General features: G+C 42.1%; 1 protein-coding gene across 1 annotated transcript; it reads right to left on the bottom strand.

Annotated features, from left to right (window-relative positions):
• Positions 1 to 3082: 3082 nt before the first annotated feature.
• On the bottom strand, positions 3083 to 54742 carry TRA2A (transformer 2 alpha homolog). The gene is made up of 8 exons (XM_084618394.1): positions 54563 to 54742; positions 43914 to 44047; positions 32480 to 32651; positions 17822 to 18010; positions 5769 to 5884; positions 5129 to 5245; positions 4260 to 4327; positions 3083 to 4056 (listed from the first exon to the last, which is right to left on the bottom strand). The coding sequence occupies exons 1-8, from the start codon at positions 54596 to 54598 to the stop codon at positions 4046 to 4048; spliced, it is 843 nt and encodes a 280-aa protein (XP_084474520.1). The 5' UTR covers positions 54599 to 54742; the 3' UTR covers positions 3083 to 4045.
• Between the last annotated feature and the right edge of the window lie 6206 nt (positions 54743 to 60948).

Below are 60948 nucleotides of genomic sequence, written 5' to 3'. Positions count from 1 at the left end.
CTTCTACAGGGATTACTTTGGTATGGGAAGATTTATAACTTCGTAGGCTTTAGTAATATGGCTTTCTATTTTCTTTATATTTTTAGCTGTCACCTTTTTTAATGTTTTCCCCAAACAGGAATGTCTGTCCATTTGGATGTGCAGAGTATCTATTGGGAATGACTGTCAACCATCCATGATACAGCCACAATAGCCTCCCACGTGGCTAGGATGCAATCATTCTGCAGGGGGTAGCTTCTAATGTTTTCTCTATGGAATCCTTTGGTAAAAAGACTCCCTGACCAAGCTGATCATGTCTTTTGTCAGCAAGGCCACAGCTGTATTAATCTTAATCACCTGAAACTAACACAAGTTCTAAAATGGGTTTTTGTTCGGCCTTTGTTTTTCTAAGTGTTTATTTAGATCTCATAATATTCATAAAGTTGTGAAGGAAAAATCTGCAACCATCCTAGCCTGAATAGTAGACTTACCCTTGGTTTTGAGGCCTTCTTCCTCTATCACTAATGTGGCATCAAAATAGTTGGATGGAAAGAATCTGACCTGAGTATTTGATTCTGATTTGGACATGTCTAATATAGGCAACTGTGCAAGGGCAGGGTGTATGTGTGTATAAGAACTACCGCCACTTTGGGCTTTTTCAGTACCCAAGGCCTTTTAGTGTGTTTCAGCAACTCCTGCTGTCTGAAGAAGCTTGCGTAGCAGTGGGAGGGCGGTATCTTGTGCTGTTCAGACAAGGTTCCCTTAATTGCTCTTAGGTGGGGCAATGTATGTTGTACATCTTCAACTGGGGGCAGACCAATCCAATAGAGGCACTGGACAGTGTTCCTTTGGGGGTAGGAAGAACCACTAGGGAGTCCTGGGATCTGAAAGACACTTGTCTGCTTCCCTAAGCCAGTTAGCTCCCATTTAAGTACTTTGAGGGACCTAAGTATCCTAGGTCCTTTTCAAGTAATCTGTGTTTGGTACATGAGAAGGGTTTTTGCACTTAGTGTTCCTTGGGTGCCCCTGCATGAGAGCCAGAGTCCTTTATGTATCTTCTTCTGGGAAGAGCCCACCCAGAACAGTCCCTGTGCTGTGTGGAAATTGGGGGAGGGAAGGAAAAAGGCTCCTTTTGAGCCCTTTTGCCAGCTTGAGAAAACAGATATAGCCCCGCCCCACTTTCTGACGCAGCCTGTGGAGGACTTTGCAGATATTACATAGAGGACAGCATGCCTGACAGAAGGCACTCCAGAAGAGTCTGTGCTTAGGTCATTTGCCTAACAAATAAAAAATGCTACCCCTTGTAGGGAGCAAGGGAGAAGAATGGGTTTCACTTGTTTTTGTGCCCATCAGTTGTCCAGAAAACGTTAGTTCCAGAGAATTTGACTCCTACCATGTCACTGGAGAACTTCAAGGTAACATAAGATAGTGCTGTGACCAAGTGGAGTAGATAGTTAAGCAACAGTTTGAGTTTCCTCTGCAGCAAAGCAACAAGCCAGTATTGCAGACTAGTGGTGCCCTGAAGCAGAAATACTTGACATTTTACTAAGAACCTAAGAAACAGAAGAGGGGAGATGGACAGAAGGTTCAAGCCAAGTATTTCTGGAAGTGTTAAGCAGCTGAATGCATCAAGACTGCTTCATAACTCACATTGCTTCTGTTTTTAAAGCAACTTACTTGCTTCACATGTAGTGAGACAGGACATTGAAAACTCACATTTTCAAGCACAAAGTATGGGTATACAGTATAAATGACATTTTTAAAATGGTAGCTTCAGTAAAGCTATTTCCTCTCATAGCAAACACTTCTAAGGTCCAACTACCACCAATTTTCTGATTATTTGTAATAAGTTATACAGAAATTAACTGCCACTTGCTTTTCACAGTAAGTACTGAAAGAATCTACATTGGTTTAACACATATTTATGCTATCCTGGGTAATTAGAGGTTGTTTTGGACTCAGTGCCATTTGCAAAACATTTTTCACAACCAGTACAAAATACACTAATGAAACCTTTTCAGACTATCGTTAGGTGTTTACATAAAAATGGCACCTTCTATGTCTATTGTGGTCCTGCCCCAAAGCCACTGATCAAGGCCTCCTTATGCTAGGACTGGTAATGCATAACCATTATGCTCAGAAAAACTTACAACCAAAGCTCACTGAAAACAACCAATCCCTGATTAATGTCAGGTCTGCTTACTTTAGTAACAATACTTTTTACAGCTTTACTCTTGTTACCCTGTAGAATTAACATAGCTACTGGATATGGATTTGATTCCTTGTGCCTAAGAATTATTCCATTGTTACACCAATGCAAGTGCAATGAGAGTTTCACAGGTGTCACTGAACACGAATCTCTACTTTCTTTTCCTGGGGCACCCTCCCCCCTACCTCAGTAAAAGAGGTTTATTACTTAATTTCTTCACAACAGAGTTAGGCTTAATTCTATTTTTTAAAATTGCTTTGAGAGTCTCAGTTAAAGCACTATACACATACAAATAACTATTACTGTGGGAAGTTTTGATGGTTTGGGAATTAAAAGGAGAGCTAATTTCAGCCTAAGTTTAGAAGAGTCAAAACCCTAAAATATGTAGTTAAAAATGCAATACAAATATTTTGAACATTCCTCCTCCATGCTGTTGCATCCAAAAATTTTGCTAGTGAACAAGATCATGTAAATGAGGGAAACTATTTTAATTTTCTAAATTTTGTCAATCATTTGGGATGGTTTCTTTGGAGACATTTACTTCAAATTGGTAAAGCTTTCTGCATGTGACCAGAGCTCCAGCTGTGCATATGTTTTACAAATCTAAAACTGAATGAAATGCAAAAGGAAATGAAGTAAATTAACTTCCACAGTTAATTAGTAATAGTTAAGTTTAATTAGTTGAGAGTATTCCTTGCTAACTTTTCCACTAAGTCAATACAAATAAAGTGTAATCTAAATCTAGTCATGGGAGCTGGATGATTCAGAAGATTCTTGGAACGTGGATCTTCTCCATCTCTAACTCACTGGTTAGAACTTAGCCCATAGTATTAGTAGTAGTACTTTTTGTTACCAGATGACATGTAAATGCAGAATAAAAGACATGAAAATCCATTACAGTGTAATTAACTTTATTTTGAGGAAGAAGTTTATATGTAACTGTAATTTTTCTATCCATACCAGCAACTCCAGAAGGACTGAAAACTAGAACTTCCTTAACCATCATTGTAATACCAACATGAGTTTGTATGAACAGCAAATTATATAACTAATTGCTATGTTCAATAAATATTTTTTCTCCTGCACTGATTAAGGGGAAACACTACTTTAAGTTCAATTAAAAAAAATCAGTTAGATTTGTATGGTTTTAACTTCAAATGTTATCCACTGAGTAGCAGTCTAGAAACTTTTCATCTATAAAACACAACTTTTATCTTCAGTGTACAAGAATCTGTTTTTCCAAAGAAGTTAAACCAAATATGAAAATTTGCTATCACTTTAATATTTTACACAAAGCAATTTAACCAAAAAAAAAAAAAAAAAACCCAACAAAAAAACACCTGTCGGGTTCATGACTATCTAGTAAAATTTGTCATTACAGAAAAGGTTCGGAGACGTTACTTATTTTTCAAAATTAACAACCAAGCATTAACAGAAAGATTAACAAGTTATTTTTTGGAAACAGGTTTATATTAAAGTAGCTGAGTGCGTATATTACACACAACATGCAAGCTTTAAAAAACATCAATGCTCTCTTCTCCTCATTAGATTAGCCAGGAGTACAACTGTTTTAAAAACAAAAACAAAATGACTTACAAAATGTAGTAACACTTTGGGATTTCTATTTAGTTTTGCTTAAGATGTTTAACTACACAAAACTACAACAATTACAATTTTAAGAGTATTACAATAAAAGGGGGTGGAAAACAGCAATACTTCAACTGAAAATATGTATCTTCTAAATGAACCAAAGATCTTATAAGAGAGATTTGAGGGGAAAGGAGGGGGAGACCAAAGGGAAGCTAAGGGAAGAACTTTATTTAAAAATCATGTCCACAACTGTAATTCTTCCGTTCTTCAGTAGCGTCCTGGAAAAAGATAACAATATTACTATAAAAATCATGTACATTTAAACATTCAAACTTGCAATAGCAGAACTTACACCAAGGTGAATTTTCTGTTGCCACATTCAAAATTTCTCATTCATCACAAGTCTATTTTCCATTAAAACTAACAAATCAAGTCCAGATGCACTAGCATGGTTCAATACGAACTATTTACATACACTTACTTGGGCTATAGGAGCGGGATCTTGACCGTGATCGGTATCGGCTATAATAAGGTGAAGGTGATCGTCTCCTTTAAAGAGAATATAGAAGTTGTAGCTTTGTTATGAAAGTGTCTTTATACAATCACTTCTATATGATGACAGTTGTTCCCTTGACAGTGGAAGATCGGACTGTATGGTTGATTTAAATCTGATCTGGCAGAGACTCACAATGAAATATTTAAGGAGCTTCCTAGCTTCTCTATTCCAAGTATGGTATTTAAACTTATGAGTTTATTTAGAATATGTTTATTATCCTATATGGTGCTCCGAAGTGTGCACAGCACTTCTGCAGACATGTAGAAACAAGTCCTTATCCCAAAGAACTTAGTTAAACTATACAACTTTGACAAAGGAGAAAGATTTTTAAATGGATTTGACCTCATGCTTAACCATCCCTTTAGTGGCTTTTACTTTCAATAGGACATATTTTCCATTTTGTTTTAATATTTCCCATTAATTATGCTTGCACCCCTGCCTATTTACATCCATTCTTATTAACTTGGGCTCAGATCTTTTTTCTCCTCCTCCCAATTATGAAACCTCACCTTTTTATTACATTAGCCTTTCCTCCAGCTCCCTACTAACATTATTTCCGTTCCCCCCCCCCCTTATTCCTCTAGAAATTAGTATGTGGACTGCTAAATATGCTATTTAGTTGACATAACTGTATTAGTAAGGCTACAAGGCTTGCTTCTGCTGATCTCTCTCCTAGGGGTCACTTGAAATTTAAGGACACCAGATATGTATGAGAGTCGCAAGTCTCCCCACAGCAACTACCTTTATTAAAAAAATTAAAATGAAAGAATCAAATAATTAATCCAACTTGTTACCTGTACCGGTAGTCATATTCTTCATATCTGTCATATCCTCTATCATATCCCCTATCGTAATAGGAATCACGACGACGACCTGCTCCTCCACCACCACCACCACCGCCACCTCCACTGCTATTTACAAAAAGGAACAAAATGGAAGCACAGAAATCTGCATTCTTTCTTGTGAATTTTAAGTTCTCTAAAATGATCTTCAGCATCCTCAAATGACAACTACTCCCTGTACACTTTCTGTCTCAGACTCAGTAGATTCCACATTTTAAAAAAAATCATTAAGTGCATTAATTGACCGGAGTGGGGAGGGGTTTAGACATTAAAGAGCCCTGGAACAATTCCCCCCCCCCATCTTGTTTATTTTTAATATATTCCTCACCCAGTAAGCTCTTGGGCTATAAAAGATGTTCACCTTAAGTAAAAATACCATACTAAAAGAGGGCTTAATAGTGTACCTCAGGATCAACTGCAACAAACCCACCCACCCTACATTAGAGATAAGGAGCAGCTTAAAAAAGGCAGACGACTGAAATCCTCACAATAAATACATTGCTCCTAGTGTCTGCAGTTCAATCCGAGTTCAAACATTTAGTTTAACTCGATCTGAGGGCCGTTCACACAGAATGAAGAGTCAATTCCTTACTGGGTTGGCCTGCCCATGTAGATGCCCGGGGTGGGGGTGTGCGCCCTCTTGGTGATGGAGTAATCCACGCGAATCCTCCTGCCGTCCAGCTCCATGCCATTTGCATGTTCCATCGCCTGCAGGGGAGACAGGGGCCCGGCCATTAGCTCGCGAGCTGCTACACCGCTTCATGAATAGGAGATAAAATGAGCGCTTCGCTTCTCAGTACGCGGCGCAAGCCCTGAACAACGGGCTCCAGTCAGGCTGCTTACTAGCGCCCCGCTGTGGCGAGCAGCGCGTCTCGCCCGCCGACATGCCCGTCGCAGGCGGAGTGTTGCAGCGCTGCCTGCACTGGGGCGCTGGAGTTACGTGACACGCGATCCCTGTGCTGGCCATTAACATACTGACGCTTTCCCCAGACTTCGACATTTAGCCAACAAAAAAGTTAACAGGCAGCAAAGCAGCTTCCCCTGCAAACTGCATCCTTCCGAGCGCCTGCTCCGACGCGGAGGGGACGGGCTCATTGAGAAGCCGCGCACACAGTGGCTTCCTACGGGGTGCATATGGCCGCATTACTGCTAGTCGGCTGCCATTTCATGCTCTCTCTGCCTCCTGCCATCTCCCTTACAAGGACCTACTCCAGCAGAGCTTAATAAAATGGCGGGCTTAGCCTACATGGATACCTAATTACAACCTTCCTCCCCACTCGCACTCTGAGCGGCTCGCTAAACCGATACACATCGGAGACTGTGCTGGAAGGCTGCGCCCCCAGACAGGGCTGAAACCCGCGCACGCCACTCACTCACTGGCCCCCTGCGACTCTGAGTTTTGAATCAATACAATGGCCCCCTAGCCCTATTCCAAATCATGCAAACTGGAATTCAAAGGTGCATAACACACTTTAAAGAGTTACGTGAATATAATTAAGACTTCAGTCAAAGAGATCAGAGTTAACCGCTATTATTTAAATAGATTTATTAGGTTACAATTAAGTGCTACTTGCAATAAGCAGCAATTTCTGGACCCTTCCATCTAAGGGTGTTCTCAGTTGCTAACAGGTCTTTGGGCAATCGGTTCATACTAACAATTAGTTTACCTTATTTAGATTGTATTTTCCTTCTCCTATGTGAGCTAAATAGAGTTTTATTAAAATTGGCATACCAAATTGTGTTCCCATTTTATGGATTTTAAGTTAAACATCACACACCACACAAAAGCTTTCTTGTAAATGATACACAAAGCATTCTCTTTACAGACACTAAAATTGTAACCTTTAAAACAAAATTAGATTAAGAAATGGTTCCTTTTCAAGCCCTCTTTTTAGCCAACAATTTTATAATTTAATGTTAAAATCAATGCAATAGGAATCTACAAGACACCACCATATGGTCACTGTTCATATCCCTACCAAACTGGAAATAACACGATTCTCCACTAACCAATTTAATCCCACTTAGTTTGCTCTTTTATAATGCTGTTTATATCTAGACTATATTGCCACCTAGTGATATCTATTCAAACTCAAAAATAGCTAGATTTAGTACACTGAATAGCAGAGCAAAACCATAAGGGGATAATAAGCAAGATCTCAATCTTTCAACACTACACTTAAACATATAAATACAAGGTTTTGAAGTGGTTGCATACCCATAATCTTTTAAACTATTCCTATAATGCCATAAAATAAATATGCTGTTCACCAAAGATGTGCTAAGATATAAAAAAGCAACTGGCTACAGAATACCCTAGAACTCAACAGGATTCTCAACTGGTGTCATTTTGACCATAGGCATCTCAGAAACTTGATAAAGTGAAATTAGGTATAAAAGGTGGGGTTATTTTATATTGCAGTGGAAGATGTTTTAAAATCTCAGGAAACATGAGGCAGCAATTTTGGTCAAGTCTTACAAAGCAAATATGGCGGAAGTGACAGCTAGCTCACAAATACAGACTTCTGATTGAGGTTTTTGTTTAACTGAAGAACTAACTCTACAGGAAAAGGAACTTCTAATTCAAACGGTCCCTTCCGTTTCAGGGAGAAGTCAGCCTTGAAGATGATCCATTTTGAGAGCTTTTATATACCAGCAACATACCTAAGACACTCAAACCTTATTTGCCAGTTAACTGGAAGAACGTCTTAGAACCATCATTAAGATAGGTACCTCTGTATCTAAAGAGTGTAATTCTAGTGTCATATTTTGACCCAAAATATTCATAAACCGTTTCCCCAAAGAACATTATACAGTTTAATTTTTAATTCCAGAGCTCTTCAGAAAATCTGACTGGCCTGCTTAGTGTCCCAAATAAATGTTTATCAAAAACAAAACACAAAGATCCCCCAAACCCCCCATAACACACAAAACTAAAAAAGTTGAACTGTCAGCATCATGGTCAGGATTTTTAAAATAACTTTAAAGCAATTTCCTTTTTTACCTATGTGTATTACAGTTTGTATAGACATCTATTTACCCAACAGGCAAGAACAATGGGGCCTAGTTTTTTAAAATGTAATTTAAGTCAAATAATTTTTATAACCTGATCCCACCTTCAGCCACTAGCAATTCTTCTTAATGATGCTCTGTACTACTCTTAATAGCACAAAGCAACAAACAGAGAAATCCATGCAATAATAGTTCATGGACTGCTTTTGGCATCTAAGGATCATTGCAAAATGACTCAACTAAGGCCACTTTGAAAATCTGCTTCCATTTCCTGCTTCTAAACGGTCCACAGGTGAAAGTGTCTTAAATTTGCACAGACATTGTCAGGGACACACATTAAGAATGCTAATAACTTTTGATATTGTTTGCATTTCTGTATCTCAAACACATTAGTTTTTATGGTTATTTTGTATTTATATGCAAAGCGTATATTTACTACTTACTGTAAAGTATATAATAAAAAAATGTTAACTTGCCTAGGGAAAGTTTCCCATAGTTAATTAAATTCTTTAAACACATTTGTAGCAAATATATTTTCAAATAGGATTGCACGTCCATACGGCAGAGTCTCAGAAATTCAGTTTTTAATCAAAAGGGAGGAAAACAGTATTGATTTGAATGTCTATACAGATGCCCAAAATCTAGAATAGATGCCCAAATTTAAGAAGAAAATTATTAAACTTTAATTTTGGTTTTAAGCATCACTGTTTACTACCTTTCAGAGGCATAATATGTTTTCCCCTGTTGATTTTGTCCTTTTCTATTTGAACACTGATTTTCTCCCCAATGCCTGAATGTTTCTACTGGACCCGAAATCATCATGGCTTTTATAAGATGATGTAACAGACAACTCTTCTACAGAAAGAAGTTTTAGTAGTTTACTTGTGTAGATTACATGGGCAAAACTTGGTAAGTCACCATCTTCACAGAGGGAGAAAGAGTGGAAGCATATGAACATTAATTAACCACATGTGAATCCTTCAATTCTAAATGATCTTAAACATGGAACAGCTTAGTAGCTGTTTAAAGCCTTACAGCTGTTCAGTGGGCTATTAACTTCTAAGCTGGTAGTTTGTGTAGATCTTAGTGGACTGGTATACCACCTTTACCCTAGGTGACAATGGCCAAGGATTCAACAGGCAGAGAATCAACTACACTTTCATCCCCCTACAACAGAGGTTTCCAAACAGTGGTATGCATAACCCTGGGGATACATGGGAGAAATTGTGCAAGGGTGGATTTTATTTATTATATTATTTATTGCATTTTCATAATAAACTAATCAAAGCTTTAAAACTGTGGGAATTAGTTATATAAAATACAGTAGTTAATTTACTCCAAGATGTACCAAAGAGAACACAGATACATTGATGTACAGAGCCCTCACCTCCAATCATCCTACAGCATGGGTTCAGTTGCCCACTAGAGGGGAAATATATAAGCTCAAGGGTAATTAAGGCATGGTTCCCTGTAGACTAGGGAAGGTGGCTGCAGGTTAATTGGAGCACCTGCAGTCAATTAAGGCCCTGTTAGGAACCTAATAACCCCTACCAGCACCACCCCCATCAGGCAGTCAGGGAGAAGGAGGAAGGAGAAAGGACTGGAGCTTGGAGGTGTGTTGAGAGGTTTGGAAGACCTGAGAACTGAAGCAAGGGAGACCCTGCCCAGCAGGACAGGGAGACTCCCTTCCCCCCAGCATCTAAGGACCAAGGGTAACCCCACCTAAGGGGGACGAGGGTAAGAAACCCACAGGGGTTGAGAGGGGCTGGGACTCAGAGTGAGGAGCAAACCCAGACCCCTCCGCTGCTTCCCTCCTCTACCACCTTCCCGGGCTAGTAGCGGGGCCCTCGGCACTCAAGAGCAGGGCAAAGGGTGGCATTTTAGCTCCCCACCAAGAAAAGCCCAGGATCCACCAGACTAAAATCAGACATCTTACCACACCTTACACACTGTAAAAATGTTTTAAATAAAAAAGCTTCCAGCTATAGCTTCTAAATAGTAGTCAATGCCTTTTGGGACATTCAAATATTTCTACATATATTTATTTTCAGTATTTCTTCACGAAGAACTGAGATTACTTGCATAGAAAGACTTTCTACTAAGTCATTGGCTTCTGTTACCTATTTCTTACCTGAAGTCCTTCCTATGTCATAATCACTTCCACAAAAAACAATTGTGATGCAATGGACAGAATTAAAAAATGTGATAGGACTACACAGTCACAACGAATGAATTAAACTAAAGCTTTTATGAAACCAATATATTGTTTAATACCTAATTCAGATCAGAATAAAAAATGCAAACAAATTAAGCATGTAAAAATAGCTTTTTATACTGTAATCTGTGAAGCCTTACATTCAAGACTATTTCCTTATAAGACTGAGTCAGTTTCCTACTCTGGTGCAGGTATTTGTAATGTTAAATATGTTAGAAATTACAAGCAAGCCTGCATTTTACATATTTAAACATCCTGCTAAGAATTTGGGATCCTGTTTTTTTAAAAAGCTTTAAAGAATTTACAAGTAGATAAATACAGGGTAGAAAACAAAATTATTTTTAACTGGAATGCTTTTCTAATGTTTCTATGTTGTGTCAGCAATGTCAGGACATTTTACAATCAGCAAACATGTTTTTAAATAATCATCCCATAGGTCCAAAACTCTCTTAATTTCTGCTCGTGCATTTTGTTCTCAAGAGTTCCTTCTGTATGATTTTTTTAAGCACTCACTGAATAATCTGTATGAGAATTTTCAAAGTCTGTAATAAACTACGTAAATTTATTTCTGAACACACCAACAAGCCAGCACTGTAGAGAGTAATTAGCACTGATAATTCATAACAGTGGTCTTAAATAATGTAAATATTTGGTCAGAATATTTTTGTGATTTTTTTGGAATTAAGTTCATGTTTCAGTGCTTGGGAAAGGTGATGAACTGACTGCCCTTAAGTTCTCTATCTGCAGAACAAAAACACAAAGTACATCTAGCAACAAAGTTCATGCTTTATCAATGTGTTATGCTGACCCAAGGAAATTAATCTACAAAGGTCTAAAAAGCAGCGCAGTCTCTATGCCTACACAATCCTTGGTGCCTTTACTTAGACTGCCAAGAGTGTAAATTACCACCATTTCTAAAAGTAGTTTTGTAAGATTAACAAAACTGTAAATTCCATACAACTGGCATTGATAAAATTGAAAATTTTCCATATAATTACCAATACCCTGAATTATCCAGTCTCTCACAGTTAGAAGTTTCCTGACCCATTATTGAACAAATACACAATGTTACAGATATTCCACCTCGGATTTTAGTGAGAAGGCATTCCACTTCCCCATATGTGCAGCATTGTTACTGAAAGGTGTTTTAGCTATGAGTGCGGTAGTAGTTTTTCCCACTGCTATATATATTCTTAGTCAACACAAAACATTCCTGAGGATGCATGTTTTTTACAACGGAAAAGTGAACCCCAAAACGCAAATAGGAAGTAGGTGGATAGGTGAGAATGGGCTAGAATTCCATCAAGGTTTTTAAGTAACAATGCTGTAAATAAGTGGAGGTAGACTGATTTTTCATTAGAATTTTATGATGGAATGCCAATCCTGTGAATTATCTCCAAAGGGAGAAGATTACAGATGTGATAATCCCTTATAATCAAATGCCATTCCTTAAACATCTCATTCTTTGAGACTGAGAAACTCCAGGAAGATCAACGCAAGTGACCACATACTGCAACAGACAAGACAAAAACAAATATCTTAAGAAAATATGTGAGTGATAAAACATCTCCTTTCCTCTAAAAAGCACAATCAGACAGAACCTCAAAGACTGAGCCCTCAGAAACCATACTTGTTTTACAATTGATCTTACTCAAATAAGAAACATCCTGGATAGGACAAAAAAAATACTCTAGCAGGTAGAATACTTCAGGTACCTCTGCTTTGAAAATAGCAACTGAAGACCAAACTGGACCCTTAAAGAGTCTTAGTAACATTGTTTTGAAAAAGCATACAGGAAGGACCACGTGCAAACTTTGCATATATTTTGAAGCAAAACAGGTCTTAGGTTGGCAAGTGAAACAACCCAGCCTTATGTAACAGCATGATAGTACAGGACTGCTAAAAGCTTATAGCAGCAAGAAATACACTCAACACAGCCTTTGTAGTAATAGCAACACCTATTCAATTGGTGTTAGATAGAAGAATCTGGGTGGATTAAGGCTGTTCAACAGCTGATCTTTTGGAAACATTGGAATAAAACTGTAAAGTCATTTATTGCATCTATTGAAAACAAAGATGGGTTTTGTCAGTTGACCCCATGGTGTCTTGTAAGCTCAGCAAGTAGATCTTTACAGTACTCCACATGAGAGCTCTTTGGAAAGAAATTACTCGCTTTGTGAAGTAACTGGTTCTTTGAAATGTCTCCTCCTTCAGGTGCACATTCACCCCTCAAAGCCCTTGATCAGAGAGAGTTAGCAATGTCTATTCAGCCCATGCACATGCCCATGCCTCCTTGTGCCCAGTACCAAGGCTACTGAGGGGCATGCAGGTGAATCGCCCTTTCCTCTCCACCCAAACAGGAATAGTCTGAAGCAGAGGGGAAGAGAGGTGGGTAGTGGAGCACCCACAGAGAGAGACATCTCTAAGAACCCAGTGATGCTGGAACAGGAGAGGCAAGGGGGCTATAGCCCCACTACTTTTAAAAGTGGGAGGGCATACTAGCCATAAGGGCAAGCGACCCGGGGGGTAGGGGGGAGGCAGAGCCATGGCAGAGGGGACACAGGGGAAGGGGCCACAGTTCAGGCGCTGGTGGTCCCCCCACCTTTAGGGAGCTTCTGCCGCTCCTGAAATAACCAGTTACTGCACAAACTAACCAACATCATCTTCTTTGAGAAGTGTCCCTATGAGTGCTCCACTTCAGGTAACTTCTGAGCAGTCTTCAGTGGAGGAAGGAGCTTCAGAAGAGAGTCCGGAACTGAAGACAATACTGCAGAACCAAGCCTGAACAGCATGGAGCAAGGCGTAATATTTTGATAACGTATGTATTGAAGCCCATGTAGTAGCCCTACAATATTTCAGATACTAGTACACTCACTCAGTAATGCCACAGATGTTGCCTGAGATCTGGTTGAATGTGCTATTACCCTAAGGGGCGGGGGTGGATGAACACCCTCAGCATCATAACAAGTGATAAATACATCTAGATATCCATCTTGATAGCCTATGAGTATCGAGAACTGATTGAGAGATCGAGAACTGTGTGGCTCTATCTACAAAGGAAATAAAGAGCCTAGGTGTCTTCTTAAATTGCTTGGTCCCATCTAAGTAGAAGGCCAATGCCCTTCTGACATCTAGGGTCTAGAAACAAAAATCCTGTAGAGAACTATGTAGCTTTGGAAAAAACACTGATAGATGAATGACTTGAATATGATGGAACTCTGATAGAACCTTAGATAAGAAATTTAAGATGTGGATGTAAAGAGAACTTACCCTTAAAGACCACTGTAAATGGGGGGTAGGGAAAGGGAATCTGCCATTTAGGATCCAGTCTCCTTAACCTTATGGCTGACGTGATGGCTACTAAAAAGGCTGTCTTCATAGACCAAAGCAACAGAGCAGGTTGCCACTGGTTCGAATGGAGGTCTCATAAGGTAAGTGAGTACCAGACTGAGATCTCAGGTTGGGGCAGGGTTTCTAATCTGGAGATAGACATTCTTCAAACCTTTAATAAACCTAGACCACACTGCATGAGCAAATATGGAAAATCGTTCTAGTGGAGGATGAAAGGCTGATATTGCCTTAGTATATATCTGAACTCCTGTGGTACCGAATAGGGGATCAGTACTGATACAGTAGCGGAGGCCATGGTCGCTAAAGTAGATGGTACCACCAACTGTGGGCATACTGAAACAGAAGCTGATGGCGTGTGGTGCTGTTGCTTGCTGGTGCCGAATGCATGGGTACTGACAGTTGGGCTGAACTTGATGGTGCCAGTCCTGAGTGTCTGTGCTTGCCCTCCTTGCTGGTAGAAGGTACCAAGTCCTGATTGGACCTCTCTCCTTCCTTGGTGCTCCAGGACTTTACAGCCTCTCCAGTACTGGATGAGGAGTCCTTCAATTCAGTGGTAACGATTCAAGAGGTAGAGCCTTCAAGACCATAGATCTCACCAGGGTCCTGGCATAGGGATGGATGAGCAGATTGAACGGACATAGTTAAGTAAAAATCTCCAGTCATGGGCTCGACAGGAGCACCCATAGGGACACCACTTGAAGAAGAGGAGCAGCTTTCTAACACCTCTATCTAGGTCCTGTTCAGTTGGAATGAGTGTAGTGTTATGCCATGCAACAACAGAATCAAAAGCCAAAGTAAGGCTGAGGTTTGGCTTTTATCCATACTGGAGAGTGCCATTAATTACTGCTACAAGGACCGCCTCTTTCTCAAGTCCTATCTAAAGGATGACAGAAAAATTCAACATGTCCACACATATTAATTATATTTAATTTCGTACGGCCTACGAGAGACACTCATGTACCAGGACCCCACTGACAGGCGCTCCATAAACACAGAACAAAAAAGAAGGTTCCTGCCCCAAGGAGCTTACAATCTAATTATACAGCAAGAGACAGAGGGTCACATGAGACAACATTCGCCAGCCTCACTGGCTACTGGTGTGCTGAGACCATAGCCCAACTGTTAAGCTTTTTGGGTGCACCATGGCATAGGAGAGTTTTAAGGACTGATCTGAAGGAGAACACTGAAGTGGTTTTGTGGATGTTTACAGGAAGCTCCTCCCAAGGGTGAGGGGCAGCATGGGAGAAAGCATGAAGGTCCTTGTTTGAAAATCTAACAAATGGGTAATGGATGCTAGCATCATGAGCCAATCAGAAGCAGGAGTAGACATCTTGATACTTAATCAGAAATGATAGGGTGGGGCTATTAAGTGATGTTGAGTTTGGTTGTTACCACCTATGATGTTTTTACTTAAGTAGAGGGAGACTGGATAGGATATGGAGAGATGGCAGTTACGTGTACTCTGAGACATGCTGGATGGACCTAAATTCTACCGTGACAGAAATTTAGCACTCTGGTAAAAGACTGGAAATTCTGTAGCAGTTTCACACTGAAGGAGTATTTTACAGAATTAAATACAAGCACGTTAAATTCAATTAAATGTTGCACCATAATTATCAGTTTTTTAATCAGCTGCAGAATTTTGTACTGAAAATACAGAACTGCATTGTGGAAGCTGGAGACTATCAACGGTTAAGAGATAGCTGGGGCTTTTGGAAACTGGGAAAACAGTTTATGATTGTGAAATAAGCATAATAGCTAGATGTTTCTGCTAATGTGGTCAGCATCATTATAGTTAATAAGGCTGACACAAACTGTCATAATTAGGTTCCAGAATTAACACTCCATTGAGCAGGAAGATAATTCATACTTAGACCTACACACTTAGGAAGACAACACGGAGACAGTTTACACTCATTTCATATTCTCTTCATAACCACGAGGGCTAGAAACTTTAAAATAAAATCTTAAATTTTGCTTAAGGTAGGGTCTGTGTAGCCAGTTACTCAGTAGCAGAAAACACAGGTACTAAATAACTCAAAAGCTGATCAGCTTTGGCAGGGTCACATTAAAAACTGAAAAGAACCTTAGTGAAGTTTCAGACATGTCAGAATGCACATGAACCTGCTAATGGTCCAAAGAGACACTTGTCTACTTTGGACTAGTTCACGAAAGACTAAAGCATAACTCCATATTGAACAGGAAAGAAAGTTCAGCTGTTTACATGGATTCACTTTAAGGGACACATGCTGGCATGCATGACTTCTACATATGGCAAGTAATTCCCAAAGGTATGTAAAAAAGTGCTCTGCTTCCAGTTACTTCAGCCGAACTGGTGAACAAGAGGGAGCATGGTCTAGTACTGTGGATATGAACTGTTCCCATTGAGGATCCAACCATCAATCACACTTCTTCCTGCAATCCAAAATCCCACAAAACTTTGTGGCCAGAAAGAAGTGCAAATATGGGCACCACAAGAAGAAACTGGGCCTCACTTTGGAGACTGGGGGCAATGTGTTGAGTAAGGTGCTGATAATAACGATGATTTCCCCCATTCCCCAACCTCCTTCCATCCAACTGTTTCAAGTTATTGTGGAATAACAAAGTGAAGTAACTGCAAGAAAAAGAAAGGAAGCTTCTCTTTTCCTCACTCCTAAAAGCTACAGCCTCTGGTAGCTTTCTTCCTATCTCCCATTCCTCTCCCATGAGTGCTTAACAAAAAACATTAATAAACTGATGTTCTACACCCATGAGCTATTCTCCATTTTACAATCAAGAAACTTAACCTGCAAATTACTCATCTGTAGTTACACAAGAAATCGGTGGCAGAACCAGGAACTGAACCCAGATCTCTCAAGTCTCAGTCCAACGTTAACTGCTAACCCACCCTTCCTCTTAATCAAAATGCCTTCTACCTTAGCAAAGGAAGTTTTCTGTTTCTCAGCCCCTGGAGTGCAATCAATTGGGTAGCTACCCCGTCATGACCCACTGGTGGGGAGAGTAGGGGAGGTGTCACATCCCAGCATTTGAGAAACTAGTTTAAAGGAAGCAGCATTGACTGCACACTTGAAACTGCTGATGTGGTGTCTATTGTTCTTCATTTTGACAGAGCATTGTTTAGAAAAACTGGAGATACAGTATCTTTAATTGAGGTGGCCTCACAGCCACTAGAAATTTCAATATAATTTCATATCTCGGAAGAAGTAACAATACACCTCTTTTTAAAAGAGACACTACTTTTCTAGGGTGTTCTGTACCCCTCGTGCAAAAATCAATTTAGATTCTTGGTTTCCATTCTTTCCTCCTCAACTGACCATATCATGGATGGAGAATGATCACTCCCAGGAGCAAGGTATGTCTTAAGTGTTTTGCATTGATTAGTAACCCACTGACCAATAAAGGCACATACTGACAAGTCAAAGTAAGCTTTCCAAATCTTGTTCCTTAAAACAATGGTGACAGACAAAAGCTTAAGACTATGAGGGAAAACAGTGGTATCTCACAATTCTGACAGATAAGAGACTGCTCAGGGGAAGAGAGAAGTGACTTTTTAAAGGTAGATGTTTAAAAAGTTTAATAGTTTAAAAAATCCATGCCCTCTAAAGATTTTATTTCCTTTTTGTAACAGATGTAGTGAGGCAAAACAGGGCTTGCATTAGTGAGTAGTTATGGTTGTGTTAATGGATGTATAATGATTTTACTTTACAACTGTCAAGCCCAATAATGTTTGCAAATTAAATCCCATTGCTTAAACAGTATACTGGTATATAAAATTACAGTATTTTATAAACACTAAACCATTACTTCTCATGAATTTGACCAATGTACTATTTAAATGGCGATTTTCAGCATTTATGAGATTCACAAAATACAATGCATCCGATGAAGTGAGCTGTAGCTCACGAAACCTTCTGCTCAAATAGATTTGTTAGTCTCAGGTGCCACAAGTACTCCTTTTCTTCTTATAAAATACATTTAAATTCTTTAATTTATAAAAATATCTGTAAAGATTTTTACAAATCTGTAATAAGAATCAACTACAGTCAAGAGCAACAACATTAATTTACCTCTTTAGAATCGTCTATTCTCTCAAAATAAACAAAAGCGAATCCTCTTGATCGTCCAGTCCGCTGATCATAAACCACATTGACGCCACTCAAAGGTCCGTAACGGGAAAAGACTTCACGCAAGTCTCGCTCAGTGGTATACAAACTGAGGCCAAACACTCCAAGGCATGTGTTAGGATCTGGATTAGCCTGTTAAAACAAAAGTTCAAAATATATTCCATTAAAATGCTATTACTATCATATCCGCCAACTACTATTTGTTTTCCTGGTTATTCAAAGCTTAGCATTTCAACCTTAATAAACTAAAAGATATTTTCAAAAATCAAACTTAATTTTTTGATAAAATCTATTACAGCAAATTAAATATTGGCAAACAATGCTGAATTCACAGTACTGGAAACCGAAGCCCCTTGTTCACCTACAGAACAAGTACAATGTAGACGCCTACTCCAGAAGCTTTCCGATAGCTGCCCCTAGCTGATATGCTACTGGCCTGATTTGGAAGGACAGACACTAGTGGTAAGAGTAGCACTACTCTCCATTGAGATTCCATCCTTGACCTCTCTGCAGAGACTGGAATGTCATTTAACACTCTATTCATGGATATTTAGCATAGGGATGTCTGAATTCCTAATTTATCTTTTGCTAGATATGGACATCTCAACTATTACTATATCTGTAATCTCCCCCAAAGACTGAATATTTCTGTCACTTTCCCCCATAATAGTTCTATGTCTGTAAATAAAAGGCTCAATTTAGGTTTGTAAGGTGCATCTCTCTAAATTGTCCTATCCCTCTAAACTGACCAAGATCACAAACTCATCTTATCTAGATAGTATAGATGTGCACTATTTTAAGGGACCTTGGCACTCCAGAGCCAGCAGGACTAGAGTTCTGCAGCAAGATGCCAGGATTCTTACATGGTAGACTGGAAATTCTTTGGCACCTCCATTTCAGTTGCACTTTACTACTTAACCTACTTTTTTAAAATATAAAATTGAACCATACAATCAGTACAGTACTTCCTTTTATTACATTTATTTTATGTTGTCTCCACATTTTCATTTTTTGATATGCTGGATATTTTAGTTTTAATACAATCCATTGTAGAAACTATTTAGAAACTTTTGGAGCTGTCGAAGCACTTTAAGACTGTAGGATTAATTGCAGTAGCTGAATGTTTCAACTACAATGATCAGCAGTGAAAGTTAATAAGACTGAAATTTAATCAATCATTTTTAGATAGGACAATGATATGAATGGAGCAGTTCACACTTTTCAGAACTATGGTTTCAGATTTTCTATCCACAAGAAGTACACTGGTTTACAGGTAATTTTCTTCACAGCTCCAGGGATCAGGAACACCCCTCCTCCCATACACACACTTTGGAGCATAATTCCACAGCCATGAAATAATTTACTGACATTTTCAGTGACTACTAACTTGATGCAAGTCACTGATTTACATAAAAAAGTGTAATTTCATTCCTTAATTCCCTAAGGGATCCCACATCTCTACAATTGGCATGAACCTCTTATTCCTGTCAGTTATTCTAAAAGTAATACTGTTTGTGACAATGTGTGGGACCTGTGCAATTTGAAATGAGGTTTCCATTCTGTGTAAGGCATAAATACACATTAAATCTAAAAATCAAGCATCTGTATGATAATTTTGTTCTTGTCATTGTTAGAATTTAAAATTACTAACTGAAATTTTAGTGAGAAAATTTGTTTGTACCTTCAATTGGTTTACTTTATTCAACAATGTCAAATGCACAATCAGTTTGAATTATTTCTTTGTGTAAATCTTATACAGTAAAAGAGAATGTTTAAAAAGAAAATGCAATTGTACATGCCATAAAAACTGACAGGGGATTCCTGGACAGACATGGGTTCCAAAACTACTACTATAATGACCAGATCACAAATTTATGGTGTTTCTTTAAGCACTGCTCCTGACTAAACCATTTTCTAGCTGGTTTTCACACTTGTTTATAATTTACACAGCTTAAAGTTTTCCGTGTCTGAGTGTAAGCTCATTTACAATATTATATCGCAATGTTTATAATTCATGGTGAGAACTGATACAGACACGGACTTAAAAGCCAGAACGGACCATTGTAATCATCTAATCTGACCTCCTGAACATTTCAGACCACAGAATCTCTCACACTCACTCCTGTAATAAGCTCATAAACCTCTGAGTTACTGACGTCCTCAGATCTTCATTTAAAGATTTCAGTTTCAGGGAATCCAACATTTACTCTAGTTCAAATTAATTAGTGAGTGACCCATGCCCCATGCTGCAGATGAAGGCTAAAAAACCTGTCACTCTCACCTGGGGAAAAATTCCTTCCCTACCTCAAATATGGCAACTGCTTAGGCTCTGAGGATGTCAGCAAGACCCAACAGCCAGACACCTGGGAAAGAATTCTCTGTAGTAACTCAGAACCCTTCCCAGCTAGTGTCCCATCTCAGACTGTTGGGGATAATTGGTACTAGGAATAGTGGATGGGCCACTGCAGGCTATCATTATACCATCCCCTCCGTCAACCTATTAAACTCAGTCTTGAAACAAGTTAGGAAATTAGACAAAAGTTTCTAGCCATCAGAGGAGTGAAGTTCTGGAACAGCCTTCCAAGGGGAGTAGTGGAGGTGACCAGGATGGTGATAGTGACTGTGAAATGCTCAGGGAGATTAAAGAGGCTATTAAAATATAAAACTCAGTAATAATGGGGGATTTCAACTATCCCCATATTGACTGAGTACATGTCACCTCAGGACAGGATGCAGAGATAAAGTTTCAGAGTAGCAGCCGTGTTCATCTGTATTTGCAAAAAGAAAAGGAGTACTTGTGGCACCTTAGAGACTAACCAATTTATTTGAGCATAAGCTTTCATGAGCTACAGTATCCAATGAAGTACTCCTTTTCTTTTTGAGAGATAAAGTTTGATACCTTGAATCGGGGTGGGCAAACTCTTCAGCCCAAGGGCCACATCTGGCTATAGAAATTGTATGACGGGCCATGAATGCTCACAAAATTGGGGGTTGGGATGCAGGAAGGGGTGAGGGCTCTGGGGTGGGGCGAGAAATGAGGAGTTCAGGGGGCGAGAGGAGGTTCTGGGCTGGGGAAAGCCGTTGGGGTGCAGGCTCTGGCTGGGGGTGCGGGCTCTGGGGTGCAGGAGGGTGCTCTGGGCTGGGACCCAGGGGTTTGGAGGGTGGGTCGAGGATCAGGGCTGAGGAGGGAATTGGGGCTCAAGAGGGGGTCAGGGGTGCAGGCTCCAGGTGGCGCTTACCTGAAGCAGCTCCTGGAAGCAGACACATGTCCCCTCTCCAGCTCTTAAGCAGAAGTGTGACCAGGCGGCTCTGCGTGCTGCCCCGTCTGCAGGCGCTGCCTCTGTGGCTCCCATTGGCTGCGGTTGCTGACCAATGGGAGCTGTAAGGGCAGCACTTGGGGCAGGGGCAGCATGCGGAGCCCGCAGCTGCCCCTCTGCATAGGAGCTGGAGTGGGGGACATGCTGCAGCTTCCAGGAGCCGTGCAGAGGCACACATGGAGCGGGGCAAGCCCTGAACCCTACTCTGCGGCAGAAAAACACAAGAGCCCAATACTGTAGCATTAATTTCAGAAAGGGGTAATACACAAAAATGAGGAGGTTAGTTAAACGGAAATTAAAAAGGTACAGCACCAAAAATAAAATCCCTGCAAACTGCATGGAAACTTTATAAAGACACCATAGAGGCTCAACTTAAATTTATACCCCAAATTAAAAAACGTAGTAAGAGAACCAGAAAAGAGCCACCATAGCTAAACAACAAAGTAAAAGAAGCAGTGAGAGGCAAAAAGGTATCCTTTAAAAAGCAGAAGTTAAATCCTAGTGAGGAAAATAGAAAGGAGCATAAACTCTGGCAAATTTTTAAATTATATTTAAAAATATAATTATGAAGGCCAAAAAAGAATTTGAAGAACAGCTACCCAAAGACTCAAAAAGTAATAGCAAAAATTTAGTATATCAGAAGCAGGAAACCTGCTAAACAACCAGTGGGGCCATTGAACTATCGAGATGCTAAAGGAGCACTCAAGGACAATAAGGCCATTGCAGAAAAACTAAATAAATTCTTTGCATCAGTCTTCACTGCTGAGGATGTGAGGGAGATGCCCAAACCTGAGCCATTCTTTTTAGGTGACAAATCTGAGGAACTGTCCCAGAATGAGTGTCATTAGAGGTGGTTTTGGAACAAACTGATAAACTAAAACAGCAGTAAGTCACCAGGACCAGATGGTATTCACCCAAGAGTGCTGAAGGAACTCAAATGTGAAACTGCAGAACTATTAACTGTAGTCTGTAAACCTATCATTTAAATCAGCTTCTGTACCAAATGACTGGAGGATAGGTAATGTGACACCAATTTTCAAAAAGGGCTCCAGAGGTTATCCTGGCAACTACAGGCCGATAAGCTTGACTTCACTACAGGGCAAACTGGTTGAAACTATAGTAAAGAACAAAATTGTCAGACACATAGATGAACATAACTTGTTAGGGAAGAGTCAACATATTTTTTGTACAAGGAAATCATGCCTCAGCAATCTACTAGAATTCTTTGAGGGGCTCAACAAGCATGTGGTCAAGGGAAATCTAATGGATGTAGTATACTGAGATTTTCAGAAAGCCTTTGACAAGGTCCCTCACCAAAGGCTCTTAAGCAAAGTAAACTGTCATGGGATTAAGAGGGAAGATCCGCTTATGTATTGGTAACTGGTTAAAAGATAGGAAACAAAGACTAGGAATAAATTATCAGTTTTCGGAACGGAGAGAGGGAAACAGTGGTGTCCCCCAGGGGTCTGTACTGGGACCAGTCCTAGTCAACATATTTATAAATGATCTGGAAAAAAGGGTAAACAGTGAGGTGGCAAAATTTGCAGAGGATACAAAACTACTCAAGATAGTTAAATCCCAGGCAGACTGCAAAGAGCTACAAAAGGATCTCTCAAAACTGGGTGACTGGGCAACAAAATGGCACATGAAATTCCATGTTAATAAATGAAAAGTAATGCACATTGGAAAACATAATCCCAACTATACATATAAAATGATGGGGTCTAAATTAGCTTTTACCACTCAAGAAAGAGATCTTGGAGTCATTGTGGATAGTTTTCTGAAAACATCCACTCAATATGCAGTGGCCGTCAAAAAAGCAAACAACGTTGAGAATCATTAAGAAGGGATAGATAAAAATATAGAAAATATCATATTGCCTCTACAGAAATCCATTGTACGCCCACATCTTGAATATTGCATGCAGGTGTGGTCGCCCCATCTAAAAAAAAGATGGATTGGAATTGGAAAAGGTTCAGAAAAGGGCAACAAAAATTATTAGGGATATGGAATGGCTGCCGTATGAGGAGAAATTAATAAGACTGGGACTTTTCAGCTTGGAAAAGAGACAACTAAGGGGGGATATGATGAGGTCTATAAAATCATGACTGGCGTGGAGAAAGTGTTATTTACTCCTCATAACACAAACTAGGGGTCACCAAATGAGATTAATAGGCATCATGTTTAAAACAAACAAAAGGAAAAAATTCTTCATACAACGCACAGTCAACCTGTGGATCTCTTTGCCAGAGGATGTTGTGAAGGCCAAGACTGTAACAGGGTTCAAAAAAAAAAACCAAAACAAAACAAAAAAAAACACTAGATAAGTTCATGGAGGATAGGCCCATCAATGGCTATTAGCCAGAATGGGCAGGGATGGTATCCCTAGCTTCTGTTTGCCAGAAGCTGGGAATGGGTGACAGGGAATGGATCAGTTGATGATGACCTGTTCTGTTCATTCCCTCTGGGGCACCTGGCATTGGCCACAGTCGGAAGACAGGATACTGGGCTATACGGACCTTTGGTCTGACCCAGTATATCTGTTCTTATGTTCTTTTTGTTTACAAAAACTGGTTATCTTCTCAAAGAAAGATCAGGTTAGTCTGGCATCACTTATTTGTAAAACCATGTTGTAATTTTATCCCAATTTCCATTTACCTCTATGTCTTTAATTACTTTTTCAAAATTTGTTTGAACACCTTGCATTCATCTGAGGTCAAACCAACAGGCCTGTAGTTTCCCAAGTCCCACCCCCACCCCCCTTCTTAAATATAGGCACTCTATCTGTAATTCTCCAGTCACATGGTATGACACCCAAGCCTACGGATTCATTAAAAATCCTTGCTATTGGCTAGCAATTTCATGAGCCAGTTCCTGTAATATTCTTGGATGGAGATTACCCAGGCCCCTCGATTTGATCTCCTTAAGCTGTTTTGAGTTTGGCCTCCCCGTACAACGTGGTAGTTTCTACTTCCATATCCTTGCTCCTATCAGCAACCCTACCACTGCCCCCAAGCACCTCATTATCCTTATTAAAAACTGAGGCAAAGTATTTGTTTAGGTGTTGGGCCATACTTCTTATTTTAATCTCCAGCATGTCCTCAGTGTTTAGCAGTCCCACCTTCCTTCCTTGTTTTCTTTTTGTTTATATGGCTAAAGAACCTTTTACTATTGGTTTTAATTTCCTTTGTAAGGCCCAGGTCTGCTTGACTTTTGGCACTTCTCACTTCATCACTATGCTTTCTGACCTACATTGGTGGGTCAAGGAAAATTGTTTATTCTCTCAAATATACAAATAAATAGGAAATCAAGTCTATTCAAAGTATTTAAAAGGGGAGATGATGAAATGTTTAGATCTATCCATAAAGTTAAACAGAAGAAAAAAAATGTGTAAAAAATGCACAATGCCACGTACTATTACAGGAGGAACTGGTGGTCATCTCTATATTTAGGCTTCCTTACACTTTCCATTATATCAGATTCTTATAACTCTTTTTCCAGAAGCTTTAACACCTACATTGTTCACAGCAGGCTTTTGCAATTTGACAACTGAAAAGCCCTTCGGTAGAAACACGTCTTTAATCCCATGAAATTCCTTTTAGATTTAAGCAGCGTTATAAACAGTTAAATAATTTCCCTTCTTTCACTAGCATTCCTCAGGAAAATTCTGTCTGCATGCCAAAATATTAACAGAACACAGACATTCTAATGAATCAGGCTGCTACAGCACACGACGTACACTTCTATCCTGACATAACGCAGTCCTCAGGAGCCAAAAAATCTTACCACGTTATAGGTGAAACCGCATTATATCAGACATGCTTTGGCCTCGAGCATTTCCTTTATTAATGGTCACTTCCCATCCCCTGACTGATCCCTCTGAACCCCCAACCCATCCAACACCCCCCCCCCACTCCCTGACTGCCCTGACCCCTATCCACACTCCCGCCCCCGACAGACCCCTACCCCCCGGACTCCCACGCCCTATCCAATGCCCCCTTTCCCAGTCCCCTGACCGCCCCGCCCCCCAGAACCATCCAACCCCCCCCCCCCCCCAAGACCCTCTGCCCCTTATCCAACCCCTCGGCCCCAGCCCAGCACCCTAACACGACACTCAGAGCAGCGTGTCAGAGCCAGACACACTGACGCGCTGATCCGCCAGAACGCACAGCCCCACTCCGCAGAGCGCTGCTTTACTGCACTATATCAGGGTAGAGGTGTATTAGAAACACCTGGGCCCTACCAGAGCAACCTAGTAGTGCTGTTTAGGGAAGCAGCTTGACCAAGCCCCCTAATTCTCCAACCACATGGGTAGAGCCCTACAAATCTGTGGATATCCACAGACGATGTTTGCAGACTGGACACGGATAAAATTTTATATCCATGCACAGCTCTACACATAGGACTCTGAGGCCATGATCTGGGTCTCTCCCCATCTCCCTGCCCTTGGGGGCATCATATGAGACAAGAACTCCCTCAGCTCCAAGGGCAGTTGGGAAGAGAGTAGAGACAATCAGACCAGGATCCCCCATCTACCTCACTGACTCTGCACATGGCACCTGTAGCCCACTCCTGCTTTGGGATAACAGTCTTCTGCTGATGCCAGTTAATATGGTCAGTTCTTAAGTGGTAGAAATTTTGCTGCACTGCTGAGGGGTTGAGGTCTCAAACTTTCTTGATTATCCATGATGGTGATTGTTACAGCCGTACAACCTGCTTTATATTTTTCCCTTTAACAAACCTAGCGAAGTGCAATACAAATAACTGCTTTAAAAGAAAACTGTTTAGGTTACAAAACCAAGAATGCAAAAGTTAAGAAGGTCCAGATTTATAGTTGCCTGTGCAATCTTAATTCTGCAACTTTGTGCACATGCATTTTGACAATCTTTAATCACATTTTCCACCCCCCAAAGACACCTACCTCATTTAGTCCACAGATTGTATGCACAAGGGGGAAGAATTTAGGTTGCATGGACAACTGTGAATCTGACATTCCCCAACTTTCAAGTTATTTGCTTTGTAACCTAAATAACTAAGGGTAGGTTTTTTAAAATGTAATTTCCTTCAGTGTTTGTTAACATACTTTTAAACCTTAAACAACCTTTTTTAATGCATTTTTGTATATATGCGTAGAATGCATACACTACTCGTAAGTGTGAGTGCCTAAAAAATTGCCACTCAAGTAAAACACATACTCATGTTGTACACATGTTCTAGGCTGAATTTTATACCGAAAATGTTGTATTGTGCAGAATAAATGAAATGGGCATATCGCCATATCCGAAATGCTTTCCTCATTTGAACCTTCTAAAATATTTTAAGGTAGCAAGGGGGTCAATAGCCACTTTTGATATGGAGAAATGTATTGTCTTATTTTGGACTGAAGTTAGCTACCATGGTTACATAAACTAGTGTATTTCCCAAGTTGAGCAATTTAGACTGCTTATTGATAACTCCAACAATAATGTAAAGAACATGTAATCAGGCAAACTGAAGGCAAATGAAATTTTGTTCCACCTTACACGCTGACTTTCAGTGTAGCACTAGTCTGGAATTTGAAGCTGCTATGTTTTTTTACACCACAGATTGCTAGATGCTAGCTAAAAGCCTAAAAACCATTTGACACCACCCCAAAGCCCTAGCTGAAGTTTCAAAAGTGTGAAACATCTAATTTAAAAAACAAACAGAACTCTGAAAAATACCACTAAATAATGGCTAATCAACAGGGGCGTCATGATAAATAGGTCTTTCTGATTCAGTAGGATTCATTTCTGCTGTAATACGTGGTCACTGTATGGAATCGGTTGAGAACCAATGCAGATGACTGGATAAACCAACAGAGGTTTATACCAGGATGGGACTACCAGAGAAATTGTCTCCTTTGCAAAAGGTAATTTACATGACATGACAAAAAAAAATGGAGGTTATGTAGGAGCAGGATTTTATAATTGTACTATAAGAATAGAGGTACTAATGTATGTCTTGATTTCATTTTACCAGCTACACCATTTGAATAGCAGAAAGGAATGACCCTCTGGGACATTGGTAGAAATGCATCTGACAGACTGCCAGTGTCTGTACTGATGTTAAGGCAGGGACAGACCAGAACAATCCTTATGACTGATTATGGTCACCCTTTTGTTTTAGGATAAGTTATGATGTCTACTAGGATTTCCTATATTTTACAAATTATGCACTCTAGTTAAATGTACTCTACATTTCTTTGTTTTAAGGTTTAGTAAGTAAGAGACAGGATCTTGTATTGTGTCTATGTTAAGGAGATCCAAAATAAACTGACACTATTGGTATTCTCAAAGGTCTCTGTAAAAGACTGTTTGTGTGAATGAGGAATGTATGCATCAGGAAAAGATAAGGTGTGAAGGCCATTGTTATAGCCAGATGGTCATGGAAGAAGAAGTGAAGAGACTTAACGGACACCAGAGAATCATCAACATACATCCATAATGAAGGAAGGGCAGACTGACGACCCTGAGATGAAGGCTGGATCAGAACCAGGACAGGAGGACCCTCTCGGAGGTGTATTGGAATGTTTACATCAATTAAGGAGTAACCCAGTCACAAACTGACACAGCAAAATCCACAGACTTCAGAGAAAAAAAGACGGTAAGAACAGGGTGCTTGGCCATGGAACTTTGGGTTTGTCTTGCCACACTCCAGGAGCATCGGCTCACGACCGACAGAGCCCTACTCCCCTCTGCGACCAATCTGGCTGGCCACTAGATTGATCCAGACTCTGGACTGGTAACTATAAACATCAACTGGCAGGAGTGTGTGTGTGAGAGAGAGAGATTGAAAAGCATATGCTAACTCCTGTATTCTCAATAAATGCGGTGTTCTGCCTTCTCCCCTATAAAGATCCCGTGTGCTTCTTATAATAGTTAGAGCTGCTCATCAGACTGGAATCTGGACTATGTCTAGTAATGTACCAAGTGAACCAGGGTAGGCAGAGATAGGAGAACTAGGTATTGTGCCTGAGACCATGGGTAAGCAACGGCCAGATTTCAAACAGGCTCAACGGGGAACAGTTTGGTAGGAATATTCTTTGCTGTTTTCAACAACCTTGTGACTTGGGAGAAACCCATTATGAGTACCCAAATGCCCATCAGGACAGACAGATAATCCCTGGAAGCCTTAAGATCAGCCCTTTAAGCCTCCTTGGGAGACAGAGCCAGAAACTAGGGACAGATAGGGAAGTATTATTACCATGATACAAGCCACTGGTGAAATCTCATCTGGAATAGCATGTGCAATTCTGGTCTCCCATGTTTAAGAAAGATGAATTCAAACTGGAACAGGTGCAAAGAAGGGCTACTGGGATGATCAGAAGAATGGAAAATCTACCTTATGAGAGGAGAATCACAGAGCGTGGCTTGTTTAACCTAGCAAAACAAAGGCTGAGGGGAGAGATGACTGCTCTCTATAAATGCATCAGAGGGAAAATACCAGGGAGGGAGAGGTCTTTAAGTTAAGTGCCAGTATTGACAAGAACAAATGGATGTAAACTGGCCATCAACAAGTTTAGGCTTGAAACTAGACAAAGGTTTCCAACCATCAAAGAGAAGAGAAGTTCTGGAACAGCCTTCCAAGGGGAATAGTGTGGCAAAACAACTAAATTGTTTCAAGACTGAGCTTGATAAACTGACGGAGGGGATGGTATGATGAGACAGCCAACAATGGCATGCAGCCCATCTGTGACAGCAACTATCTCCAACGGCTGGTGATGGGACACTAGATGGGGAGGGCTCTGAGTTACTACAAAGAATTCTTTCCCAGGTGTCTGGCTGGTGGGTCATGCTGACATGCTCAGGGTCTAACTGATCATCATATTTGGGATCAGGAAGGAATCTACCCCCAGGTGACATTGGGTTTTTCACTCTCCTCTGTGGCATGGGACTTGGGACACTTCCTGGTTTAAACTAGAGCAAATGGTGGATTCTTTGTAACTTGGAAGTCTTCAACTCACGATTTGAGGACTTCAGTAATTCATCCAGAAGTTATGGGCCTATTACAGGAGTGGGTGGTTGCAGTTCTGCGGCCTGTGATGTGCAGGTCTGACTAGATGATCATGATGGTCCCGTCTGGCTTTGAAATCTGTGAACTTCTCTCTCAATCTGATACTAATAATAGGAGTGGGGGGGGGGGGGGAAGAAGGAGAAAGGGGGAAGGGTGTTTTGTGGTAGGATGGTTGTAGAGGCCTTTGAATTTATCAAGGTGGAAACTACCTTGCCTGACAAAGCCTAGCAAGCCAGAGATTCTCTTTTGCAATCCAGATATTTAAACAGCTTTTCTAGTACCTTTTCTGGTAGTCAACACATGGAGGCTTTGACTCAAGACTAGGAAGGACATCTATTCTCCAACAGGATCATCCTGATCATTTCTACCAAATTGGGGGTGATCAGAATCAGAGCCACTGAATTCAGTTTCCTCAGGACCCAACAGATCAGAGAAAAAAGGTATACATTAGATGAACTTCCTAAAGGATCAGAAGTACGTGAGTTGTCCTTTATAGTAAGTGGATAGCTGGACAGCGTTGGTATTCTTAGTAGTCACAAATACATTTGCAGGAAGAGCTCCTTTCAGCTTTCATTCCCCCTGGCAGTAAAGACTTAAGTCATCCATTTTAATCGGATTAAGCTTGCTGACTCAGTAAATCATCTCGCGGAATACCAAACAGCATATTGCCCAGCCCATCAGGATCACAGGTTCTTGTTGTCATCAGACTTGTGGGACTCTCTTGGTCTTGAACGAGGGTCAAGATCCTGTGGGCAAGCTTGCCGCAGAATCAATCAGGCATACTCCAGTCACTATAGTGCCCCATGTTTCATTTGGATCTTGCTTCTGCTGCCATAGCTACAGAAGTGCTGAAGTAAGAGTGCCTGACTCACTAAACTAACTGTCAACTGGAGCTGAGAGACAGAGGACTACTGATAGGAAGGGCTCTGATGTGGGCTAAAAGCCTATATGGGAGGTAGAGCTACTTGCAACAATGTAAAGAGCAGCACCTCAGATTTCAGACTGGCAGATTTCTTCCAGAAACTAAAGTAAGTCAGACAGGTACTGATTACTCTTGATCATGGATCAAAGTGACACACCAAAATGTATGATAAAAAATAAATCTTATCCAATTCACATTTACACCAATGCCTGATATTCCCCAGAAATTTTTGTATACTTTGCCTTTTTGTTATTTCCTTTGATCCAGAATGGCTTCACTACTTTATTTAATGTTTCAATATAGTTTTGTCTTGCTCAAGTCTGAGTAATTTGAACAAGGATGCCAACTCCTCCTTCGGAAGATTATTGCATCAATTGCATGTTTAAGCATTTTTTCCCCTGAAGTTCAGCCTAACTGGCTCCATTTCACTCCATAATTTCCAGTTATTCCTCCCTGTACCATTAAGCAATTTCTTCTTTATCCTTGACACCCTTAATTATTTGTGTTTGTTACAGCATGGCTTTAGTAGTTTTTTTAGCTTAATAAATATTTCTTCTAGCTTTTCTTCATGGGCAAGTCCCTCTATACATACTGCTATCTGTACTGCCCTTCTGTAAATCTCCTATTTGCACATAGTATCCCAAAGATGGCTCAACCATTGCTATTACCTTTCTAACGTGCGAAACAGACAGCTAGATATAACAATAACTATGCCACTGTATCACATTGCAAACTTATGCAATAGGTTACAATCCCTGTTACAGGAGGGATTAATTTAATATTGCCTCCCATCACCATGGTATGTGAGAAACCTTTCACGTAAAACCAACGGGAATAGTGAAATTCCTAGTGTTTTTGATAGCATCTCTGGCACTTGTCCATATAAAGAAAGAAATTCTACTTGGGTCTTTTGTTTTCAATTTTTTAGACTTTATAAATTTACCTTTTTGGAGACTCTAGGAGTTTTACCTGGGTTGAAGGGGGCGGGGGGGGGGGGGAATCAGTGCTGTAAGTGCCTTTCTTATGGTAGAAAGACCTTTTTGAAGAGGAATGATTTGCACTGTCTTTTCTAAAGTAGTAGCAGAATTTACTCTTGCATCTCCTTTCAGCCCTCACTTAAGAAGATAACTAGCATATTTCCTAAATTTTATTATTAATTCCAGCCAATTTTTCTAAGCGTTATTTAAACATGTATTCTCAATATTTTAAGTGTATACAACTCCATTTGGCATGGTCATCTGCAAATCTAATTAATTCATCCCCAGATCATTGATAAAATAGGCTAAAATCAATTCCTACACTGACATTTCAAGAAGTCCTGCCAAACAGTTAATTCAGACAAGATGGTCAAGTCAAGCAAGATGCAGAATTACTCCTTAGTTACATCCTGTCATCTTTTATTCCTTTTAATTTTGTATTTGTCCAATACAGTGAAATTTCATTAGATAAAAATTAATTTGAGGCATATTCAAGTGTGTCAGAGAAGTCTAGATATCTTTCATAGGAAATAATGTCTAAGAGTTTAAGTAGAGAACCAGGAATCATGATCCAATCCTACCAATGTAATGTCTAATCTTAGGTAAATAATTTTAATCCCTCTATTATCCCCCCTTGCTTGTCTTTAAAATAGGGGTTTGGTGTGTTTGTAAAGTGCTTTGATATACTTAGATATTGCCTTTCATAAGTATACATAATAAACTAATGTTTACACTGTAGCTAAATAAAAGTGTAGTTTATTTTAAAAAACTTATAACAATGTTTATTCTTCAAAAATCCATGCCACTTTTATTCATTCAATGCCAACAGATTTGTTCCCCCTTACATGCTATCATGTTGCAGATGAGACTTTGTGGCAAGGCTAGATTCTTTACTCCTCCGGCTGGAATCATTATATAGGCAGAGTCCTACATTATGTTCCCAAATCCCATCCAGCCAAAGCACTTAGCAGAACTGATTAACTCCAGATGCACCAAGACGAGAGCCCACAGAGCACCTCCCTCAAGAAGGCAGCACAAGAAATGCATCCTAATCATAGCCCTTCTTTAGCTGTTATTGGACATGAATAGTCACAAGTGCCCTGAACACAGTACACTGCAAGCTATGCATGGATAACCAATCCAGAAATCTCTTACTCCTTCAGTCAGGCTTAGAGGCAGACATCTCCTGGAGTTTCTCTTGTCTTATTCATCCACATACACAAAGAAAATACAGTAAACTCATAAGCACTTTGAAAAAAGAAACTAGCCTCCCTTATGATAGAAATGTCCACAGCGAGCGATACCTTACATCATTTATTTAAAATACTCAGCCTTGATTAATACCACATACTCTGCTGCCAGTGTGCCTTCTTCGGTTAGACATTGGAGAATGACTGCGGCTCCTTCGGCGACGATATTCAGGTGTGTACGATCTGCTTCGAGATCGTCTCCTATGCGAATGAGAATGAGAATGGGACCTGGAGCGAGTGTAACGTCTGTGAGAATGTCTTCTTGATCTGGACCTTCAATGAAGAAAAAAGTTTTCAGAGGTATATATAGAAATTATATATATGATATGTATGTGAAATACACGCAATAAATTAAATTTTAAAAAGTACATGTCCCTAAAGGAGATTTCACAAATTCACTATCACCACACACAATAAATAACATTTAAAATATTGTTTAAATTCTACTTCTTAATGTGCCTATAGATTTGACAACTGCAGATTTGTAGTAGTTTAAAACTGGACTGAGTCTGATCAGTGATGTGATTCAAACTCACATGGCAAGTACACTTTGGCCATGTGAACTGGAATATATTTTAAATTAGAGAAAAGATTTCTAATCTTACACTCACAGCATGTTAAGATAAAATGACATCTTTAACATGCAGTGATATGGAAGCCCAATATACTATGTTTTAAGGAAGTCTTACATCAGCAGGGATATGGACAGATCTAGCAGGACTTTTCTGTCTAACTTTTATGATTGAGATAAACCTAAGCTCAACAGTAATCCAAAATTAAGGCCAGAAGGACCATGCTAGTTTCAGGTAGGTAGGTTGTTCTTCACATCATTCACACATGTCCAGCTGTTCTCAGTAGGATGGTACAAAACTGTTCAAAGTTATGTGATTTCCACACACAAGTATCGTAGTCACAGGTAGGGTACAGTCCTCCTGGCCTAACAGTCCAAGAGAAACATACTGCAACAGCCAAAGAATGCCTGACAGTTTGCAGAGTTCAATTCATGGTCTTTTGGCATTCATATCGTTTATGCTCATTAAGAAACCTATGCTCTAACACCTCACAACTAACTGCAAGTCAGAGGACCTGAAAAGTTTTGGTAAACCACAGAAATTGTCTGACAGTAATTATAAAGAAACCAGTTTGGTTGATTTGAAGTCATTGATCTCAATTACATAAGTTTAGAGATCATCCTCAGAAATGCCCTTTACAAAAACTTCACTGTGTCATTTAAAGTTTGGTTGTATTCAGGCTTCTACAGATTTGACCGTTTAGTGATTGCAATTGACAGCAACCTTTTCACATTCAATCATTCTCGTAACATAGCCACAAAGCTCCTAAGAGCTTCCAACTCAAGCTTCTTACCTTTGTCATCACTCTGAATGGCCTTCGTGGCTGTTTTTCCTAGATTCTAGCTGTGGACACTTCCCTGATGGCTAAATATCATTTTGCATTCTAACTGTGAGTACCACCAGTCAGCCTTAGGGTACGTCTATACTACATGTGTAAGTGCAATTGCAGCGCAGGCAACTATACCCACACTAGCTTTAATCTAACTAGTGTGGGTAACAGTGGTAGGTAGTGAGGATGTGGCGGATGGGGGGGGGAGGGAAAGCTACCGCAGTACAAGCCCTCCTGGGACTATGGCTACTGCAAGCTATGCATGGGTAAAACAGTCAACAAATATATGCACCACTCTTCCAGTCATTCCAACCCTTCTAGACTGAAGTTAGCACAAGTATGCCTACCCACATTACTATGTCACATTTATTTGTGGTTCAGACATATTCCTCTACTCTTTACACTCCAGATTTCCTTCCAAATAGCTTTCTCCAAAGACCACAAGTCCAAGTTTGCCTTCATGCAGAGCGATAAAAACTGCCTGCCAGCCTAGCAACAACTGCTAGGTAAAGCATAAATTACAGCTCCACCAAAAAAGGATGAGAACCTTTAATAAATGGTGTAACATCCTATGTAATTTAATTTACCCCTTCTGTTTGAAACAGTCAGCAACTATACTCATGAACCATTATCCCTTGCTCATTTAGCCCTAAGATACTTTTGGTATGTTTTTCTCTCTGGTTCATCAGGGTATTTTTATTCTACTGAATGCAGTATCATGAGTGGAGGAACCAGGAAAACAAAACCTCGCGGTCCCAATTATATGACCTCATCCATCTCGCACGAAAGTGGTTACGAACCGAGTCCTGGAGTCTGGAGGAGATACTAGAGGTTCTGGTCATCGACTGGTACATGAGGGGACTACCGCCAGACCTTCGTGCCTGGGTAAGCCAGAACGAACCTTCCACCTATGACGAGGTTGTCACACTGGTAGAAAGGCGAAGGACAGCGAGGGAGCTGACCCGACCAGTAAAGGAAAAAGCACCCCAGGTTAAACTAGCAGCACCATGCCCTAGCGCTCGGGTGACTGGGCCACCAGGAGAACCCAGGTGGAAAAAGAGAGGGGCTGAAGGCCCACCAGAAGCCACAAAGAGTCGGAGCACTGAGGGGGAAGAGGATCGTGATGTTAGACTACCCAAACTAAGAGACCGGGGAATGCCTAGGGCTCCATACAGATGTTTTGCCTGCGGGGAGTAGGGACACACAGCTGCACAGTGTCCCAATGCCGAGGAGCCTATGTAGTGTAACCTGGGGAACTAGGCAGACCCATGCTCCCAAATCCACCTTGTGGGGGTCTCACTAACCCCACATATGTATACTAGACCAGTGAAGCTAAATGGGGTAGAGACCACAGCACTGGTTGATTCGGGGAGTGCTATCACGCTTGTCTCGGGGAAGCTCGTGAAGCGCAGTCAGCTGCTGTGGGCTATGCGTATGGGGATAACATGCGTCCATGGGACAGTTGGTTATTACCCCACCATCCCAATAAAAAAATCGAGATTCAGGGGAACACTACTGAGGTAGCAGCAGGTGTAGTCCCTAAACTCCCATACCCAGTGCTCATCGGGAGGGACTTCCCAGGGTTTGGAGACTTTCTCCAATTCTCCTACCGGGAGTAAGGGGGAAGCCCTGAAAGTAATGAGGCATCCACAGTAGACTGGCAACCCCCAACCTTCTCTGAAATATCCCCCGATTTGTTATCCACTCCCAGTCAGCGTAGAAAAACAGAAAGGGAAAGAAGGGCAGCTAAGGCCTTGGGAACCCGAATACTGGCCCAAAGCCAGAGGATTGCTCTCATAGGTAGGTGGACCCGAGCAGCTGCAAAGGAGGCCACCCAGGAGGGAGAAGCACCCAAGTCTGACCCACACCCTTTCGCCTCTGAACCAGTAGAGGCAACAGAGACTGGCCCCTTAGATCTTGGGCATATTAGCCCCAGGAGAGAAAATTTTGGACAGTACCAGGCTGAAGACCCAAGGTACGACAACATTAGGAAGGAGGTGACTGAAATAGGTGGGGTCCCCGTGGAAGGGAAAACCCAGGGACCAGGACCCTACTTCATAATGAAGAAGAATCTCTTACACCAGGTTGCACCAGTACAGGGGCAGAAGGTACAGCAGATCCTAGTACCTCAAAAACACCAGAATGCTGTATTAAGTCTGGCCCATTGTCATCTTTTGGGGGGGGGGGGGGGGATTTGGGGGTAGAGAAGAGCCTGGAACAGGTCCTGTGATGATTCTTCTGGCCCAGAGTATATGAAGAAGTGCGGAGGTACTGTGCGTCCTGCCCGGAGTGTCAGCTGCACAGTCCCCGTCCCCAATTGAGGGCACCTTTAGTACCCCTTCCCATGATAGAGGTCCCCTTCGAGAGAATAGCCATGGATCTAGTGGGACCCCTGGAGAAGACAGCCCGGGGCCACCAATATATACTTGTTCTGGATTATGCTACTCGCTACCCAGAAGCTGTCCCCCTGCAGAACACGGCCTCTAAAACGATAGCTAAAGACTTGATGGGGATCTTTGCCTGAGTGGGGCTACCAAAGGAGATATTAACAGACCAAGGTACCCCATTTATGTCAAAGCTAATGAAGGACCTCTGTATGCTGCTCCATATACATACCCTGAGGACTTCAATCTATCATCTGCAGACCGATGGGCTAGTAGAAAGGTTTAACCAAACCCTCAAGGCAATAAGGAAAGTGGTAAATCAAGACGGGAAGGATTGGGACACCCTACCTTATGTTTGCAATCCGTGATGTACCTCAGGCCTCAACTGGGTTTTCCCCCATTTGAATTATTGTACGGACGCCACACCCCATGGCATACTAGATACTGCAAAAGAAATTTGGGAAGAGGAACCCAATGAGGGGAGAAATATAATTGACCATGCGTTGCAGATGCGAGAACGGATAGCCCGGGTCACCCCTATTGTATGAGAACATTTGGGAAAGGCGCAGGAGGCCCAGCGAATCCATTACAATTGCCAGGCAAAAGTCCAACAGTTCCAACCAAGGGATTGGGTGATGGTGTTGGTACCCACGGCAGAAAGCAAGCTTTTGACCCAATGGCAGGGGCCCTATGAGGTCGTTGAACCTGTGGGGGAAGTAGCCTACAAGGTGTGGCAGCCAGGACACCGGAAACAAGAACAAATTTATCACATTAACCTCTTAAAGCCTTGGCACCAACGAGAGGCGTGTGTAGTGGCTCAAGAGACACCGATCCAGGAAAATAATATGCAGGAGCAGATCAGGATATCCACTGATCTGACACCAAACCAGAAGAAGGAGGTAACTGAGATGATCAACAGATACCAAGACGTGTTTTCAACCAAACCAGGCCGGACCACAGAAGCATATCACCACTTTATCACAGACCCTGGGGCAAAGGTAACTTTAAGGCCCTATCGGGTCCCAGCAGCAAAAAGGGAGGAGATCAAGGCAGAGGTAAAAAGGATGTTGGAGCTGGGAGCCATCGCAGAGTCCCACAGTCAGTGGTCAAGCCCGATTGTGCTGGTGCCCAAACCCGATGGCACCACTAGGTTTTGTAATTACTTTCGCCAGCTGAATGAGATACTCATATTTGATGCATACCCCATATCAATGAGTTAGTTGACTGCCTGGGCAATGCCCGATTTTTGACCACCCTTGATTTAACAAAAAGATACTGGCAGATTCCCCTTGCCAAAGATGCGAAAGAAAAGACGGTACTCTCTACACCAGAGGGTCTGTTTCATTATACTGTTCTTCCTTTTGGACTGCATGGGGCACCTGCCACCTTCCAGCGTCTTATGGACAAGCTCCTACAGCCCCATACCAATTATGCAGTGGCTACCTGGATGATATGGTTATTCACACCCCCGACTGGGAAACCCACCTAGGAAAGGTGGAAGCGGTTCTGGACACGCTAAGACAGGCTGGCCTCACAGCCAACCCAGCCAAGTGTGCTTTAGGGCTAGCTGAGGCTAAATACCTTGGCTACATTGTAGGAAGAGGCATGGTCAAGCCCTAACTAAACAAACTAGAGGCTATCCAAAATTGGCCCCGGCCGAATCAGAAAAAGCAAGTCCGGACATTCCTGGATGTTGTGGAGGTACTACCGACTATTTATTCCCCATTTTGCTACCAGAGCGAGTCCCCTGACAGACCTGATAAAAGCCCGGGGTCCAGACATGGTGAAGTGGACAGATGCCGCAGAGAAAGCATTCATGGATCTACAGACAGCCCTCTGCAGTAACCCCGTGCTTATAGCCCCAGACTTCAACAAAGAATTCATTTTACAAACAGATGCATCTGAAGTAGGATTGGGAGCTGTCCTACTGCAGATGGTCAGAGATGAAGAACACCCAATCCTCTACCTCAGCAGGAAACTCCTCCCAAGAGAGCAAAAGTATGCCGTGGTTGAAAGAGTGCCTAGCTGTGAAATGGGCCATGGAAACACTATGTTATTACCTTCTGGGATGACGGTTTACCCTTGTGACCAACCATGCACTCCTCCAGTGGATGCAGCGAAATAAAGAGAAGAATGGAAAGGTGACCAGATGGTTCCTGTCCCTACAATCTTTCCAATTCACCATACAACACCAGGCTGGAAGCCACCATGGCACCGCAGATGGCTTGTCACGAGTACACTGCCTGATGTCCCAAGTTGCCCAACCCCGTAGTGTTGGGGGGGGGTATGAGACAGGGTCGGACCAGATGGCTATAGGAGGGTAACAGAAGGCAGATATTAGCCCCAGGCTAAGTAGGTCCCTTTTCCCTGGGTAAGGTAACAGGGAAGGTTCCAGAACAATCAGGAACCTCTGGAGACAGGCTGATTAAAAACACCTGCAGCCACTCAAGAATCTGCTAGAATCTATTAAGGCAGGATAATCAGGGCACCTGAGTTTTAAGAAGGAGCTCACTTCAGTTTGTGGTGTGCTTGTGAGGAGCTGGGAGCAAGAGGCACTAGGAGCTGAGAGTGAGAATGTGCACTGTTGGAGGACTGAGGTGTACAAGCATTATCAGACACCAGGAGGAAGGTCCTATGGTGAGGACAAAGAAGGTGTTGGGAGGAGGCCATGGGGAAGTAGCCCAGGGAGTTGTAGCTGTCGCACAGCTGTACCAGGAGGCACTCTAGACAGCTGCATTCCACAGGGCCCTGAGCTGGAACCCGGAGTAGTGGGCGGGCCCAGGTTCCCCCCAAATCCTCCCAACTCCTGGTCAGACAGGAGAGTCGACCTGGACTGTGAATTCAGAAAAACGGCCAAGCTGACGGCTGCCGTGAAGCTCCAAGTCACCAATAAGCGCAAGACCCACCAAGGTAGAGCAGGAACTTTGTCACTATATATATATATATATATATATATATATTTATTATATATATATACACATACATACATACACACACACACACACACACCCACCCAACCACCCCGCAAGCTGGGTTCTCAGACGAACTAGCGCAGCTCAGATCGCTCCACAACTTTTCAGTCAAGAGTATGGGATGTTCCCAAAACTATAATTTATAAAACCTTTTACCAAAGTTGGAAGTGAAAACAGTACCAAGCACATTAATTATATTATGTATACCACACTGTCAAAACAGTAGCTACAGAGATAGTGTTTGCAAGACTGTTTTCTGCCCCTGTATAGGAGTACTTCTTAAGAGGATGTGTTAGGGCCAGGTAGCTCTTTTGTTACTGTCTGTATAAACAGCGCATTAGGGACAAAAAGCGGAAACTATGTCCCAATAACAAACAAGAACAATGACAATCACAATAAGGTATTTTGGGGCTTCTGTTTTTCAGGTTTGTTAATTTCATTTGGGAAGGAGGGGGTGTTTTTTTTTTTTTAGCAATTTGAGTGTTATGTAGTTGTCCAAACACTGGAGCTTCACCAGGACACTCTCTTTGTATCTATTGTAATGAGTAATATTTGTAATTTTCCCTAGTGTGCTTTAAGAGACAGTTACTCACCCTGTACAATAACTGAGGTTCTTCGAGATGGTTGTCCCTGTGGATGCTCCACTTCGGGTGAACCTGTGCCCCTGCGCTTTTAATAGGAGTTTTTAGTAGCGGTACCTGGTTGGGTCGTACATGCGCTGTCCCCGTCTCACGCCGCCTCCGGTGGCTACATAGTGCTGTGTGACCAATTGCCCCCCCTTCGGTTCCTTCTCTACTCCAGTCTCTGGTGTGAAAACGCTGATGTAGAGGGGAGGAGGAAAGGTAGTGGAGCACCCACAGGGACAACCATCTTGAGGCACCACAGTTACTGCACAGGGCTAGTAACACTTTCTTCTTCAAGGAGTGTCCCTGTGCAAGCTCCACTTTAGGTGACTGTAAAGCAGTGCCCCTCCTTGGTGGAATAGAGGGGCTTTGGAGTTGCAGTCATGGCAGATAATAAAACCACAAGTTCCAGTAGAGCGTCTGATGATGAATGCAGCTCTGTGACATAGTGCTATGTAAATGTATGGGCTGATGCCCAGGTTGCTAGCTTTGCAGATGTCCATAACAAGCACATTGTTGAGGAAGGCTACTGATGTGAAGAATGGTCTGGTGGAGTATGTACGGGTCCCAGGTGGGAGTTGTAGCTGTTGATGGCAATAAAAGTCAATCCAGCTGGTGATCCATTTCCACAGCCTTTGTTTGGATATGGTGTCTCCTGTAGATCGTTCCGTGATGGAAAGAAATAACTTTGGTAACTTCCGGAAAGACTTGATCCTTTCATTGTAAAAAACTAGTGCCCGGGATGCCCAGGATATGAAACGTTTGGTCCCATGAGGTTCTGGGAAGAACAATGGGAAATGGATGGGTTCATTCAAATGTAATGATGAAACTGTTTTAGGTAGGAATTTGGGATATGGTCACAGGGTAACTGTTTTTCAAAAATTTTGTGCATAGGGAATGTACCATGAGGGCCCCCAGTTCTTCTCCTTGTCAGGCAGATCTGACAGCAACAAGGCAGGCCATCTTCACTGAAAGGCGGAGAAGTAAACATGTCACTAATTGTTCAAAAGGGGCCCCCATAAGGCACTGCAGCTCCAACCTGAGGTCTCATGATGGAGTAGTGACTCGTATTACGAGTTAAAGATTACAAACACCCTTGAGGAAGCATTTTAGTGGTAGGCTGGGCAAAGATCAAGAACTCGTCCACTTTGTGGAGGAACGCCATGATTCCTGCGAGATGTACTCTGATCGAGCTCATTGAAAGACCAAAGTTCCTTGAGCTCTAGTATGTAATCCAATACCACTGGTAAAGGAGCGGTAGTTGCCATTGTTTGCCTATTCTGGCATCATATATAGCATCTTTTCCATTTGTGAAGGTAGGAATATCGTGTAGTCAGGGCTGACCTTTAGGAAAATGGCACCCTGTGTCCACTTGTATTTTGGGCCCCCCAGGCATGATGCTTCCCCCATTGCCCCAGGTATGAGATTGTTTACCTCCTGTCATAGTAGGTGTTCATGAGAAGGATCCCTAATGAGAGGCAGAGAGAATAGGTAAGGGGAATGGAGACAAATTGGACAGAAGAGCCAGTCTTGATGATTTCCCGTACCCATTTGTCTGACATGATGTTTTGCCATGCTGGGTGGAATGGAGTCAGACAGTCTCCGAATGGATGGATGGTGCTGGATGGTTCCAGCAATAGAAGACTCTTGTGGGAGGTATGTTTGGTCCTCGACTGAATCCTTGAAACCATTGTTTAGAGGCAGGTTGTTGGGATGTAAGGGGCTGAGAAGAGAGTGGTCTCTGTCTAGTGGGTCTTTGTCTTTCCGGGTCATAATGCCTCTGAGGTTGGGTGTAGAGCTTGTTCTTTACGCCAAATAATACTTCTATTTTTTTCTTTTGAGAAGGTATGTAAATGCCCAATGATTTGAGAGTCACCCTGGAGTCTTAACGTGTGAAGAGACTCATCAATCGTGGCTCCAAACAGCTTTGGACCCTCGAACTGGAGATCCTTGACAGTAGATTGTACCTCTTTGGGAAAACCAGAGAGGTGGAGCCAGGGAACTTGTCACATGACTATGGCTATGGAATGTGCTGCTATGTCCAGAGAGGCTTGTAAGACTGTTCAAGCGAGAAGGTGGGCCTCTGATGTGGTTGCTCTTGAACTGCCTTTTTTTTTGTCCTCAGGGAGATCATCAATAAATTCAGACATTTTTTCAATAATTTGTGTAATTGTATTTGGCCATCGGTGCCTCATAATTGGCAATCCTGAATTGTAGGGTTACTGACAAGTAGGCCTTACGCCCAAAGAGGTCTAACCACTTCCAGTCTCCATCATACGGAGTGGTTCTAGAGTGATGTTGCCTACCCCGCTCATTCACAGCCTCTACCACCAGAGAGTTTGGTGTGGGATGGGAAAACAAAAATTCCATTCCCTTGGAGGGGACGTAGTATTTTTTTATCCGCTCTTTTACAAGCGGGTAGAATTGTTGCCAGGGTCTGCTGGATGGTCTTGACCATGTCCATGAGTGCCTCGTTTATTGGTAGGGCAATCTCAGAAGAGGCTGAAGTCTGGAGGATGTCTAACAACTTATGTTGGGAATCTGCAACTTGTTCCAACAGAATCTCTAATAAATCTGTGACTCTCTTAAATAGTTCTCAGAACTGTTTAAAGTTACCCCCCCCTTGTGGATGGTGGAAGAATGACAGCTTCATCCAGAAAGAAGGATGAAAAACTGGTATCTAGGGTGACTTCCCTCAACTGCCTCTTCCAGAGATGCAGAGGGTACAGGTGCAAAGGGTGATAAGGAATGCCTCATCCTCTCTCTGTGAACTGGGAGGCTTAGGACTGGGTTTGCAGTACACTGCCCATGAGTCCCAATAAGACCACTGTGATGGAAATGGCATTGGTGGCAGCATCCATGGGTGTCTATACCATCCTTGAGTTGGTACTCCTGTTGTAGTGGACCTGGTCTGGTGTGGATAGGTGAGGAGTAGTGGGAAGAGTAGATTTTCCCTTCATTATCATTAGCATCATATCTGGATAAAGGAGGAGCTGATCTTGCTAGTGTGGTAATTTGGTACAGTACCAAACATGCTGGAGTAAGATCAGTACTGAGGAATGGAGATTCCAGTGCTGTTGAGACTAAAGGGTCCTTATGCCAGAGGAATTGCTGCAGTACAGAGAGCATCAATACCAAGGAGGGTATTGTCAGCGGTACCAGCGCCTTTACCTCAGTTGCTGGTGCCGAGGGCCTTGCACTATGCACTGTGGAGGCAGGAGGTAGTGCCATAGATTGTAGTAGTGCCAAACTGCTTAGTGCCACATTTGATTAGCTTTGGCAGTACCGAGGCAGGGATTTCCCTGTTTTTGCCTTTTTCTGAGCTAGCCCTCTTAGGGTCTTCTGTTCGCACAGTACCGAACGGGCCCATGTTAGAGGTGGATGGTCTCGGTGCAGTCAATACTGATATGTCCGAGAGGCTGGAAAAAGTCTCTTTTTGGCAGCTTCCTGAGACAGGAAAGTTGGAGCCCATTTCTCTGTCGCTTTTTTGGGGAAGTGCTCTTTCCTCTGAGAGGGTGGTAGGGACAGCTGATCATGCCCCTTAGAATACGGTTCTCCCATGAGGGAGGGTAACTATACTACACTAAGGAGTACACTAATAACAAACGTAAACTCCTAAAATAAGATTTTATTATTATTATTATTATTTTTTTTTTTTTAAAGAAAAACAAACAGGGAAAAGATAGGGCAGTTAACTATGAACTAACTGGGTTATAAACTGGTACTCTGAGATGGGGACAGCACACGTGTGACCCAACCAGGCATGGATACTAAAAATCGCTGATTCCAAGCACAGGCGCGCAGATTCACCTGAAGTGGAGCATCCACATGGACACTCCTCAAAGAAGAACATGGTGCTGTTTGAAACAGCCCTATATTAAAGTGCACTAGGGATTTTAGTGCAGAACAACAGGGCCCAGTTAATGCCCAACATGTTATGCAACAGTCTACATTTCTGCTTCATGTAGGCAAGACTTCAGATACAAGTAAACATTTCTGATGTTTTTCCACTGTTTATTGGGTGTAACAGATTTCTATATTAGAGAGTTTTAATGTGTTTCTTGGTTGAAACTAAATATCAGAAGCTCTAGGTATCTTACATCATACCCATGGATATATGATGCAGAATTCATTTTTATCAAATTCAGTACATACCTGGATTTTGACCTCGACCGGGAGTGCGATTCAGAATGTTTGGAAGCCCTCGATGGACTACGAGATCCTGACCTGCTCTCCGATTTTACACGAGCAGGACTCCCAGCTGGAGATTTTGACTGGGAGCGAGACTCCTAACAAAAAAGATAGTATTACAAATGGTACTGGTCACATAAATGCCTAACTCCTAACATTTAAAGTACCGTAATTATAATATTTTGATTGCTCCTGAAAGACAAATGGTTAGGCAATACCCTCCTGAACAAATTTCAGTCTGTTAACCCACTGTTAATATTGTATGCTTTCCTCAAATAATTCCCTACTTGAACCAGATCACCAATTCTCTATTAACTAAGTAATCATGCAAATTCATCTACAACTTGATCATACAGACACTGGAACATAAACCATACATTTACTTAACCTAGGACCCATTCATTCTTCCAGATTCTTTTAATTCTACTTCACTCTTGCTTTCTACTTTTCTTCATTCTTCATTGAGTTTTTCATTTTTCATACTTCGTGTATCTTCCCCAATTCAAACAATTCATTATAGCCTTAAAAAAACATTCAAGTGCTTCTATCTGACCAATCTTCTGTTCAATTTTTTCCCCCATTCAATTTTAATTTTCTGATCTTTAATATTTTTCATTAGCCTTCTTTTATCTTGATTTATCTTCCACAATCTTGGAAAAAACTCTTCAATTTCTTCACGAACATTAACCTTAATGGAAAAAGAACATTTAGTATATTTAAGCACTAGGGATTATAAAACTCTGCTGGAGTTCAGAATGTTATCTACCAAAATTGAAAAGCCAGCAGGTAAAGTGCAAGTAACTATTTTTATAAAAACATTTTTTTTTAAAAAAAAATCTTTAAAATTGTATTATTTCTAGGTTCTGACAATGAGTTTACTGATTTTCTCTAAATGTTTCAAAGCTGCCCTCCTCCCCTTTCAAATTATAGAATTATCCTTATTTTTTAGAATTTCTACAAGATACAAACATGTACTAAAAGCTTAATTTGCACAAATATATTAAGATGTTCTGATATAATCGATTTTTCCTAATATTAAATTTGCGCTTTGATATTAAATACCTACAAGGCTAGTCTTGTAATAAGCTTTTATTAAGCCATGTTTAGTTCAACAGAATGTTAAAGCAGAGCTTTCCCAGTCAAAAAAAAAAAAAATTGTCTATGCACAGAGATATATACAGGGCCCAAACTAAACCTAAAGTTAAGGATTCTCTAATAATATTCTTTTCTTCCTTATTGTTATCCTATTTTCCTTGAGTATTAAAGCTATATTTAAAATAAAATGTGTACTATAGTACAAAGCAACCCAAGGGGGGCCATTTTTACTGTATAAACGCACACAGGAGAAATAACCAGGAAAACAAGCAGAGCAGGATAGGATTTTTTTTTCTAAAATACTTTTTTCCAGGGAGCTTAGCCATATGTGGCTTAAATTTGCTTTAAGTAATTGTAAATGTTTAGATATGGAGAAGTATTAAGTATGACAAATTTTGATTATGAAAGCATAGCAAGCTTTCCCCACCTTTCAAGTTTTTTTATTTTCTTTGTTACATTCTGTTCTGGTTTTCACTGTCTCTCATTCTGTTTTACTAATTGTATATCATCTGCTAATCTTATGGGATGTTGCCAAATACATCTCATTCTGTAGTTAACATGGTCAGTTTCTTTAGTGCCTTTCCTCCTTAAAGAGGAGAGTTTCCCTTCTCTTACCTTTTCACAAGTACTAAAATGACCAGATAGTAGAGGATTTTAACTTCTATCTCTATTTAAGCCTCATAACATAACCTGAGCAACCTTCCCCAAAATACCTCAACAAGAATTCAAGAGAAAGAAGGGAGAGCTACATTCAGACTGCTAACTATTCAGAATGCCCTCTGATGTCTATGGGAGGCTTCCATAGAGATCACGGGAAGAAGGTGGCCTTACATATCTTTATTCTATTCCATGCCTTATTCTCACATCCAGAGCTCACTCAGAAAACATGCTCCCTTTCAGGCCCACAACTATTCCTGCCTTTTCTTTGTTTCCTATCCTCCTTACTCTATTTCTCTGCCCCTTCATTGTCTGAGAGCCTCCTCTAGTCTTTCCTCTACGCTTTATTCCCTGCAGCAATTCCCAATACCTACAGCAATAATTCCCACGCCTTCCTCATTAAAAGTGATCAGCAATTAAATTTAATGTTGCAGAAGTGTCATTGACAAATCAAATTAAAAAGGGAAAGGTGTGGCCCACAGGCTATATATTTGACACCTCTGTTATAAGAGTTTATAGTTTAGTATCCCTGTCCATTCAAACTTAAAACTCTGCTGACATTGCCAACATGGTTTCCAATTAATGCCATATTGACATGAATGTATCTACCAGATATTTGAAAGGAAACAATACCTCATTTCAAACTATAATCCATTTGTTTTATTTTTAAAATATTTGTGTGGATCCAGAACAGTTCAAATTCACAGGATAGTTCAACTGTTCAAATTTTCAAGTGGCAGTGAGAGCACAGGTCCCTACAAGTTTCAAACCTCTAAAAATTAACAACAATTGGAGATATGGACTGCAACTGAGGAGACAATTATTATCTATCAGCAGCTGCATACTATAGGTCAATGCCAGGCATTCACAATTTTCTGATGTAATATAGACCACTACTCCCACAGAACTTCAAAGAAAGTATTGAAGGAATCTGTACAATGGTTTTATGAGATAGTTTAAGAATCTAAGGAAGGCAAAGCAGCTAAGAAAATATTTCCTCTTACTTGTGGTCTTTTGCTGAACTAGAACAGGTTTCCAACCCCTGGTGAGTTACATAATATGGAATGAAGTCTTCTGTTGGGAAGGATTTTTTCCCAGAGACCTCACCATTCCTACCTTCTTTCCCCAAACTCTCCTCTCCCCGCCTCCCCCAGCCCCAAACCAATATGGCATCTTTAAAGTTTTATCATCTACAACACAGAGCAGACCTGATGGTTTTGTACACAAGCATTTTATGGCATGGATATAATCCACAAGCCTCATATATTATGTATTGTTCTACAATATATGTTGTTCCTGTCCCAGGAAGTAAGATTTTTCCTTAGCACATAATCTTTAATGGATGGGGGGGGGGGTGGAAATCTCCTGGGTGATTTGAATTTTCTATGCAGCCACCAGGTCATAAAAACGATAAAAAGCACACCAAAAATAAGGGCTTGTCTACACTAGAGCAATCAGTTATTGTTCTTCAACTGGTCATACAGGACTGATGGAAATACCAACACTTGAGTCCACACTTGCCTCCCTTAATTGGTTTAAGTTTTGCCCTTGCGTCCACATTCATCATGGCAAATCGTAAATGAATGTGGCCTTGCAGATCAAAAACCACCTGCATTGATCTGAATTTACATGAAGGCTGCCCTAAAATAAAGATGTGGACAGTTATCTTTCACTGCTGCCTAAGACAGCACATATCCTTACTTGCCAACTAAGAGTCCCCTCTCCGCCTTCCTCATCCTTTCAGTATATCCTGCTCCATAGAAATGCCATTGAGATATGCCCTCCCTCCTGTTCTGAAGGTCCTCAGTTTGTGACCGACCACCAGTTAAGGCTGTATTTCTTAAACCCCATTAACCTCCCATCCCACTGCCACCACTGGACAGAACACCTACACTAATGCCTCCACCTCTATCTGCTACTCAGTGAGTCACTAATGGTTCACCAGTCAATCCTCTTGCTCTAACAAACTACAGGTAGTTTGTCAGAGTGAATGCTTCAGATTGCAATCCACGGATGATTCTCCAGCTCTAGAGGCAGCAAGAGCACAATTGGTAGCTGTGCTCCTTACAATACCTCAGGTACCAGATTCTCCCTAACACTCCAAAGCTAACAGAACACCTTAACCAACTCCACTCTCCCTGTGGCAGGCCCACATTATGGCTGACATTCTCACTCTGATGAACCACAAGCAAGCAGTGGCATAGTCAGAGCAGGGGACATTACTGGAGGTGAGTAGAAAAGCTACAGAGTACAGTTTCAGCTACTGAGCTACAGGTGCTTCATCAGATGAGGACATACAGAGCCAGAGGTATTTCTAAAGCATACAGAGGGGCTCTTCTGGTAAGTGAGGAAACCAGAGGCGGGACGGGGGCCAAGCAAGGGCAGAGAGGGAAAACTCACAATCAACAAACTGAGGACCATTCACTAGCTGAGGGTATTGTGAACTCTGATAAGTATCAGTTGACAGGGCACCAACTGTGGCTGGGTCTACACTGATACACAACTGGTTGAGCCACGGGGTTTATCCGTACAAATTTCAGATATAAGTTACACTGACTGTTGCCTTCGCAATAATCCATGTTATTTTCTCCAGCACAGATAAGGCTTTAAAACAAGCTTTCCAAGTACTTAAACTATCCCACTGAATCTTTTGCAGGGTTTTTTAAAAATGCTATTTCAAATTTCCAGGGGTGGGGAAGAGAATGAGGTAAGGGGAAAAAAGGGCAAAAAATGAGTCTTGCGGGAAGGGGTATTTCCCAAAGAACTGTGGGACTATCCATGTGTGAAAACTGCCATTGCTATCTCCAAAAGCTGCAACAGAATATGTCCACACCGTTGTCCTCTGAATTCTTGTTGGGAGTGTCTGGTCTCTACTGAGGCAGTAGACTGTCCTTGGAGAATATGTTCTGACCCCAACCAAAGGTTACAGATATAGCCTTCCCTAAAATTATCTTTGAGCCAATGAGAGGACCACAAAGAGAACAGATGACCAGATTTCCTTAACTTGTATATTTTTAAGATACACCTGCAAAGTCCTCTTTTCAAGCCAATACTCCTTTCACAATTTCTCTGATCCAGAAAAGCACTTAAGCACATAAGTAAACACATAGACTTAAATGAGACTGCTCATGTGCTTAAAGCTAAATACACACTTAAGCACTTTTCTGGACTATGGCCATTTTTAGGATTTGTACAGAGTAGGAAGAGATCTCAATTAAAATCAAAGGTACTGACAAACTTAGGAAGATGAGAAAAGATTTGACTACTACTTTGACTTGGTGAAAAACTGAATAGCAATTCCTACACGATGTGCCTATCACTCCATGACTAGCAAGGTACACAGCAGCTGAAGACACCATTTTTGAGTGACAGAATCCCAGTTGTCTATATCTAAAAGAATGGTTTTATATATTACTTATGAGATGACAGGGATTGAGTAAATTGCAGTACTGCATTTTTAATGTACTCTCCCTGCTGTGCATAGAATGATCTCGGGATGAAATAAAGAATATGGTCTTATTCACCTCTTTGAAAACAAACAAACCATCTGGGATTAGGAATTAAACTGAGATCCTGAAATGGAAAGGAAGAGTGTAGTTTAGAGCACTGATTCTCAGCCAGGAATACTCAGAGGTCTTCCAGGGGCTACTCAATTCATCTAGATCAATGTTTCTCAACTTCAGGGGTTCAGCCCCCTGGGGTGGAGGGTCATCAAGAGATGTGTTGGGGGGGTCACAAATGCAGGGGTTGGCAAGCAGGGCAACTGCCCAGGGCCCCATGCCACAGGGGGCCCTGCAAAGCTAAGTTATATGCTTCAGCCCCAGGCAGCAGGACTCAGTTTTCAGATAAGGCTCACAAGCCAAAAATAGGTTTCAGAGTAGCAGCCATGTTAGTGTGTGTTCACATAAAGAAAAAGGAGTCTCTAAGGTGCCACAAGTACTAACAAATTTATTTGAGCATCAGCTTTTGTGAGCTACAGCTCACTTCATCGGATGCATTCCACTGAATAAATTTGTTAGTCTCTAAAGTGAAAAATAGTCTCAAGTGTCACACTGTAACAACCAGCTGAACGTGAAGGGAACAAAGACTCAAATCTTAAGCTCTCTGTAATTTAGTAAGAATTTGTGCAAATTGTGCATAAGAGGTGAATACGCCCATGTTTTTTATTTCACTCTGAAAACATCCTATACACAGCAGGGGAGTATATTTAAAATCCAGTAATACAATTTACTCAACCCCTGTTGTCTCATACATAATATATAAAACCATCCTTTTAGACATAGATAACTGGGATTCTAGTGAAGTATTGTTCCCTGAAACAAGGAACACTCCCCTGACCTGAGGAAGGACAAACAATATTACTTACAGTTTTGGGAACCAAAAGGTAACAAAGGCCAAACTGGAGCTACCAGAATGAAAATAGTTCTTCGTGAGTACATGAGCATAGGGCAGTGGTTCTCAAACTGTGCATCAGGACCCCGTTTTAATGGGGTTGCCAGGACTGGCATTAGACTTGCTGGGGCCTGGGGCTGAAGCCAAAGCCTGAGCCCCACTGCCTGGGACCCAAGCCCAAGGCTTCAGCCCTGGATGGCGGGGCTCAGGCTATGGGCCCCCCGCCTGGGGCTTAAGTCCTAGGGCCTCAGATTTGGACCCCTCACCCAGGACTGTGGGGCATGGGCGGGCTCAGGCTTCGGTCCACCCTCCTGGGGTCATGTAGTAATTTTTGTTGTCAGAATGGGGGTCATAGTGCAATGAAGTTTGAGAATCCCTGGCCTAGGGACTGAGCAGAAAATGGAACTATGAACCAGACTTAAATCCAGGGATATGACAAAAAAATCCACTCTTGACGATTTCCTAGAAGCTGGAAAAGGAAGACTTCATCTTAGTATTGCAATTAGCAACCACCATATTCATTTGGAAGGTATTAGTGTTTGCCACATCAATTAGCACCTTAATTGAAAAGGTGAGGATATTTAATCTTTAATAAAGGCTTCCTTTATATATTTATCCAAAATATCAGGTGTTAAATAGTTTTAGTCTCTCTGAATAAAAATCCTTTTCCTTTTCAAATTGCTCAACTTCCACCATTTTGGCTCTAATGGGGCCACCATTTCACTAGTTTCCCAGTCAGGGTCTTTCAGCATAGAGGTCTTTTGTTATTTTTAATGTTAAAAAAACAAGAAGGATTTTTTTTTCTTTTAAAACATTTTCCTAGTCCTCCATATACATCATATATAAAATATGCACATGCCCTTTTTCTCGCTTAGCAGATGACCTTTAAGAGAGGCATCAACTTAGAATCTACTCAACTTCAACAAAATAATTTTAAATAGCTTCAATTGCTATAATTGCCAAGTTATGGAAATTTCCCTAATAATTGTATTAAGGTTTGCCATGACTCAGTTTCCATACAAGCATTCCTTTATTAGTTCAAAGGCCACTTGGGTGCAAGTTACATCCAAAATAGCAATATAAGAATATATCCTTATATTCTATGCCCTAACAATAATAGAGTTATAAGCTTTGGCCAAAATGCTTATAAGTAGTTCAGGCTCAGGAGCCACCTTCCCCACATCTTCCCCAGCATGCCTCCAGAAGGCTAAAGAAAACACTGACAAAAACTCTAGGAAGCCTTACTTTTTATGCACTATAACAAGTGATATCACTGCCAATTATTGGGCCTTCACTAAAATCAGCTGAAGCAGTTCAGGGCTGCACCATACTTTATCATCTCACTTTGCCATATTTTTCCCTAGCTGCAAGACTTGACTAAGCATTTGTAAATTATTATTTACTGCAGCTGGTGCTCAATTAACCATGTTTTCTTTATTTCTATTGCTTAGCTCAAACCCTCAATAAGGTAACAGGGTATTTCCAGGGCCATTACAAATTTTAAGATAAACAATCCCTCTCATTTTTTCTGGTTGCATGCTTCAGACTTATCACTTTGGTTAACATCAAAATAATATAAAATCATAGTTTACTTAGGTCTAATGTAGGCCTATAGGCCTACACCAAGACTTCCCAATTTTGTGGCTTTGCAAATCGTATTTATCTTTACTGTGTTTTCTAGCCTACCATGTGGATGGGTAAGACATCCCTAAAAACCAAGTCTTACTGATTATACAGGGAAAGAAGTGAAACTGACTATATATAGAGTGATGTCAAACTGAAATAATTCTCTAGCTATTTCTAATATTTCAAGTACAGTAAACTTAAGTGTCATTTGCAGCAATAGTACATAAAATAATTTCAGAAGTGTGATTTTTTAAAATTGAAGTCTTATTTTAAATTGAATGGTTTATCACACATTGTTGGGCAATTCTTAAGGTAGTCTGCAACACTTTTTTAAAGTTACTTTATCATAGCTAGGCTTTTATGAATCCACAACAGTGGCAATTCAGTTCAATTCGTACTATTTTAGAACACAATAAAACACTCAGAAATGCATGTATCAAGGACACATGATGATTAAGGTATGGCTGGTTGGGCTGACTAGTGAAGAACACATACTTAACTAAAAAGAAAAGGAGTACTTGCGGCACCTTAGAGACTAACACATTTATTAGAGCATAAGCTCACTTCATCAGATGCAGCTCACAAAAGCTTATGCTCAAATAAATGTGTTAGTCTCTAAGGTGCCACAAGTACTCCTTTTCTTTTTGTGAATACAGACTAACACGACTGCTACTCTAAAACCTGTCATCATACTTATCTAAGCAGCACCATACAATACTTCAATTTTATTTTAATTAACTTTAGTGTAATTGTTTAGTGTAATTGTTTTGTTGGATTTGGGAGAAGTGTTCAACAGATGGATCTTCAAAATCGTTCACAAGCGAAAACGCAAGTCACAGATTTATTGCATCTTTAAAAAAATGTTTTACACAAAGCAAAAGAAAACCAGATGAAAAATAATTTTAGAATACTCCTAGAGTAACGGGAATTAGTGTGTGTTTTCTGTTCTGATACATATGAACAAAAGTAAACACATCACTAGTTTTCTCTACTACTGCATTCAGCTGCATGGAAGACCATAAAATGGAAAATATATTGCCATTTGCTATGCTGGTTAAGAAATTTCCTCATCATTGGAAATAAAGATAAGTATACTCCCAAAAGAATTGAAGTAAGGCTAATGGCACACACTGACAAGTAAACTTTCCCCTCTAATCAGAGAGGGGACCAACCGCAACAGCAGTCACAGAAACCTAGCTTCAGAAATGCTTAGAGTAGACCCTCCTATTTCAACATCAGGCAGTGGAAAACATACAGTAACTCTGAAACCCATCAGTTTCATCACCTCCCTAACAACAACTGTTCTCTTAAACCAGAGAAAGTGATGAGAAAATATCTTTGACAAGAAAAGCAAGATACCGAAATACACAGTAAAAATGAATGGTAAACTAGTACTCAAAGAACATAATAAACTGTAAAGAATTACTGACAAGCACCTTAGTTTGAAAAACTTGGGTAACAATCTAAAAATATAAGTTCATTTTCCATTTACTCATTACATTAATTAAAACAGAAATACCACACCTAACAACGCCACTTTTGCCTGAATAATCCACACTAGAACTGTTTTTGTTTACCTCACCTGAGGAAGCAGCAGCCAACACTACAATAGTGTATGGTGCTTCTAGCCCAGAGACTATTTTTATTTAGTGTTACAAAAGTAGCACTATTTCAGTAGAGATACTTGTTGGAATACAACACTGCACTGTCAGAATTTCATGGGTCATTTTCCTAGGCAGCATCAGGTTGCTACAAAGCTGCTGCCACTGGTTCATCAGAGGAGATCACAAAAAAGATCCTCTAAAGTTCTCTTCAAGAGCAACTCTTGTGAGAACACCAAATATTTCCTACAATAAAACAGAGGTAAACAGGGATGGGATGAGGGCAGTGACCACATGGACGTGAACATCTGTCCCATGTTTCAAATAGTACCAGGCAGTTACTAATTCCTGCCTTTGTCCATCACTAAAAAATGTACAGAGACTATTCACACGTGTACAGAAAGACTGCAGCAACCATTAGAGGGTGAGTGAGGGAGTGAGGCGCTCAGCCTAACGAGGCCAGGGGCCACCACACTCCAGTAGGTGGCACCGGGGGAGAGGAGGGGTACAATCGGATCACCAGTGAATACACAGGGCAGTAGCGGAGACCGCCGGTGGCATCGGGAGTCTGGCTCAGAGGAAATCCCGATCACGGGCCACCGGAATGGTAGAGGCGGCTGGTCCCTGCGCTCCTCCGGCAGTGACACGGCCCGCCTCTCACACAGGCGGAGCCATTAACTGCCCGCCAAAGAAAGCGCAACCAAACCAGCGCTGACACGTCGGGATCCCCCCCCCCCCCCGCCCCAAGGGCAGACACAGCACCGCCTCCAGCGCCCAGGCTCCGGGTAAAGAAGCTCCAGGAGCGGGATCCCGTAGTCCGCGGGGGGCGGGCGAGCTGGACTCGGAGCCCGGGAAGGGGAGAAGGGCTCCGGCAAAACGCAGGACGCGCTCCCCAGGGCTGCCGGTGAGAGGAAGGGACCCCAGGCAGGCTCAAAGGGAGGTGGGCAGGTAGCACGGCTCATCGCCCGCATCAAGAAATGAAGGGCGGGACCAGCAGGGCAGGGCGCCCCATAGCTAACGGTAGGGGGGCAAGACAGGGCGGAAGGGCAGCGGGGCGCGGCCCAACGCAACGCCCGCCGCGGGCGGGAGGCTCCGATGGCTCAGCGCCGCCGAGGGGAGCCATCTTAGGGAGAAGCCGCTGCGCCTCCCAGCCCGCCGGAAAAGAGCGCCTCTCCCCTCCCCCACTCCCTGGAGGACCGGGCCGGCCTCCCCCAGCACGGCCCGGGCGGGCTCGCCACTCACCCTCCCCTCGAAGTTATTCTCCTCTACGTCGCTCATGGCGGTGGAGTGCTGGTTGCTGCGCTCAGCGATCGGGGACGCGAGTCCCGGGCAGCGGCCTCCTTCCTGCCTCCCTCCCCGCAGAGCCTCCGGACCCGTCCTGTAGACAGCGGCGGCAGCGCAAAATGGCGCCTCTGCCTCCTCTGCGCCCGACACCGCGCAGGGGGGCGGGGCCGCCCCGCCAATCACAAAGGAGGCGCCCGCTGCGGGCGGGAATGGGGAGGTGATTGAGGTGAGGCCCCGCCCCCGGCCTTCCGCCGGCCCGCACTGAGGCGTCGGAAACTGGAGCGAGGAGAGGCGCTGTCCTCATTTATCCTCTCGTGCCCGCACCGGCGGTGTGCACCGGCCCCCTGCAACACACTGGGGACTTGTACGATTCCCTCACACAGTCAACGCGCACCGCTGCGTACATGCCGCTCCCCGCACCGCAGTTTGTACAAGCTACCCCCTAAACACACAACATATACCACCATGCATGAGGCGCCCTACACACAACACACAGCAGCGTGTATGAGATCCCCGCTCCCCCCCGCAGCCACAACACAGCGTGTGGGGACTCCCGCATCTCACAGTGTGTGTATAAGAGAGTGAGATGAGAGCCTGAGCAGGCCACTACGTGTGCGGGGGCCTCTGGGCATGTGTATGCGCTGTGCTTTTTTTTTGGAGGGCGGGGGGGGGGGGGTTGTGCATGCTAGCGTGTGTGTGCGGTTGTGGGGGCTTTGCATATGGCAGCATGTGGGCGCATTGAGGAGAGCATTGTGTGCAGGTAGATGTGTGTGTGTGTGAAGAGGAGACGCGGCGCACACTGGTGTAGGGGGTTGGGTATGCCAGTGTATGTTGGAGGAGAGCGTTGTACAGACCAGTGTACGTGTAAGGAAGCAGAGCCTCATAAACATTAGTGTGTGGTGAGGAGAGAGAGGTGGGACCTCATGAATGCCAGCATCTGTGTGTGTGTGGAGGGGATGGGCCCCCACACACACTTTTGTGGGGGGCTTCATGCACACTGATTAGGAAGACCACCCATCTTTTATTTCAAAGGACCATCCATATTTCATTGATTTGTTCCTTAGGGTTACCATCCATCCTTTATTTTAAGATTAATTGAAATGTATTAAAACTGATAAGTACCATTTTAAACATTAAATTGAAGCTTAAGATAATTGCATTGTATACTTGAGGGCAGTAGAAATATACACTTGAGAGGAAAATACATGATATGCTAAGGAAAAAAGTGTTTCCTTAAAACATCTCTTAAAATAAAGCGTTGACCCTTATTTTTCATGTGGTTTTCCCTTATTTCTATCCAATAAAGGTGGTCACCCTAACACTGATGAATATGTTGAGGGAAACTCTGGACATTTCTGTGAGGGAGAGGAGGACTGTGCACATCAGCATGTGTCTCTGTGACAGTAGTGAACTCCTACACATTGATGTGTGTGTAATGGGGGGTTTTACACACGGCAGTATGTGATGTGGGCGCTCGCCAGTGTGTGTTGTATGTGTACGTGGTAGGAGGCTTGTACACACTGATTGTGTGTCGGGGCAAAGGGGCTTGTACGCACACCAATGTGTGTGGTGAAGGTATAGGTGGTAGAGAACTCATACACATTGATGTGTGTGATGGGTGACGGGGTTTGTACACACTCGTGTGTGTGTAGGGGGCTTGTACACAGTGATGTGTGTGGCAAACGGGTGTGTACTGGAATGTATAACACTCTCCCCCAACGTACACTGGCATACACAACACTCTACACCAGTGTGTCCCTGTCCTCTTCACACACACACACACACACACAGACATCTGCCTGCACACAGTGCTCTCCTCAATGCGCCCACATGCTGCCATATGCAAAGCCCTCAACTGCACACACACGCTAGCATGCACAACCCCCCCCCCCGCAAACTGCACGGACATACACATGCACAGAGCCCCCCACAACTGCACAGACATAATATCCTGCTCAAGCTCTCATCTCACTCTCTTTTCATACACATATAGGGTTGACAACCCTCCAGGATTGGCCTGGAATCTCCTGGAATCAGCATCGATCTCCTGGTGACTATTGAAAGCAATCCAGGAGATTTTAATGGGCTATTTTAAGAAAATGACATCATGTCATGTTAGGGAAAAAAAATCTCCCGGAATAGCTTCAGTCAGAGTTGGCAACCCTATACACACACTGTGAGATGCAGGAGGCCCAATATGGCATGCAGAAGGCCCCCTTATGCCGTCTTACTGCAACCCCCAACATACCAACACCTTCTTGCACAGGTGCGTACATATCCATCTTACCTCGTACACATGCTCCAGTACACACATCACCTATACTTTCTCCTCATCTCCTTATCAATTTACTTCAATCTCACCTCTGTGATGGGTTCAGTCACAGAGACCCCATTGGGACTGTCACCTGATATGCTGAAATTACTGTTGAGCCTGATTTCCCTGCCAACTTGGGACTTCCAGAATCCTGTCTTGTTGAGCCAGACACACTAGCCTGCTGCAACACAGACCCAGGGTTTGGTCCACGCCCCCAAAGCTGCAGACTTAACTGAAAACAGCTCAGCTCTCTCCAGCATCCAGATACACAGTTCCCAATTGGATCCAAACCCCAAATAAATCCGTTTAACTCTGTGTGAAGCGTATGCAGGGTAAATTCATAAATTGTCTGCCCTTTATAACACTGATAGAGAGATATGCACAGCTGTTTGCTCCCCCAGGTATTAAGCACTTACTCTGGGTTTATAAATAAACAAAAGTGATTTTATTAAGTATAAAAAGTAGGATTTAAGTGGTTTCAAGTAATAACAGCCAGAACAAAGTAAGTCACAATGCAAAATAAAACAAAACACGCAAGTCTAAACCTAATACAGTAAGAAACTGATTACAGGTAATATCTCACCCTCAAAGATATTCCAATAAGCTTCTTTCACAGACTAGACTCCTTGCTAGTCTGGGCCCAATCCTTTTCCCTGGTATAGTCTTTATTAGATCCAGCAGACATCTCAGGTGGTAGGTAGGGGTTTTCCCATGACTGGCAGCCTATTTTGTCCTGTTCCACCCCCTTTTATAGCTTTGGCACAAGGCGGGAATCTTTTATCTCTCTGGGTCCCCACCCCTTCTTCTAAATGGAAAAGTACTAGATTTAAGATGGATTTCATTATCAGGTGACATGGCCACATGTCACTGTAAGACCCCTAGTCTCCATTCCCTATGGGCTGGCCCACACGTACACAGGAAGGCTTTCAAGTAACTAAGACCATTTACAACTGATTGTTTCCGGAGCACCCTTAATGGCCTCCACTTAATATGTTTACATCAGTGATACAAGTTTATATCTTATTATTCTAACTCCAGATATAGAAATAATACATGCAAACAAATAGGATGAACACACTTAGTAGATTACGAGCTTTCTAACAACACCATACAAGGGGTAAAAAGAAAAGGAGGACTTGTGGCACCTTAGAGACTAACCAATTTATTAGAGCATAAGCTTTCGTGAGCTACAGCTCACTTCCTCAGATGCATATCGTGGAAACTGCAGCAGGCTTTATATATACACAGAGAATATGAAACAATACCTATTCCCACCCCACTGTCCTGCTGGTAATAGCTTATCTAAAGTGATTTCCAGCACAAATCCAGGTTTTCTCACCCTCCACCCCCCCACACAAATTCACTCTCCTGCTGGTGATAGCCCATCACCAGCAGGAGAGTGAATTTGTGTGGGGGGGTGGAGGGTGAGAAAACCTGGATTTGTGCTGGAAATCACTTTAGATAAGCTATTACCAGCAGGACAGTGGGGTGGGAATAGGTATTGTTTCATATTCTCTGTGTATATATAAAGCCTGCTGCAGTTTCCACGATATGCATCTGAGGAAGTGAGCTGTAGCTCACGAAAGCTTATGCTCTAATAAATTGGTTAGTCTCTAAGGTGCCACAAGTCCTCCTTTTCTTTTTGCGAATACAGACTAACACGGCTGTTACTCTGATACAAGGGGTATTTAGTGTAAAGCATATTCCAGTTATGTCATATTCATAAGCATATTTCCATAAAGCATATGGAGTGCAACGTCACAACCTCCCTCCCATATGTTTATATAAGTCTATTTAAAACTTCCTCATCTCAGGTCCCTATTGATTTCTCTTCCTTTCTATGTTCTTATATAAATTCCCACATCTCCCTCTAACACCTCCTCCATGAACTTTCAAACTGCCTTCATTCCCATTGAGAAACACAAAATCATTCAGCCTACACTGTCGTCCCCTTCCACTATACATATACAAACACAGTCCCTTTTGCCTCTTGCCTTTTTCACTCTCTCACATGCAAATCTCACTTTTGCCTTTCATCCTCCTCTAGTTCCACATCTTCTACAGTTGTCTAATCACCTGCGCTTCCCTTCCACACGTACACATGTCTTCTCAATCTCGCCTTTCCCTCTCCACATAGTGCTCAAATGCACTTAAAGATAGGGTGACTGTATTTCCTTATGCTGAATACGGGACCTCTGGTAAAATTACTCATATTCAAGCGAGTTCAACGGCAATCAATCAGAACTATGCAGCATAGGTGCCGACTCCGTGGGTGCTCCAGGGCTATAGCACCCATGGGGAAAAATTAGTGGGTGCTCTGCATCCACCGGCAGCCAAGCTCCCTGCCCCGCCCTGCCTCACCTCTTCCTCTGCTTCCGCCTCCTCCCCTGAGAGCACTGCATCCTCACTCCTCCGCCTACCTCCCAGCGCTTGCCACAGCCAAACAGCTGTAGCAAGCTCCAGGAGGGAGCGGGGAGGAGCAGGAATGTGGCGTGCTCAGGGGAGGAGGTGGGGAAGAGGTGGGGCCAGGGCAGAGATTTGGGGAAGAGGTTGGAATGGGGGTGGGAGGGGGCGGGGAAGGGGTGGAATCAGGGCTAATAGTAAAAGTGGAAAAGCATAAGGTGACAATGGCTGAAGTACCAGGCTGGAAATAGATGGATCTACCCCAGGCATAAAAATAGACGTCCACAACACACAGAAAAATGCCCAGTCCTTTAGAGGGATGGGCCACTTGTAGTACATGGTTTGTGGCCAGTTTTAGCAATAGTGTTACATCTATTACCGATGTGTATAAGAAGGTAGTTTAAAGAAACTACTGTCAAGAGGCCTTCCATTTTTTGGAACAGGAGCTGATTAAAGACCTAGTGCTAATTAACCTAGATTTTGACAAATCCTTCCTGGTGCTCACAGATGCTTGACACTGGTTTAAGGGCTCTCCTGACATAAGTACAGAGGGATAAGGAAAGAAATCCTATACAGTGCATGGATCATCATTTTGTTCTGTGTTTTTGCAGTGCCTAGCACAATGGGGTCCTAGTCCATGACAGGGATTTCTAGGTGCGATCACAACATTAATAATAATAATAACAATAAATAATCTAGCTATGCAAAAAATACTATTAAGGGAGAAAAACTATGCTACTATTGAAAAAAAAAAGGAGTACTTGTGGCACCTTAGAGACTAACAAATTTATTTGAGCATAAGCTTTCATGAGCTACTGCTCACTTCATCGGATGCATGCAGTGGAAAATACAGTGGGGAGATTTTATGTACACAGAGAACATGAAACAATGGGTGTTACCATACACACTGTAACGAGAGTAATCAGGTAAGGTGAGCTATTACCAGCAGGAGAGAAAAAAAACCACACCTTTTGTAGCGATAATCAAGGTGGGTCATTTCCAGCAGTTGACAAGAACATGTGAGGAACAGTAGGGGGGAAAAGTAAACATGGGGAAATAGTTTTACTTTGTGTAATGACCCATCTACTCCCAGTCTTTATTCAAGCCTAATTTAATGGTGTCCAGTTTGCAAATTAATTCCAATTCAGCAGTCTCTCATTGGAGTCTGTTTTTGAAGTTGTCTTGTCATAATGCAGGGTCTCAACATATTACAGCTATCTCATTATGGGAGGAGGTTTACTGAATATATAGACCAGCAATCATATGATCACATGATATGAAAGAAGCTAATGCTAAACTGTTGTGAAGCGTCAACTCCACAGATCAGCAGCCATGCCCCGATTAGTGGTTGGGAGTGTGTATGTAAGCAAACAGGAAGAAGCTAGACTCTCCACCCTCAAAGCGTTTTGGTTGGCTAGAGAGCTGGCAGGTAATTTTGTTCCTGCTTCTTACTGCCAGCTCTCCTAGGACTGGAGAAAGAATTCAGTGGGCTGTTGGAAAGGGCATGTGCAGTTGGCTGCTGGTGAGAAATATTTGACCAAGAGTCTGAGCTCTAGATTTGCGAGGAACAGGGCAAGGGAGCAGCCTAAACATGTGGCTTCATTTAGTGAATATGCGAGATTCAGCT

The sequence above is a fragment of the Lepidochelys olivacea genome (assembly GCF_965140295.1).
Source record: "Lepidochelys olivacea isolate rLepOli2 genome assembly, chromosome: 2".
Classification (NCBI taxonomy): Eukaryota; Metazoa; Chordata; order Testudines; family Cheloniidae; genus Lepidochelys; species Lepidochelys olivacea.
This window is presented reverse-complemented; position numbering and strand designations above follow the sequence as displayed.

What these genes read in the sequence shown, in the direction of transcription:
- TRA2A (XM_084618394.1), bottom strand. Translation starts at nt 54,598, where the DNA reads ATGAGCGACGTAGAGGAGAATAACTTCGAGGGGAGG. An exon ending in AGAATAACTTCGAGGGGAGG is followed by an intron (nt 44,048 to 54,562) that starts GTGAGTGGCGAG and finishes CTTTTTTGTTAG; the next exon opens with GAGTCTCGCTCCCAGTCAAA. An exon ending in GAAGGCACACTGGCAGCAGA is followed by an intron (nt 18,011 to 32,479) that starts GTATGTGGTATT and finishes TTGTTTTAACAG; the next exon opens with GCTAATCCAGATCCTAACAC.